Below are 56,191 nucleotides of genomic sequence, written 5' to 3'. Positions count from 1 at the left end.
TATTACATAACTTTTGCCAATTCAGCTTTTTACAGGTGTACAACTTATTGACAGCAATTACATTAATCAGCTGTGCATCCCTAACCTTAATCGATGCAATTTTTCCATCATTAACCCCCCTTCCTTCCCGCCCTTGCCCCTGGTAACCACTAATAAACTAGTCTCTACACATTTACCTTTTCTTGTCTTTTTATGTAAGTGAGGTCATACAATATTCGTCCTTTTGTGATTGGCTTGTTTTGCTCAGCATAATGTCTTCAAGCTCCATCCATACTGTAGCATGTATCAAGACTTCATTTCTCCTGCTGGCTAAGTAGTATTCCATTTATGCTGATTTCTTAACAGCTATAACTTTTGCCTTCCCAAGTTATTCCATTTAGATTTTAATATGTTGAAGTTAGTGTGAACTCACTTTATCAACAAGAATGAGATCTGAAAATTTCATTATAAAGTCAATGCCATTCTCTGGCAGTATCTTGCTTAATTAAAAGCAAGTAAATAAATCTGAATAATAGCTGTTAATTCTCCACTAGATGGCAATCATTACACAAATTTATGTTAGACTCCCATTACACTATACCAGTTGTCATTGAGGTCACTCCGACTTATGGTGACTACATGTGTATCAGCATAGAACTGTGCTCCATAGGGTTTTCAATTGCTGATTTATGTAAGCAGATCTCCAGGCCTTTCTTCCAAGGTGCCTCTGGCTGGACTTGAACCTCTAACCTTTTGGTTAGCAGGTGAGCATGTTAACTATTTGCACCACCCGGGGACTCCCTTATTTTAGTAGTCAACAAATGGATTCACAAAGAGTCACCTTTTATCAAGTGACCAATATTTCAACTTTTTAGTCATAGCAACTGACAACAGTTGAGTGTTCCAAAGCTGTTTATGACACTGGGTTGGTGTGAGGCTGTTTTGACTGTATCATTCTTTCATCCATTGACCTGTGACTGAGATGGCTAGTTGTCCCCAAATGTATTAGTCATACTGCAGTAACAAATCAACTCCACTATCTCAACGATTCAACACATACATTGCATGCAAATTGCCAGAGGCTCTATTCCACTGTTTCCAGGAATTCAGGTTGATGAAGGCTCCAGTATCTTGTAGCTGTACCATCTGGAACCTGTGGCTTTTTTGGCTGCTGAGGCAGGAAGGAGGGGATGGACAATTGCCATGGTCTTTTCTCCCTGCGCCACTTGCCATTATAGCTGACTGGCTAGAACTAGCCACGTGGTTTCACTAAGGTGCCCACCAGGGGAGAATCAGATACTGGTAAACACTAGGAATGTCTACCCCATGCTGTATTTTTCCTTTCTTCAGTAGTAATAGAACTCCTGAATGTTATCTGGGCACATGCCTTCCCTTCTCCCCCCACCCACAAAATTACATTTCCAAGTCTAAGTGGGTAAGATGTGGCCAATGGATGTCCAGTGAAGTGTACAATTTGCAGAAGGAGAGGAAGTATACCCTTCTTCTCTTTCTTCATCCTTCTGGCTGGCTAGAATGTAGGCACAATGGCTGGGCTCTAGAAGCCCTCTTGGATTTTTTTTTTTTTTTGGTTGGTGCTGTTGAGAATATACAAAGCAAAACATACACCAATTCAACAGTTTCTACAGGTACCATTTAGTAACATTGATTACATTCTTTTGAGTTGTGAGCCCTCTTGGATTTTGAAGTGACGTTGGGAATGGAAGCCAAGCATGAGGGAAGAACTACCTGGAAGGAGTCTGGGTCCCTGATCCTTGGAGAGCCATACCAACCCTGAACTATCTGCAGATTTCCTAAATGTGAGAGAGAAATAAACTTCAATCTTGTTCAAGTCACTGTTATTTTTTTTTTTTATTACTTGCAGCTGTACTCCTTAGTAATATGGGGCCCCAGTGAAAAGTCTGTTATGGATTCTTCTCCCAATAAATAATATTTCTTCCCCTTCCACGTTCAGAATCAACTAAGAGACTAGGGTAAGAAAACTGTCCCCAGTTGAAAATCGCTGGCATAACTGAACAACTGCAGGCCTCCGCCTTGGAAGACCCCCCACCTGGATGAGGGCAGACAAAAATGTACATTTTCACGGGCAGGAAAATCCCAAAGAGAAGAAACCCAACAGGGACTGAGCCTTTAATACCCAAGTTCCTTTCCTCAAACTCATCAGTGAGATAGATGGCATGGTTTTCTTGTGGAGAGATGATTAAGGGGATGGCAGAGGGCAAGAGTGTTACTCTAACCAAAATTCCTCAACATGGAAACCAAAAGCCAGCGTAGTTATACCAAAAGGGAGTGTACACCCACAGGTGTACACAGGTGGATTTTTCCTACAGCCTAAATGTTCACAAACATTACTGAGGAATAATAGGAATGATTGGTTGGGTAGAATTATTTTCATCGAAATAAAAAGTCTCAGTGAGCGAGAAGGATAAAACTGTTGGAGTCAAGATTACTTTTCTTTTTAAGTAACTGGCCACTGTTTTAAGTCCATTTATTTGTCCCTAGTCATCTTGTTATTGTTGGTGTTTGGAGAAAGAAGGGAGCACTGCGTGTTTGTGTGTGTGTGTGTATGTGTAGATCTCTTGGGGTCAAGACCTCCAAACACTTCAGCTCTCTTAAGAAGATGAAGGATACCCCATAGTTCCCAGCCGTTGGGTAGAATAAGCTAGGGTAGCGGTTCTCAAACTCTTCGGGCTCAGGACTTCTTTACACTCTAAAAATTACCACGGACCCCAAAGACCTTTTGTCTAGCTTATGGGCTGTAGCAATTGATATTTACAGAACTGGAAATTACAACAGAAAATTTTAAAATCATTTATTGATTCATCAATAATAAGCATGTATCAACATAAATATTTTTATGAAAAATACTGTATTTTCAAAAACAAACCATTTCATGAGGAATGGCATTATTTTACATTTTTGCAAATCTCTTTAATGTCTGGCCTCATAGAAGACAGATTCTTATATCTGCTTCTGCATTCATTCTGTTGATATGTTGTTTTGGTTGAAGTATATGAAGAAAAATCTGACCTCAAACAATTTAGTTGGAAAGGGAAGGTAGTTTTAATAGCCTTTTTGAGAATATTCTTGATACTACACCAAAAGTTTAAAAGTCGTTTCTTAAGATGATTGCAACCCCCTCACCACTGGGCATCTTGCAGCCAGCCTCCACACGGACACTGGTCTGGGGGTGTGAACACACCGAGTTGGGCCTCTTCTCTGGCTGCAGGCTGCCCCTCCTACTCCCATCTCCCAGCCCACATCATCACTCTCTTCCTCTCTTCTCTGTCCACCACTCCTTCATGTCCTTTCCTCTTTCTTCTCTCCGTCTTTCACCCTGGCTTTCTTCCCCTTCTTTTCATTTTCCACTCCTTTCTCCCCCTTCTCTGAGGGGATTTCCTCTTTCTCCTCTCAGCCCCCCACCTACTGTCCTCTTAACAGCCAGCCAGTCTAAAAGCCCTAAACGTCATCCACCCCCACCTGACTAGAGTGACAGTGGGGCCCAAGGCCGAGCAGGCTGCCAGGTCTGTCTTTAATGGTCAAAACAGCTATAGGAGCCCAAGAGAAAACCAGCAGGCACTGCCTTAAGCCTCAGCAACAGCTGGCACAGTGGGGCCCAGCCACTAAGGGCTGGATAAACCAATGGTTCATAGTGCCAACTCGGAAACACTGTAGTAGAATGAACTGCTTTCATTGACTCGGGTGGTTTTACTCTTATATTCATTTTTAATTATGGTAGATAAGTGGCAGAGTCCTGGGGTTTTGAGACACAACTTCTTTATCACTCTTGTACAAAAGAGAAATGCTGGCTCTGTCTTAAGGCCCTCCAAGGCTGCAGCAGTACCATCGATCACTTGTGCAACCTTGGGTATCCAACTTGATGCAAGTCAATACATGTGTCTGCTAGGCTGGTATCTGGTATCAAAAGAGGGGTGAAGAGGGAAGAGACAAAAGGGGTCATCTTGCCTCGAGTTTAAAGCCCCCATCTTTACAACGCCATAGTCAGAGCGCAAAGGCATTCGTCTTTTGCTGAGGTAAGGGACAATTAAGTCAGATGTGCTGTAACTTTTTAATAAAATGCAAAATTGGTACAGGGTAATAATTTTTTTCTTCCAGTGCAAATTCAGTTTGTTGGTTGGTTTGTGTTTTTGAAAAGTCAGTTTTTTTTTCTTTTTAATTCTTGGGAGTAGGGTTGAATGTAGTCAGGTCAACCAGCACAAACTTATTGAACACTAAGTAAATGTAGGAGATAGAAACACATTAGATATGCTCCCTACTCTCCAAGAGCATGCAATGCCAGGTGGGAAAAGCAACGGCAAAATAATTGGGTGATGAGCACCAAGTACCCCGTGTAGACTGTATGCAAAAAGGCAGTAAAGTGAAGGGAGGGTGTAGGCAAGGTCCAGAATGGGGACGTAATTTTGAAAAACAGGGAAGAGGAAGGCAAGTCCAGGCACAAGGATGGTGACAGCAAAGGCACAGGGATGGGAAAGCACAGTATGTGACTCAGGCATAGGCAAATCTAGTTTGAGTTGAGAGCTTGCAAAGCAAGTAGCAAGATGATTTGGAAAGTTAGGTTAGGGCTAGCCTGGGAGGCCTTGTATCATAGTTTGGACTTCAGCCTAAAGGAAATATGGAAACACGTTTTCTGAATAGGGCTAAGCAACATGGAAGAAGTGGTAGTGCACAGACAGAGATAGGGCAGTGATAATCAGGACAGGGTGAGCAAGAAGAGCCTGGAAGCTGGCTCGGGAGGTGCTTCCTTTTGCAGTTCTGAAACGAAGAAACACCTGAACGTGGAGTGACGCGGGTGGAGAAATACTTCATTCGTCTAACGCTTCTACAGGTTACAAAGGGCTTCCGCTCACATGATCTCACTTACTCAGAACAATTTGTAAAGATAAAGAACACTTGTCACACCTCACAAGTAAGGAACTGTGGCTCAGAAACGATGCTCTCATCTCTGGACATGCTTTTCTTTGTTGGTTTCTGGAACACCACCTTCTTTAGCTTTTTTTTCCTTCTCCTCTTATTACTCCCTCCCAGGAGTAAAGGTGTTTTTTCCCTCTGTATTCTCCCTTAAATAGAGATGTTCTCTCCTTTTGTCCTGTTCGATCCCTCATTAGATGGTCTCATCCACTCTCATGGTTTTAATCATCACGTATTAACTGACGGCCAAATCTGCTGTGCGTAGCTCAGATCTTTGCAATGAACACCTGACCTACTTACACACACTGCCTGCCTGAACTCCACACATCAAATATGTCCAAAGCTTAATTTTTACCCTAACCTTGCCGTTTCTCCTGTATTCCCTATTTTGTTAAACGGTATCACCATGTAGTCCAATGGTGATCAAATAGTAGCCCCTGTAGCTTTGCTTTGGCTCAGTTCAAATAATTTTCTCCTTGTATAAAACAAAGAGTGGGGGAAAAAGAAGGCTTGAGGGCAACCACTGAGAGAGAGGAGCAAAATCTGCAGTCTCAGGCATGGAGCAATGAGCCAGCAGAGACTGCTGGGAGAAAGGAGGCTGGTGCTTAGCTGTGGGATAAGACTGGCAAAAGCCACTGGAGCTCAGAGGTATGTGGATCCTAAACCCTAGACAGATACGCCTCTTAGCTAACTTAATCACATCACAGCTTAGAAAAAATAAACTTAAGGAAATTCCAACTAAATCTAATCTCATAGACCTGATTTTATTAGCAGCATTATTTTTCAATATTTCAATTTTTGATTCCTATTTTAAATCTTATTATATAGTCTTCATCTCGAGTTGCATCAAATCTTTCTTTGAAAGCAAGAGAGGTTTAAAATATGAATGTGATTGATGCTCACAAGAATCATGTATGATAGACAAGCCAAGTATTATTAGTATAATTTTATAATTCACTCACTCACTCACTCATTGATTTATTCAAACATTTATTTGGCACAATTTATGTGCCAGGTATGGTACAAGGCGCTGGAATATAACAAAGAGTTAAGACGAAGTCCCTCAAGGAGCTCACAGTCTAGTGGCAAACTACTAAGTTAATTGAGGCACAGAGGTAAATGATTACCCAATGAGGTAGAAATGGATAGGTACTTGGAAACGTGGGGCCGGAGCTGGAGACAGGGCAGGGTACAACTCATTGTAAGTAAAACCACTTTGACTGAAGAGCAAGGTTGCAGACTTACAGAAACGTCTTACAAAATCTGCTTGCAAAGAGCTTTAAAATACTTTCCAATTTTTACCAGCACTGAATTTATGTCTCACAATGAACTAAGCCATCACCTAATAGCCTGTACTTGGTCCTAAAGCCTTAGAGCTGCCACCAGTCTAGTGGGATACAATAATCCTGTAGGTAGGTTGGTATCAAGAAGTATCAGACTCCAATTTTGGCCTTGAAAACCATATTAAGATCCTTTAATTAAATCCATGAATGTTGAATGTCTAGCACATTTTTGATACTTCTAAATGTAGAAGTTTGAAAAAAAAAACTCTCTTCTAACCCTCATCCAGAGGATTCTAATAAGTTATAAACACCACAGAAATTAGAGAATTTGTCAGTTACTTTCCATATATACATTGTTTTGGCTGTACAATGGTGAAAAGCTTCATTTAGACATTTCTCATAAGTAATCTAAACATTATAGATATATACAAAGACATCACATTCAGATTCATTTGTGTACACTTATCCAATTTACATTTAAATGCAAACGTGAACCAGTGTAAGGCAATTCCTTTTGTGATTTACGACAGATAATCTTTGAAGGAAAGGGAAGCGTCCATGAAGAACCATCCATTTGGGTTCTGACCATCTGTTTTACTGATACTCTTTGCGAAGAAGTTATTTCAGTAGGCAAGATGTCTGTTTCACTGACATAAAGCAGTGCATGATTATAAAAAGAGTTATTTTCAAATGCTTAAACCATAATTATCCAGAAATTCCAGCAGTGAACTGCTTAAAGGTATCACTGGCCTTAATGCTACTGATGAGGAAGAAGATACTACTGGCCTTAGTGCGGCTACTAACTGGGCACGAGAGAAGTCCATGGATGATTTATTGCTCTGAGAATTCAATCTGATGCATAATTCATCCATACTGGATGTTCCAAAAGAACTTAATACACGAATTCTCAAATGTTATAGGTATTCAGTTGCTCACTTCAAGCAATTCTTCACTTTGCTGAGGGGGATTTTCTTCTGCAAAAGAACATGCAACAGACAAATCCTAAGTGAGAGTTTGAAAGGCAGATGGGTAACAGAACACACGATTCAACTGCTAAAAAAAAAATCCATATTCTCATGGCTAATTAAAAGAAAAAAAATCACAAGAACAAATGAACTGAAATAGATACTTGAGAGCATCTAACAGAGAATGTAGACAGCCTTCCCTAAATAGAGACCACCACCAGCTGGTACCACGACGGTACCAACTATAATTCTAAGTTTTAACTGGTATCAAAACTAAATAAAATTTGACTATCTAGTTAAATTTTTAGAAATATTCTAAACTACAGTTAAAAATTACTTTGTAAAATTTAAAAAATATTTTTAATGTTTTTATAGATAGGAAGAGTAAAAATATTTTAAGGCCATACACATATTCATGAAACCACACATACTTTATAAATAATTAGCATCTTAAATTTTTCTAGTAACAACATTTGTATGTTTACCTTTATCAGGGTTTTCTGGAGGCTTGCTTTCAGAGGAAGAGGTCCCTATGTCTTCAGACACTTTGTTACTTGTATTTTCCTGTTCGACTTCACATAAATAAACATCAATAGGCCCTTTGGTGCTCCTTATATGTACTGTGATAGAGTCCTAGCAAAAGATATGCAAAACATAAAGATGATAGGAGACTTTTCATTAATCGTATTTTTTCACTTATCTATAGCACTGGAAAAGTTCTGAGAGAACTTTCTGACAATTTAAACTCAGGTATTTTCCTTTCTACTGTGTATTTGAGAAAAACACGTATTTGGCTTTAGTCACATTAATTCACTGGTCAATTCATATAGTTAAAATAGATACTTAATCATACAGTAATGTTTTCAGAGCCATAATGTGAAGACCTCAACACTAAAAAGCTTTTCTTTCTCTACTCAAGGAGCTGACTCCTTCAAGGAGTCCATAGTTGCAAATCCAAAGTCAGTGTTCTGATGACAATGAACTCTGGGACACACTATACTCTCAAATTATAAGAGTGTGCTTAGATTTCCAGACCACTGCAGAGGTACTGAGCTAACCAAAAGGAACTTTGTCCACTTTAAAGAACTCTAAGAGGAAGGTATCAAGTGCAAATATACCTCATGCCATTCAAAACACTGAGAAAAACAAGAGTTAAGATATTCACATAAAGGATTATTATTAACTAATTATGATTATTCATATCCTTTGCCTTCAGATTATTTGTATTTACTCAGGGTTAATTACAGTACTTTTCCCATAAGAAATCATCAGGAAATTGGCCACTTCTACTCTGAGAATTATGCTAAACTTTTAAGGAATGGTCCCTGCTCTAAATGATTCTTTTCTTTTTTGTGAGTCGGTTCAACTGTAGTAGCATAACACCTGGGCGTTCCCCTTCATGCAGTGATGCCTGGACTAGACACTGCAGACACCACTGCTCCCTTCCAGCTCCTCACCTCACTGGGGTCTTGGTCACAGAGTGAGGTCAGAGACACAGCCACCAGAGGGTCTCAGAACCCCACCCACCAGCCTTTCTAAAGGTTCCTGGTACCAGACAAGTAGGCTAGAGAACATGTGTGCTCAGCTTCCAGGATGCCAGTTCAGGTCTGGTTCAAATGGCATATTTTGTACAATCAACAATTATTTTACAGAACAAAAGAAACCAATACATTGCTCAGAACTGGCAGGCAGCTGAGGACTTCACATTCCACTGAATCTGGGGTTGACAAATCCCAGTAAATGGTGAGACAGTAAATATTTTTGCCTTTGTGGGCCGTACAGTCTCTGTCACAACTATTCAGCTTTGCCTCTGTGGCACGAAAGAGTCATAGACAATATCTAAACAAATGGGCGTGTGGCTCTGTTCCAATAAAATGTTCACAAAAACAAGTCGGCCAGATTTGACCTGAGGGCTCTAGTTTGCCAAGCCCTGCCCTAGATCCACAGACAGCTCCCAGTTAGCTCCCTCCCCGGGGCGTCTGTAGTCAGACTACTGAACAGTGTGCTCTCGCCTACTGCTTTCACTTACTTCTACTGCAGAGAAGGGCTGGCCAAAAGAAGCCATGTGCACAGACTTTTAAATAGGACTCTAATAAGACAAGCTTTGGGCAGGATCAAAGGTGCACCAAGACTGGCCCTTACAGTCTGAGGAAGCTCACAGCAGGGGCAAAAATAAAAGCTCATCAATCATATAAAATGAACTATCAGCCCCCAAATAAGGGTATGTTGAAAGATCGGTGGTTACTTATTTTAAAAACGCAGTTTAAACATCTGTGAAATGATTCATATTAAACATAAATGTTACTTAGGAGACTTGGAATATATATAAATCCAAATAAAAAACCAGGAAACATCACCAAGAAGTCACAATTAGGATGGGACTCAGATAAAAGAAAGCTGATATCTAATCAATCGATTTATAATAAACTGTCAAGTAACAATATGGGGTTTCACTTGGACAATGGTCTGCTTAGAATAAAAGAAAGGTGGACAAAGAGGGATCATCCATTATGAGGCAGGCATATCCCTACAGCAATGAAGGGGATATCACTACAAGCTCCGGTGGGTCTATCAGGCTGCCAGAAGTTGAAGACTTCTCCCAAGGATGGCCACATCCCTTCGTTCTGATTCCATCCTTACCAAGCAACCTTCTGATGACAATTATCTTTCAATAGAAACTTTCCTGCAAGGGAAAGAATGTGCTAAGCAGCTGGCAGCTGATAAGAACATTTCCATTTACACAGCAATTTTATTTTTCATTTTAAATGTATAACTTAGTGTTCTAGGTTATTCATTAGTCTTTTATGAGTTTGGTTAGTAGGTTAATGATCTAGAGCCTTGGCTGACATCAGATCTTACTTTTGGAACCTCAAGTCTAAGGCCAATTCTTAGTGATTCCTCTAAGAGGCATTTTAACACAATGGTTAAGAACACAAACTATGAAGCTAAACTGAGTTTGAGTTCTGGTTCTACCACCTACTGTGTGACCTTGGCAAAGTTACTTAATCTTTCTGTGTGTCAGTTTCATCTTTAATAATAATAAATGACTACTTCATTTGTCGTGTTAATCAAACAAGTTAGAATGTGTAAGGTGCCTTGAACCAGTACCAGGTATATAGCTAATATGTATACATAATGGTTAAGTTACTATGACTGCTTAAAGCATAGCCTACGCAACTGGCTGGCCCCCTTCTGTAAATGTATTTTTTAAATGCTTTGCTACCTACTTCTCTGGGAGCTGGAACATCCAATCTGGTTTCTGCTGGAGCTTTAACTGCAATAACGATCTGTTCATGGAAGGCTTGAATGCTATGAATATCTTGATACGTCACGTATGCTAGTGTAAAAATCAGTCAAGGATCTGTAAGCAGAGTGCTACTTATCGGGGGAGATAATTTCTCTCTTACAAAACATGAATGTAAGTATGATGTTAGAACATCTTTAGTTTTTGTTTTTAGATAAAAACCTTACAATTAAGGGAAGGAAAGCAGTCAGTAGAAAAATGATTTTATATATAATTCTTTTATTTCATAAACAATTCTTAAGATTTTATAAAGTGTTTTACAGTAATTGTAACTCAAAGAATTTCTTTAAACTGTATTATTGTGATTCTAATAATTTCTGGAGAAAAGTATCAGTAGAATCTTAGTCCTAACACAAACACAACTCATGATGGGATTCAAATCCCACCCTACTCCCTACTCATTCCCATATCTTGCTATGAGCACCTTTGGAAAAAAAACACTCAGTTTTGATGAGAATCCCCTAAAATGAAAGATGGGAAAAATCTGTAAAAAGCAGAAACATCTTAGAAAACAAGTTTCTCGGACTATCCTGTACTCAACGGGCTTCCCACCACCCAAATCATTTCCCAGCTCACGGCCTGGATGCTTTTCTTCTGGTCTTACTGTGTTGCCTCAAATTCTATTAATTAAGTGATTTACTGGATTTCTCTAGCATTCTTTTTTTTTTACTGCAAAGACCTTTTGGGAAGCTATAGTAATGTTAGCCATTTATTTTCCTTCTAATAACTGTCTTGTGGGAACAGGAATTTTGACTGACGTAGAGTGGTTCAGTAAAGCTGAAAAATGGAATGGCTCAGCATCAGTGATACCCTCACAGAGGATGCTGCAAGGGGAGCAGAGCAGCATAGCTAGAAGGTCAAGTACCAAAGACCAGTCTTCCCCGTCTTGTCCCACAGAGACACTGAGCTTAAGAGCAGTATTGACACCCAGCTACATTAGGCTTCTGTGGACCAGAATGGCAGTTAAGTACTATTGTGACGGCAATTCATTCTGTTTCAGCAATAAACTTTAGTTCACAAATTAGGAAAACACATGAATTTCACATAAGCCAACAAACATTTTACAGTCTTTACACTAATCAGACTATAAAAACAGAAAAAGAAAGCTCTACTACTTCAATTTTAAATGGAAATGTTAACTGTTATGTCACTGTACTGCTCAGGTCATCAATGTAGAATTTAACCCAAAGAAACTTCATAGAAAGAAGCTAAAGGCAATGATGAACTATTTGTGTATGTTTGAGGCTATACTGCTAAACTTTTACTTTAACTTCTGAAGCTCTAGTTTTGTATCTTAAATATATAAATTAAATCCCCAAGCTGACACTACTATTTAAAGTAAACTGTTCTGGAAGCATCAATAAAACAAAGAAACAGAGTTAAAGGATATCTTTCATTTTCTTTGTCGTCTGTTAATTCAAACAACTGCTGAGCACAATCCTTGATTAATTCATCCAAAGCATCTTCCATTGCTGATAAGTCAGAAAGTTCCTCCTGCAGCTTCTTTTGCTGTGGTATTGCTCCAAAATCACTAAGATCAGATCCTCTTTAAAAGAAAAATGTTTTTTAAAAAATCACCATAAATAACATCTAAGACATTACAAAAAAATAATTGCAAGCTAAGGTTACTGCAACTTCTCCAAATGTTTATATTAGGTGTTGTCCACAATGACAGAAACCAGGTTCTTTAACTTAACTCCTGCCCTCTTCTTACTCCAGACAGCCGTTATTCTTCCTGAACATAAATTGATTTTTTGTCCCCATTTATAGTTCCGAACCTTAGCAGAGATTTCTGTACTTGCAAAACTAGACTATAACCCTACTGAAACTGATAACGGTAGAGAAAACTTCATGAAGTAGAAAGGACATTGAACTAAGTGTCAGTAATAGCCGTCCAAGCCCCAGCTCTACCACTTACAGCGTGACTTCTGACAAGTTCTCTTTCAGTGCCTTAGTTTCTACATATGAAAAACAAGCCAGTGTTGGCTAAACGAGTTCCTCTGCCAAAAGTCCATGAGTCTGTATTTTTCCCTACTGTGCATATTCCATCTGGTTCTATTCGAATATAATGACTATTCATTAATCTTAAAAGATGTATTCTCTTTAGTTACTTCTTTCTATTCTAACATAAAATGACCTGAGCGACAACTGATATTCATTTTCTTCTTCAATATTTATGGAAAATGAGGGGAAATGCTGTTACCACTTTATCTTTTGCTTGCTAGCTTTCAAATCCGATTTCAACTAGAGATTCAGAATACAATCTGACAGGAACTCCAAACGTGTTTTTTAATGTCATTTAGTTGTTGTGTGCCGTCAATTCCAACTCAGAGCGACCTCACAAGACAGAGTAAAACTGCCCCAAATCATTTCCTAGGCTGTAAATCTTTATGAAAACAGATGGCCAGGTCTTTTCCCCTGCAGAGTGGCTGGTGAATTTGAAACACCAACCTTGCAGTTAGCAGATGAGCACTTAAACCACTGTACCACAGGGCTCCTTTGCCATTTAATAAACATGTTCTAATTAGAATTTAATCTGTATTTCTGTACCACTGAAAAAAGAATTTTAAAATAACTTCCTTCATGAAAGTCTTTTCCCCTTTCCTCTAGTAACTATGTCAATTATTTAGAATCATTTTATGATCTTCGTTGATTTTTCGTTTGTCTAAAAGGTCTCTATTTGACTATTGTAAGCATAACAAGCTTTCTTGTTGTGTGTTATGTATGTTTATGTGTATGTGCCTATATTTTTAAAAAATCTCTTAAGGTCTTTTCTCCTAATTCTTCCTAATCATGTCTTAAGTTTCTAGAAATTGCCTTTAGTCATTAATTTAAGTCTACTGATTTTTCTGCTCGCCAAAGCATAAAATTCCCCATATTCCTTAAAGTGTACTTTATATTCAGGGCAATGTGTCTCCAAGTGTGATCAACAGCTCACCTGCAGTATAATCAGCTGGGGGAGATGTTAAGAATGTAGATTTCTTCCTTCTCCCAGAACTACTGAATTAGAACTGGAGTGGGAGGTCTCTAGGTGCTCATTACACTAACATGTAAGAACCAGTATTTTAGAATCTTAACTGACTTACTCCTGATATCAATAATCAACTGCAAGAGAATTAATCTTTTAAAATCTCCTATATAACCAGATGTCCCCTTCTTATGATTTTCTGAAAGACAATTTTGCAGAATCCTTTTCTCACAGAAGTCATGTTACTCTGCTTTATAACTTGTCGTTACCTAGCTTGTTTAAAAAAGAGAAAGTCAATGAAAAGCTTGAAACCAACTCACATCCACCGAATATGGTTCTTCGATTTTTTTTCAACCAGGTCAATTCCATCTAACACGTTGGTGATGTCATATACTCTCCGTTTTCTTACTCCCAGCTTTGTCGCAACCTTGTTTAAATCAAGAATACCCCCAGGAGCAGATCTGACCAGATCCATAAATTTTCGAGTTAAGTAAACCAGGGACACATCAAAACGAGGCCGCTTCACTTTTAGAGCTTCTGCAAAACAAAATAAACACATTCATCAAATTTTAAATAGCATTTCTTTTTCAACTTGAAGAATCATTTATTTCCTCTCGATCAGTGAGCATAAACCCATAAAGAAATTCTTAAACACGGGCCAAATCATAGCTACAATCTCCTATAAAACCGATTTCTCAAACAGGATAAAAAAAATTAGCCTATCCCAGATCTAAACAAAGTCTTTTGATTTAAATAAAGTATTTGAAATAGGCAACCAGTTCCATTTCTCATTAAGTTAAATTTCTCCTTGGTCTTCCAGTTGAGGAATTTTTTTAGAAAGCAAAGGCAGAGACTTGGCTTTTAACAACAAGAAGAAACTGTTTCTATAGATATCACAGTATAACTGTCTGATGAAGTTTCTGAAAATGCCCTAACTAGTCTTCTATGAGAACAATTATGATACGAATCTTGAGGAAAAGTGGTATATCTATTTTTTAAATATTGATTACCCTATATTAACAGATTAAAAAAAAGAAGGAAAAAAATTCCTTTAATGTCCCATCTATGAAGATTTTATCTTTATATGTATTTATAAATACACACATACAAATCTGTGTGTAAATGTGTATAGGGTTTTTAAAACAAAAACAGATCATGCCATTTTATAACATAATCTTTTCATTCAATATTGTGAACATATTGACATGACAACAAATGTATTTCAACATTATTTTTAAATGGCCACATAATATCCAACAGAATGGAACACTTGCTAAACTAATCCCAATGTTGGAAATTCAGACTGTCTTCAACTTTTTACCATTTTGCACAATACTGTAACAAGCCTCCATGTAGCTAAATTTTTGTATGCATTCTTAATTATTTTCTTTAGATAAACGCCAAGATGTACAACTGCTGAGTCAAGGGTATTTTAAAGGAATTTTGATATACACTGCTTAAAATGCTACTCATGTTGCGGGCTCTATTCACCTTGCGCAGTGTATGAAGGTCTCTTCATTTCCTTGCCAAAAGTGAATGTTATAATTTTTTTTAAATCTTTTCTAATTTGATGTTACAAAAAAGTTCTTAGTGTTTGGTTTGCAGAGGAAATACTTTTGAAACTAAGTTGTCATTCAGTGCAGGGACATGCTTTTTCTAGAAAAAAGTCAGTGTGCTTCAAAAGAAAAATTCTTCCTATCTTTAATCAGAAATGCCCTTATCCAGAACCTCTGCAGTGTGATATTCAATTTAAAGACCACTGGCAGTTAGTCCAAGAACAAAAGTACATTTTTTATAATACAAATGCCTTCTCTGTGGAGACCACTCCATATTTAAGATTAAACAAGACTAAGGAAACTTAAAAAACGTTTTAAATTGGAAGTTGAAGAAAATCACAATTCTCCAACAAACCTTGGAAGATTACAAAATGAAAAATTCTAACTTAAAAAGTATATATTTAATTATACTAAATTACTAACAAGACAAGGCCTTATAAGCTCAAGGTAAGTACATTCCTACCATGTCAGTCATTTTATAACAAACAAATATTAACTGAACACCTATAACCTAACAACTGCTGAGAGGGTACAAAGACGATTACAAAGGTCTTCAGACTAAAGGAACTCCACAGTCCAATAAGGAACAACGGAATAAGTGCTAAGAGAGGCACTCAAAGTTACCTGAGAACATGAAATAAAACCTTAACCGGAATAAGAAATCAGGAAGGCCTCCTAATGGGAGGATGCTGGCAACAGAACACAGAAAGATGAATAGGAAAGTGTTCTTTCTCCAGCTCTGAGGGAGGGCAAGGGGCTAAAGTGAGACAGAGGAAACAACACGTCAGAACACAAAGTAGCATCTGAGAACGAGGTGTATTCAGGGAATCCCCACGCAGCACAGCTTTAGCAATGGATGAGGACAGACGACTGCAGGAAGATGGGGCTGCAAAGGTAAGCAAGAAACAACCTTGAAGGGCCTTGTCCTTCTACTGACCCATTCTCTGCTGCCTTCTTCCTTTTGAAGTATGAGGTGGCTTATAAATTTTATATAAGTAAGTAAAATCAAATATATGAGGAGTCGTGGTTTTCTCTACAGGTGACACAGGACATCACTGAAGAATTTCGGGCTGAGTGATACCATAATCCCATCTCTGTTAGAAAAATCACATTGGCAACAGAAATGGAAGGGGGCGGGAAGAGCCTGAAGGCTGATCACCTACTTAGGAGGTTACCCGACTACTTCAGTCTGGGAGAGAGCAGGAACCTGAACCAGAAGAAGTGGTCTAACACAGTGGTTCAGAGACTGTGGGCTCAGGTGTCAGAGGCCTAGGGTTGAATTCTAACTCTCAGCAAGTTACAAAACCTCTCTGCCCTCAGTTTACTTGTCTTAAAAATACCAGGATTGTTGCTGGGTGCCGTCAAGTCGATTTTCAACTCACAGCAATCCCATGTGACAGAGCAGAACTACCCCATAGGGTTTTCTAGGCTGTAATCTTTACAGGAGCAGATCGCCAGGTCTTTCTCCTGTGGAGTCTCTGGGTGGGTCTGAACTGCCAAGCACTTAACTGTTGCACCACCAGGGCTCCTTATAAAATATAAATATTAACCCATACCAATATTTTAAAGGGTTGTTGTGATAATGCATGCAGAGTACGTACTACAGCGCCAGGCACTGCAGGAACTCAATAAAAGTTAGATATCTTAAGTCAGTGGGCTAGGAGAGATGAAGCAAACACTTCAAAGGTAGAGCTGACCAAACCTGCTGACCAACTGTGGGCAAAGACTATGGAAGGGATTGAGGAAAAATTAATGGTTAGCATTGGAATCCGTAGTTTGGGTATCTGTATAGATGGTATTAGTGTCCACGGAGATTAGGATCACATGAGGATGATACGGGGTGGAGTAATTTACTGTAAAAATAGGAAACTACAGCAACAGATACTCTTACCTCCTTTAACTGACATCCTGAACACTGCCCCACGGCAGGGGCCAAGAAAACCCGGGGGCAGGGCAAAAGATTGTTCTCATGCTTCCTGCCAAACTGCTTTCACTTCTGCTGATAATACATAATTTCTCTCACAGGAGTTTTGGGAAAATATCCTTAAACCACAGACTGTTTTATTTTAAAATGACATATTTCAAAAGCAACGGGGCATAAACTAGCATTTGTGCACATTATTCAGATCAGAACCTCAGGAGTTTTTGCTCAAATGTCAAGCTTTACATTTCAATGCAAGAATAATAAATTTTATTTAAATTTCTCACCAACTCATGTACATTTAGAATAAATCGTTTCAATTATATGAAGTTCAAACTACAAAAGTTAAAATCTATTCAGAAGTAAACTTACTTCTCATGGACACATATTGTACGTTATCTTCTAAATTAATCCTTATTTTTGACGGCTGAAAAAAACAGACATAAAAATTTAACTTAGCAATTTAAAAACAACAATTAAATGAATACCATTCTAGTCGAGAGGATAGGATAAAGAGTTTTGTTTTGCTTTTCCACCCTGAGGTAATAATTCAGGTGTGAGAGAAGTAATCCTTCTTCCAAGTCATGTCTACTCTAACTGTAATCACATCTGACAATGTTCATAGATTTAAATTTCTAAAATTGCTGAAGAATAGCTAATCAAAACATCTTGAAATAAAGCACAGGCTTCCATAAATACGGAAGTAGCAGTTAAAGAGAGAGAGAGTAAAGGGGAAATGTGAAAATGAGTACTTATTCCTGGATAGTTATTTATTGACCGCATCAGGCACTGGGGATAAAAAGGAATACACAGATGATCAAAACACTGTCCCTGACCCTGGAAAGCGCAATCGGGGTGAAAGGTATGTCTAAAATAACAAATGCTCATTTCTTGCTATTTCAGTATAAACAGTTCCAAATCTTTTTCTCATAACCTTTTATAAGCAGCCATGGATTACCGTTCTAATTAATGTAAAGCACAACCGCATTTCCAACAATGGAAAATAATGCATGCTGTGGATAACTAGAAACTTTGGTATCAGACTAATAAAAAATTTTTCTAAATTCTTAAAACCATCAGGACATTTGTAGTAGAGCTCCACCATCAAGGCTCACCATTTTCCTGGCTATCTAGAGGCTACGGAAGTTTGCATAAACTGCAAGTAACACTTGTAATACATTTAGAAATCATCTTCCACAAAATAACAAATAACATAAAACCTTAAGACAGAACAGCGTAAACAGAAACTCACGTTAACATCATGCTTAGAATAAACAGTGTAGCGGGAAAGCCTGATGTCACATGCCTCCAGACAGGCTATGATCAGGTTCAATTCTTGTCTACGTGAAAAATTTCAGCCTGTACGGCAAAACTGGGATAAGCGACTTCCACAGGTGCTATCAGAGAAGAGTAAGAATCAACAAGAGTACTAGAGGTGCACCCAGAGAGGACAATCACGGAAGGATTCACAGGGAAGGTGACCCTTAGTTGAGCCTTGAAGGAGAACCTAGATTTGGCCTGAATAATAAGCTGTGGGAAGGTTAGGAGAAAAGTAGGTTTTCCTGGCACAGGAAATGAATGAACACAGGTATGGCGATATAAGTTGCTGCGCACGTTTTGGAATACACCTTTGTATCCTGTGTGAAGTGACTTCATTTTGAAGCTGGAGGGGTAAGCTAACACCACGCTCAACATGGAGAACCATAAAAGTCAAGTTAGGGAGTTTGGATTTTATTTACTTCAAAACCAGTGAGAATCACCAAAGATTTCGGAACAAGAATATGACAGACTCAAGTTCACGGTTTAGAAATATGAGTATGGTAGCTACATGGCAAAAGGACTGGGGCATGCGGAAGCCTGAAGCAAGGTGAGCGCTAAAAAGCTCTTTGTCTATCAGTGTTACAAATTCTTGGTACAATGATCTCCTTATCATTTATGACAAGATGATAGCATCTATTAGCAAGTTAACTTGATCTGGAATAATTCCACTGCAATAGAACTCTGCTGTAAAATTAGTTTTTAGAATTTAAAGATAAATGTAGACCTGCTAGGGTATGCAAAACTGGAATTGGGAATGCCTGTCTTGTGGGCAGAGACTATGTCTGGCTAACTCTGGAAAGCAGTGCTTACAACACTGACTTGCAACATGATACTCAACAGCGAAACACTTGAAGCGTTCCTGTTAAAGTCAAACATAAAGCATGACAGCTGTCAATGCTATTTTTACATTTAACTCTTCTGTGGGACAGGGTCTAACTAAAATCTTCCCATGTAACAAACCCATTGTAGCAAGATTCTTGAATGAAAAAAAAAATCTATCCTCATAACATCTGAAACACCTTGTACCATATCCTAAGTAGTTAAATATACTAAGGTCTGTTTCTAGGTTTTCTGTTCAGTCCATTGATCTGTTGGTTATGTGTATGGAGCATACCACTTTAATTACTGCAGCATTAGAATAAATTTTATGACAGTTGTTAGTGCAGCCCTGAAATTGCAGGCAGAGGAGGTTAACACAGCACAGTTCACAGGTGCCTTCCTGCAGAGAAGCTTCTGTTCTTACAGGGGCAGGGCCAAACCGTGCATGTACAGTGCTCCGTAGGGTTTTCAATGGCTGATTTTTCCAAAGTATTTAGCCAGGCCTTTCTTCTGTGATGCCTCTGGAAAGACTCGAACCTCCAGTGTTTCAGTTAGCAGCTAGGAGTGTTAACCATATGCACCACTCAGGGACTCCACAGAGTACTTAATGGTTTCCAAATCCACCACCTCACCATCTGCTACCCAAAGATTCGACAAGGGCACCTTTGCTGCTCTACACACTGCCCCCCTGACGCTTGTCTCCTTATCTAAACTGTTGCCATTCACAGGTTGGCACAGGGCTAATACCTCAATCGCATACTGGCTATACTGACATCTGTGGGGAAACTAGACCCCAAGAACATTCATTCACTCTTTTTTCTTTGAATATGAAGCAATATCACTTTATCTTGGAGGAATCACAACAGTATCATCATCACCTCTCTGGGCCAGACATCCCAATACATATAAATCCTATAGGTCCATGATTCTGGAGTCTTCCAAAGCTCCCATAGCACTGACAGATTCATCTCCTTTATATTCAAAATAGTTCTTGGCTTAAGACTGGGTTCAGGACTACCAACTACATGACCCCTTAGTTGCCGGAAGACCCTGATCTTTACCTGTAACACAGCATACTGATAGCACTTTCTTGCTTACCTTCCAAGCTAATGTGAAGATTAAATGAGAAATTTTGTAAATTATAAAATTCGATGGAAACGTAAGAGACTATCAGTTTTCCTTTTTGAAGCAGAACAGTGCCCAGCACATCTGCGACACTTGGTAAATACATGTTAAAATAATATATGAAGACTAAAATAGTGCCTTGTCACAGGTGGCTTCAACCGATAAGCACCTTAGAAACTAGAAAACAATGAGTAAAAGGACAGAGAGTGAAGACTTCCTCTTGCGTACACAAGAAGAATCACTGAAAAGAATACGAACCCTCATTTTCTGTTTCCTAATACAGTATTATCTGGATGGGTTCAACCTGATAATCCTGGCAAGCCTTTCCAGCTACTCGAACTTTGATGAACTATGCATTAAACAGGTAGGCTAGGAGCTTTTCTGGGAGTAGATAGGCCTGTGTATCTTATCCTTTTGCAGTGGACTTAAAATTAGAATAAATGTTTCCTCAGCCAAAAGTTAGCTATTTTAAAAAAAAAAAGGAAATGAAATGCCATCCTGCACTTGGCTCCATGTCATTCAGGCCCTTCAGATCAGAGCAGTCCACTTTGCCCGTGGTGGGAGACTGACTAGGCTCGGTACTCTTGCATGGATGAGAGAATGGAGACACGAAATAGCATGGAGAGAGGCTCCTACTTAGAGGCTGAGGAACAACTGAGGTCCCTCCCAATGGGAGACTGCCCATGTGAGCTCTTTCCAGGGACACCCCTTTTCTTTTTAACTTATTTTGAAATAATTTCAGCCTTTAAAAAAGCTGCAAAGAACTCCCACATACCCTTTACCCAAATCCCCCAATTTTTATTAACATTTTACTGTTTACTTTATCATTTTTTTCCTCTATACATACTTTTTCTCTTCCTGAACCATTTGGGAATAAGTTGCAGTCCCTTAACTACTTCAGTGTGTATTTCAAGGTCATTCTCTTATACAACCACGGTACAACAATCAGTCTGTTCAAGCCTAAATAATCTTGAACGGACTGGCAGTAGAAATCTAGACTTCGAGGGCACTGCCAGTGAGGGTTCACAAGGAAGGGAGGGACGTTTTATTAGAAACTGGAAGAAGGGAGATCCTTGTTATATAATGGCAGAGTGCTTAGCAAGACCTTAGAAAGATCAAGGATGGTGCCTGTGAAACATCAAAGATTGTGTGTGCCTCAGAGTACTATTCAGTCACATAAAAGGCCCTGTCATGGATTGAACTGTGTCAACTTGGTTAGGCCATGATTCCCAGTATTGTGTGGCTGTCCTCCACTTTGTGATTGTAATTTTATGTTGAATGGATTAGGGTTGGATTCTAACACCCTTACCCAGGTTACACCCCTGATCCAATGTAAAGGGAGTTTCCCTGCGATGTGGCCTGCACCACATTTTCTCTCTCAAGAGCTAAAAAGGAAAGGGAAGCAAGCAGAGAGGGGGGATCTCATACCACCAAGAAAGCAGCACCAGACACACAGTGCATCCTTTGGACCTCAGGTTCCTGTGCAAAGATGCTCTCAGACCAAGGGACGACTGATGACAAGGACCTTCCTCCAGAGCTGACAGAGAAAGCCTTCCCCTGGAGCTGATGCCCTGAATTTGGACTTGTAGCCTACTAGACTGTGAGAAAATAAAATTCGATTTGATAAAGCCATCCACTTGTGGTATTTTCTGTTACAGCAGCACTAGATGACTAAAATAGGCCCTTTAAAGAAATTAAGAATGAGCCTTTCGGATTATCTCAAAATACGGCCTGTACGAAACTTAAGGGCATTGTCCTTAGCCATCCCAGCAGGAGCCCAAGGGAGAGAAGGGTTTATCTTGAAGAGACGTGTAGTGACACTTTTGTCCAAAGAGTGAACAACAATAATAGAAGACCCACAGAGTTTTTGAGAGAACTGCATCAGCAAAAACACTGCCAGTTTAAACTGGAAGGGATAGAGATAATTCATATTGAAAAAGCGGCTGCTGAACACCTAAAATTCTACTGGCAGAAAGAAGGCTGAAAAAACTACTCGGCTGCAAACAGGTGCTACTTTTCATGAAAAAGAAAGGAAGACTTGTAATTTGGAACCAAGAGCCCAGAGGGTAGAGTCAAGAGCCATGGAGAATTATGTCCAGACCTTGAGACTTAAGAAACTTCCAATATTTGTCCTGCTAGATTTCAGAACTATTATGGACGACTTACTCCTTTGTGACTCCCATTTTCCTCCTTTGTGAACAGGAATGTCTACAGCAGTTACCCTGTGTCCACCCCACCACTGAATGCTGTATGTGAGGGTCAGATACCTTACCTTTTCAGTTTCACAGGTCTGAAGATTCAGAAGAACTGTAACTGAGAAGCTGTTCTTAAGAAACTACACCTAGAAGTCTCATCTACACCTAGACCTGGCAGAGACGAGACTCTGGACTTTCTGAGCTGATGCTGCAATGGAATGAATGTTTTTTGGGACCTTCAGAGGGGCTGAGTGTATTTTATATGTGGGAGAGACATGAATCACTAGGGACCAGGGGGTGGAATGTAGTAGGTAGTCTTTAAGATGGCCCCTGATCCCCGCCTCCTGGTATTCATGGTCTTGGGTGTGGACTGGATTTAGTGACTCGCTGATAATGAACAGAATATGGCAAAACTGATGGGATGTCACTTCTGAGATTAGGTTACAAAGAGGCTGGGGCTCCCATATTGCTCATGCTCTTGCTTGCTCTGAAGGAAGCCAGCTGCCATGTTGCAAGCTGCCCTACAGAAAGGCACAAGTAGTAAGAAAGTGAGGGAGGCCTCAGTTAACAGTTGGCCCTTATTCAACAGCCCCCAAGGAACTGAATCCTGCCTGAATCCTGAATCCTGCAGATGAGACTGCAGCCACAGGTGACAACTTCACCGCAACCTCCTGAAAGATCTTGAGCTGCAGGCACCAATGTAAGACACACCTAGATTTCTGACCCACAAACTGCAAGGAGATAAATGCTTGTTGTTTTAAACCAACAATTGTGGGATAATTTTTGTTATACAGCAATAGATAACCAATACACTAATTTCCAGACTTTATTCAAACTTGCCAATTGTTTTGTTAATGTCCTTTGCAGCAAAAAAAAGAATCCTAGTGCAGGATCAAACATTGCATTTCATTGTCATTTCTCTTGAGTCTCCTTTAATCTGGAGCAGTTACTCAATCTTTCATGACCTTGACATCTCTGAAGGGTACAGAACACTTATGTTGTAGACTGTCCCTCATTTGGGTTTGTCTGAAGTTTCTTCCTTAGTAGATTCAAGTAATATATTTTTGGTAGGAATACCACACAAGTGATGTGTCCTTCTTAGTGTATCATCTCAGGAGACATACTGTTTATTTCCCCCATTACTAGTGATGTCAGTTTTAATCACATGACTTAGGTGGTGTCTGTCAGATTTCTCCACTGTTAGTATTTTCCCCTTCATAACAGCATCTGTGGGGAGAGCTATGCGAGTATTCTGTTTCTCCTACTTCTGCCTGCTCATACTGGCTTCCACGGACAGTTGTTGCCTGAAACAATTACTATGGTTGTTGCCAAATGGTTATTTTCTAATTTCACCATTCCTTTTACACTCACTAATTGGCATTCTGCTGTAAGGAAAACCTTCCGCTTCGCTCTAATTATTTATTCACTTCAGTATGGACTCATGGATTCCTATTTTAATCTATGGGCTAAAATCTGTTATTTTGATGCTCAAATTGTCCCAGATTAGGCCAATGGAAACCCTTTCAAAGTGGCTCCCGTGAAAGACACTTTTCTCCCTTCTTCAGCATCTTCCAAATGGTCGTCCTCAGAGGAATATTCCCTCAAATTTCTATGGGTAAACCCACTCAGATGCCAACATAGATGCCGCTGCTTCTAGTTCTGGCAAACGACCACTGTGAGGGCATTGTCAACGTTTCCACTCGTTTTAAGAGAAGTCTTCTACTTAGAGGTTGTTTTTGTTGTTAGTTGCTATCGAGTTAATTACAACTCACTGTGACACCATATGTGCAGAGCAGAACTGCTCCATAGCATTTTCAAGGCTGTGACCTTTTGGAAGCAGAATGCCAGGCCTGTCTTCCCAGATGTCTCCTGGGTGGGTTCAAACTGCCAACCTTTTGGCTAGTAGTTGAGCACTTAACTGTTTGCACCACTCAGAGACTCCTTACTGAGAGGTCACTCTCAAGTAATATCCCTGAGGAGCTGCCATGGGAGAGTAGTTAACCTTCAAGACTGGATTGGCTAACAAACTTTCCCTTTCAGTCCTCAAGTCATTTCTATCTCTCATTTATTCAGCTTTATTATCTAACCTGTTTGTATGTTAGCTGGAAAATGAACGGAGAGGGCATAAGCCTCTAAACTGAAAACCACCAAGAACGATCTTGGTGCCTCCCTAGGAACCAGCAGCTCTTGATGGGCAAGATGGTTTATTCTCTCAAGTCCCAAGCTGAGATTTCACTACTGCTCCAAAGTATACGTCTAAAGGCCTTTTCTTTTATTCTGAGATCTCAGAGGCTAGCACCCTGTCCCTTGCCCCTATTACTTCTGGCTGAAGCCTGAAGTGACTTCAGAAGCTTCTTCCAAGGTGGAAGAAGAGACTAAAAGATGAATCTCAGGGACTAAAATTCTAAGCATTGCCTCCAAATTGGTTATAAATTTCTTTTCACAGATGCATCCTTTCCAATTCTCTGTTCTGGGTGGTAACATCCCTTCAAGAGTTCTTTGGAAACACACCTTTCTCCAAGGTGACTGCACTCTCCTTACTTCTTTGGGCAACACTAAACACTCAAAACCCGTTGCCACCAACTCAACTCCAACTCATAGCGACCCTACAGGACATAACAGCACTGCCTCATAGGGTTTCTAAGCAGTGGTTGGTGGATTTGAACTGCCGACCGTTTGGTTAGCAGCCGAGCTCTTAACCACTGTACCACCAGGGCTCCACCAAACACTTGGCAGCATACGTAACTGTTCTTTGCAGAGCAATACAGTTTATTAAATACTTTCAATTATTAGCCGTTTACAAACAAAACATTGACACAGGCGCTAGAATTCCTATTTTGAAGGCAGGAAAATAAACACATTCAAAAACTTACAGAGTGCCTACTTCATTCAGTAACTAGTTACCAAATCTTTCTTGTGGAGGCACCAAATGTGCTGGGGATGTAACATGAAATGGACAAAGTCCCTGTACTTAGGGACTTAAAGGACACATTGCAAAGAGAGAGATAAGTAAGCACAGGGTGCTTCAGGAGCACCAAGGGAGACTGCCTGACCCCATCCTGAGAAGTCAGGGAGGACTTGTCAGACAAATGACCTATAAATCCAGACCTAAAGGACCACAAGAGATAACAAGGAAAAATATGTGTGCTCAAACTATTATTTTCTGGAAAGGACAGTGTATGCAGCAGTTAATCTCCGACAAAGAAAACAGCACATGTGATAACCTAGGGGTTAAGAAATAATATGGAATACTTTAAGCAGTTCAGGATGGCTGAAAACATAAACCCAGGAGCCAAATTATGTCAAGAAGATTCTACTCTCTCCTGAGAGCACTGGGGAACTATGACAGACTCTTTAAGTTAAATGACACGATCAAAAATATGCTTTACAAAGATCATTATGGTTACTATGTGGAGAACATAGGGAAAGTGGGAGGCAAGACTAGAGGCAGGAAAACTGGCTAGGAAAACAGTACAATAATCTAAAAAGATAATGGTTACAAGTGGCAAATATTGGTGGTTAATTTTAATTGGATTGGGAGGATGAAGGGATCAGTTTGGAAATGGGAGAAGGTAGGGATGATGCCTAGGATACTGGCTTGGCCAATATGGTGGATGTAGTACCACTTATTAAGATAGAAGGTAGAAAAAAGCCCTAAATAACACTAATATTTAAAGAATGGGAAGAGGAAGAAGAGTTTACAAAGAGCACAAAAAGAGGCCAGATAAGTAGATGGAGCACCAAAAATATGTGGTGTCACAGAAGCTAAGTGGAGAGTTTTGAAAAAGCGTGAACAGTCAATTGTGTGGAAGTTACGGGAGATAAGGAGTGAAATGTCTACTGGAATTAACAAGATTGATGATGAGCTTGGTTCAAACCATTTGGAGGTGTGGTTAGGGCAGAAGTCCTGTAGCAGTGGGTTCAAGTGTTAATGAGAGGTGAGGAAATGGACAAAGTGAGTGCAAACAACTACTTTAAGAAGCTTGTGAAGGGGAAGAGATACAGCAGACGGAAGGGGATATAAAACTAAGGGAGGGATCTTTTAAGACAAGGATCAGTTAAGCAGTCAGGAATTTTTCATCTGGAGTCAGACATTCTGAGATTAAATCACTACTTATTAGCTATCTAACCAGAGGCAGGTCACCTAACATCTCCAAATCTGCTTTGGCAACTGTAAAACAAGAATAAGGAGCCCTGGTGGCACAGCAGTTAAGAGCTCAGCTGCTAACCAAAAGGTCGGCAGTTCCAATCCACCAGCCGCTCCTTGGAAACCCTACAGAGTAGTTCTACTCTGTCCTATAGGGTCGCTATGAGTCGGAATCAACTAGATGGAAATGGGTTTGGTTGCAAACAATGTTTAAGAGCTCAGCTGCTAACCGAAATGTTGGCTGTTAGAATCTACCCGTTGGCTCTGTGGAAGAAAAGACCTGGTGATCTGCTTCCATAAAGATTACAGCTAGGGAAACCCTACGGGGCAGTTCTACTCTGCCCTATAGGGTCGGCTATGAGTCTGAACTGACTGCACAGCACACATCGACACCACTACAAAAATAACATAAATAATACCATAACAGTGCCTATCTCTTAGGATTGCCATGAGGGATTAAATAAGATAATGTTCATAAACCATTTGGCATGAAAACTGGGCATATGACTGTTCAGTAACTGTTTAGCTATCACAAGTTATGGAAAGAAGTATGCAAAGAAGTTGAAAATATGAACCGAAATAGAAAACGATGGGTAGGTCCATCATGGGCCCTGAGAACCCCAGGGAACAGAACTTCCAGTCTAGAACAATAGACGAAATAAGCCTTCTGCAGGGAGGGAGCCAAACCTCCCTTCCACTTTCTCTATAAAACAGGACAGAAGCTAATTTACTGAATGGAGAGTTGTAGGGTGGGAAATGTGTGGTGTGGACGAGAATTTAAATGTCTGCATTTAAGTGTGAGAACGGGAGCAGCAGCTCAAGAGAAAAACAACTGGTAGGTTGCTGAGATGTACTGAGGGACCAATTGAGATAGACAAACATGCATTTATAGTGCGACGCTGAGCAGTTTTCTTTAAAAGTGCACTGGACCCCCAAGATAAGAGCCAAGAAAGCTGACGGAACATTTAAGAGCACACAGGCCAGTCTGGTTCATAATTCGTGATGGGCAGTGGGAGAGCTGGGGAGACCCAGGAGGAGCCGCGGTCCCAGCGCTGAGGGAGCTCACAATACAGACGACGGTCAATCCGGCTCTCCTCCCAAAAGGGCTCGGTGCCCGAGACCCTCCGCCCCACGGCCATGGGTGGCTCAGAAGAGAAGACTGTCCGCAGCTTACCAACAGGCCCTCCACGTTGATGGGGTCTCTGCAACGGCGGCGAACGGTCTCCTCCGCTGGGTTCACGAGGAGGCTGGGCAATTTCCTCGCTGGCCGCTGCTGACTCATGCTGCCGAGCCGAGCAGCCATTCGCCCCTCGCACCCGGCGCACTCTCCCGCCTTCTCCCGCTCTGGTCGAGCACCGCCTCCAACACGCGGGTTGCCCGGGGCTAAGCGCGAACCAGATCTTGGGACTCCTAGGAGGCGCCGCCTGTCTAGGCCGCCCTGCAAACAAAAGTGTCACTACCCCCACGAACTTGAGCGTTGCTAACACAGAAGGGGGGGGAAAGGAAGGTGACCCTACTACTATTCACGACGTCAGCCCCGCCATGTTCTCGCATGCGCAGTGCACCGCCCCCTTTGCGCATGTCTGCCGCTGCGGAAGCGCTCCCACGCACTTATCTTTTCCCAGCGGCCGGCTGGCGGGAGCGCGGGAAACCCCGGACGGCGGAACATTCGGAGAGGGTGGCGAAGGAAAGGAAGAAGTGGAGTAGGAAGGAACTCCAGAGATAGGGAACAGGTGTGAGAAAAAAGAAACCAAACCAAAATCAAACCTGTTGCCGCCCAGTCGGTTCCCACTCATAGCGACCCTATAGGACAGAGTAGAACTGCCCAATAGGATTTCCAAGGCTGTAATCTTACGGAAGCAGACTGCCACATCTTTCTCCCTTGGAGCAGCTGGTGGATTTGAACTGCCGACCTTTCAGTTAGCAGCCAGAGCTTTAACCACTGCACCTCCAGGATTCCTCAAGAGAAAAGAGACACCCGGGAAAACGCAACTGTCGTCTCAGAATTACTGACACTAATAAGTGAACGTTCTGAGCACGCAGGGATGCTAGTTTATTCTTGTAGTTCCCTCTGCACATCACAGGCACTTACCATAGCCGATGCTTAGTAAATGCTGTCAAACGAACCATTGTGGAATTGTCTTCTTATATGCTTCTTTCTCTCCTTCCTTCCTCCTTCCCACCTTCTTTTCTTTAATGAATAAATACTTGATTACTTATTGTATCAGCCGTTGTGCTGGGCGCGGAGATATACGTTTGAGTTTGGCACAGCCTTGATCCAAGATGAGAGAAACAAACAGAAATTTTTATATTATGGTCATATCACTTCCCGTCTAAACCTCCCAATGACAAATTCCTCAGCATGGCGCACAAAGGGCTTCACCATGTGGCTCCCACGGACCTTTAAAGTAAGCCTCACCTGGAGTCTCTCTCTCCCTTACACACTGAGGTCCATCTGATTTTTCAATGCTCACAATAGAGATTATACCCTTGCTTTTGGATATTTGTACGTCTTAATTTCTCTGCCTGAAATCAGTAACTTCCCCACTTTACTCATCCTAGCTGACTCAACTTAGCCATCACTTTCTTCAGAAAACTTCTTTACTTCTCTTTCCCCATCCCCCTAATCTGTGTTTGATTTTTCTTATCTGCTCCCTGCCCACCCCCCCCACCAGCCCTCAACTAGTATCCTGTGCATATTTCTTTTTTTAACCAGTTGCCAGTTTAGTCCATTCCCACTCATAGCAACCCCACGTGTGTCAAAGTAGAGTTGTGCTCCATAGCGTTTTCAGTGGCTGATTTTTCAGAAGTAGATCACTAGGCCTTTCTTCCAAAGGCCTCTGGGTGGACTCAAACCTCCAACCTTTCTATTAGCAGTGAGCACTTAACCGTTTGCACCACCCAGGGACTCCATACATATTTCTAGCCTGGCTCTTATCACAGTATTTTGGAATTGTGTGATGGGACAATAGTTGTTTTCTTCTCTACCATTCAGACTTCAAGTCTTGCAGCCCCATTGTTCCAAGGGAGAGCTGTCACAATAAGGCCTGATAACAAATGCAAAAAAAACCCAACAACTTTTAAACTCAAAGAACCAAAACCAAAAAACCAAACCTGTTGCAGTGGAATAAAACTGCCCCATAGGGTTTCCAAGGAGCACCTGGTGGATTTGAACTGCTGACCTTTTTGTTGGCAACCATAGCTCTTAACCACTATGCCACCAGGGTTTCCTTAAACTCAAAGGATAAGGTTAAATGATAGATTTAGGACCTTTCATGATTAGGCCAAATCAGTTTTCTTTATTCCAGTCAGAATAAAACGTTTTCTTATCTGGTGACGAGAAGGAAGCTGGGAAAGGAAACAAAAGAAACGTGAGAATGAGGCCCCTGAACCTGCTCCCTTGTACCCGGTCCCAAGGTGGGGGGGGGGCACGAGCAGGTAGGTTTGAGGACCTCAGAGCAGAGAACACGCTCAGGCGAGGCCTGGGGAGATGGCAGGTCTCACTGGGACGTCCCTGTACCACCACGGCACAGACACCATGGTAGATGAAGTAGCAATTGCAGTGTGGTGCTCAGGGCACGAGACGCCCAGAGACCATCTCAGCATTTCTTGCAGTCCCTGATGGATATGGGAAGTGTTATAGGTTGAGTCATGTCCTTCTACCCCCAAGCAGTCCCATCCCACGTACCTATGAATGTGACTGTGCTTGGAAATAAGGTCTTTAAAGATTTTATTTTAGTTAGATTAACATGAGGTCATACTGGAGTAGGGTGGGTCCTGATCCTATATGACTGGTGTCCTTATAAAAGAGAAGATACACAGAGACAGAGAGACAGAGGAAGGCTTGCAGTTGCAAGCCAAGGAACATTAAAGGTTACTGGGAGTCACTAGAAGCTAGGAGTCAGGCATGGAACCGATTCACTCTCAGTGCCCTCAGTCAGATTCAACACTGCCGATACCCTAATTTGGACTTCTAGCTTCCACAATTGCGAGTCAATAAATTTCTGTTCTTATAAGCCATCCAGTTTGGGGTGCCTTGTTACAGCAGCCTTAGGAAACTAAGATAGGAAAGCCACCTAAAATCCTATATTAGCACCGCCGACCTGGGTTAGAGAGAGTGGGTGGGCTGCCTTGGACAGTCTCTCTGAGAACTGACAATGGTCAGGCTATGTCTCGTTAGATTGCTGGCATGGAGAACACGCTCTCATACAGCAGATGGGATGAGTTGCTGGCATAAGACTGTCCTGCTCATCAGTGCTGTGGAAGTGTTTTTGTAACCATTCTCACTTCACAAAGTTTTAAGCCTAATAATACTGAGAAAGTGCTGCATTTGACAGAATTTACTTGGAAATTACCAGGATATATTTTCTGCAGAAGACCATTGGGGTCTGAAGATAGAAATTAAGTTCAATTACAGAAAGAATGGAGCCCTGGTCGTGCAATGGTTAAGAGCTGACCTTTTGGTCAGCAGTTTGAATCCATCAGCCACTCCTTAGAAACTCTATGGGGCAGTTCTACTCTGCCCTATAGGGTTGCTATGGGTCTGAATCAACTCGACGGAAGGGAGTTTATAGAAAGAATACAGAAAGTTGCGCACTTGAGTTGAGACTGTGAGATTAGTGCTGGCCACATCTATTTACTTGTTGTTGTTGTTAGGTGCCATCAAGTCGGTTCCGACTCATAGCAACCCTATGTACAACAGACTGAAATACGCCCAGTGGATCAGGAGCTAGTTGAATGGACAAGGGAAATCTCTGGGGTGGAAAGGAGAAGTGTGCTGTCACTGTATAGGGAGAGCAACTAGGGTCACATAACAATGTATGTATACATTTTTGTATGAGAGACTAACTTGAATTGTAAATTTACACTTAAAGTACAACAATAAAATAGAAAAAAAAAGAATAAAGTTAAAAAAAAAAAAGGAACACTGCCCAGTCCTGTGCCATCCTCACAATCCTTGTTATGCTTGAGCCCATTGTTGCAGCCACTGTGTCAATCCACCTCCTTGAGGGTCTTCCTCTTTTTTGCTGACCCTCTACTCTACCAAGCATGATGTCCTTCTCCAGGGACTGGTCCCTCCTGATAACAGGTTCAAAGTATGTGAGACGAAGTCTTGCCATCCTCGCTTCTAATGAGCATTCTGGCTGTACTTCTTCCAAGACAGATGTTTGTTCTTCTGGTAGTCCATGGTACCGTCAATATTCTTCTCCAACACCATAGTATAAAGGGATCAATTCTTCTTCTGTCTTCCTTACTCATTGTCCAGCTTTCATATTCATATGAATTGAAAACACCATGGCTTAGATTAGGTGCATCTTAGTCCTTAAAGTGACATCTTTGCTTTTTAACATTTAAAGAGATCTTTTGCAGCAAATTTGCCCAACGCAATGCGTTGTCTGATTTCTTGACTGTTGCTTCTGTGGGCGTTGCTTGTGGATCCAAGTAAAATGAAATCCTTGGCAACTTCAATATTTTCTCCGTTTAGCATGATGTTGCTTATTGGTCCAGTTGTGAGGATTTTTGTTTCTCCAAGTTGATCTGTAATCCACACTGAAGGCTGTGGGCTTTGATCTTCATCAGTAAGTGCTTCAAGTCCTCTTCATTTTCAGCAATCAAGGTTGTGTCATCTTCATATTGCAGGTTGTTAATTAGTCTTTCTCCAATCCTGATGCCGCATTCTTGTTTATACAGTCCAGCTTCTCAGATTATTTGCTCAGCATACAGATTGAATAAGTATGGTGAAAAGATACAACCCTGACGCACACCTTTCCTGACTTTAAACCACGCAGTATATTCCCTTGTTCTGTTTGAACGACTGCCTCTTGGTCTAAGTACAGGTTCCTCATGAGCACAATTAAGTGTTCTGAAATTCCCATTCTTTGCAATGTTATCCATAATTTGTTATGATCCACACAGTTGAATGTTTTTGCATAGTCAATAAAACACAGGTAAACATCTTTCTGGTATTCTCTGCTTTCAGCCATGATCCGTCCTGTTCTGAATCTGGCTTGATTTTCTGGCAGTTCCCTATCAATGTACTGCTGCAGCTGCTTTTGAATGATCTTCAGCAAAATTTTTCTTGTGTGTGATATTAATGATACTGTTGAATAATTTCTACATTCTGCTGCATCACCTTTCTTTGGAATGGGCGCAAATATGGATCTCTTCCAGTTGGTTGGCCAGGTAGCTGTCTTCCAAATTTCTTGGCATAGACGAGTGAGCACTTCCAGTGCTGCATCCGTTTGTTGAAACATCTCAGTTGGTATTCCATCAATTCCCGAAGCCTTGTTTTTCACCAATGCTTTCAGTGCAGCTTGGACCTCTTCCTTCCGTACCGTCAGTTCTTAATCATATGATGCTTCCTGAAATGGTTGAATGTCGACCAGTTCTTTTTGGTACAGTGACTCTGTGTATTCCTTCCATCTTTTTTTGATGTTTCCTGCATCGTTTGGTATTTTCCCTGTAGAATCCTTCAATATTGCAACTCGAGGCTTGAATTTTTTCTTCAGTTCTTTCAGTTTGAGAAATGCTGAGCATGTTCTTCCCTTTTGGCTTTCTATCTCCAGGTCTTCGCACTTTTCATTGTAATACTTCACTTAGCGGCCCTTTGAAATCTTCTGTTTAGCTCTTTTACTTCATAATTTCTTCCTTTCGCTTTAGTTACTCGACGTTCAAGAGCAACTTTCAGAGTCTCTTTTGACATCCATTTTGGTCTTTTCTTTCTTTCTTTCCTGACTTTTTAATGTTGTTGGTCTTGCAAAATTATATCATGCAATCTCTGGCATTGTTTCTGTCATGAAGGCCATATTTTCCAACTAATAATCCTTCTTCGTTTCCAACTTTTGCATTCCAATTGCCAGTAATTATCAATGCATCTTGATCACATGTTTGATCAATTTCAAACTGCAGAAGTTGTAAAAAATCTTCAGTTTCTTCATCTTTGGTTTTAGTGGTTGGTGTGTAAATTTGAAAAATGGTCGTGTTAACTGGTCTTCCTTATAGGCATATGGATATTATCCTATCACTGACAGTGCTGTATTTCGGCATAGATCTTGAAAAGTTCTTTTTGACAATGAACATTTTGTCATTCCCAGCATAGTAGACTATATGATTGTCTGATTCAAAATGGCCAATACCAGTCCATTTCAGCTTATTAATGCCTAGGATATCAATGTTTATGCATTCCATTTCATTTTTGATGATTTCCAATTTTCCTAGATTCACACATTCTACGTTCCATGTTTGCAGCTGTTTCTTCTCATTTTGAGTCATGCCACATCAGCACATGAAGGTCCCAAAAGCTTGACTCCATCCATGTCATTAGGTAGACTCTACTTTGAGGAGGCAGCTCTTCCTTAGTTATCTTTTGAGTGCCTTCCAACCTGAGGGGTTCATCTTCTGGCATTATATCAGACAGTGTTCCGCTGCTATCCATAAGGTTTTCACTGGCTAATTTTTTTCAGAAGTAGACGGCCAGGTCCTTCTTCCTAGTCTGTCTTAGTCTGGAAGCTCAACTGAAACCTCTCCACCATGGGTGTCCCTACCGGTATTTGAATACCAGTGGCATAGCTTCCAGCATCACAGCAACATGAAAGCCCTCACAGTACGACAAACTGACAGATGTGTGGAGGTCTATTTACTTAGGGCCTCTCAACTCTGTGTCCCCTACCTGGTGTGTAGTAGGTGCCCAACAAAAGTTTCTAAAAGATGATGAATGAATGAATTAACCAATTAGCTGATGAAATTGGAGGGGACTATGCTCAATTGGAAGGTGCCTTAGTGGTGCACTGGTTAAAGCACTGGGCTGCCATCCAATAGGTCGGTGGTTCAAACCCACCAGCCGCTCCTCGGGCAAAAGATGTGGCAGTCTGCTTCTGTAAGGATTTACAGTCTTGGAAACCCCAGGGGGCAGTTCTACTCTGTCCTTACAGGGTTGCTAGGAGTCAGAATCAACTCTATGGCAATGGGTTTGGTTTGGATATGCTCAGTTGGTAGCAGTCATTATTTATGTCTTTTCAAACACGATTTGTAAAATTCTATAAAGGGTGTAGGTTCCAGTTTGAATAGTTGAAAGTTTAGATTCCTTAAAAGCCTGGCAGGAGCAAGAGAATGCCTTGAATGTTTGAAAATCTGAATGACTTTTTTTGTTTCAAGGTTTGAATGGAACATCGGGTCTTGTCTTATAAAGTTTCAGGCCTTTCCCAGATGGACGTGGGCCTCTGCTCCCGGTGGAGTTTTCCTCCCTTTTTGGCAGGTATTTCTGAGAGTTTTAAAAATGAGATACCAACTGGGTTTTTTCATATCAAGACTAAGTAAATATTGGAAAAATCCACCTTCATATTTTTAAGAATATTTAAACTTACCAATTCTAGGAAATCACCATACATCTACTCCAACTAATATGAAATGCCCAGGATAAAATAGTTTCCACCTCATCTCAGCGTTAACGCCATATGTAATTTCATACCCTGCTAGTGGTTACAATTTTTATGTATAAGTGTGTGGTTAGGGAGTTCAGTGATGTTTTATGATGAGTTTCATAGGATTATTAATCAGCACATAAGGTTTATTGGCAGGGTGAGACAATGCAGAGGAAGAAGAATACCATAAGAAAAAATACGTTTTAGCAATTTCCAAGAGCAAGGGCTTAAATAGTCCTTAAAATGTTTGTAGAAAGGAAATTACGTATTATCTCTTAGTTCCAGGCTACTTGTCAATAGTAGCGGTCTTGTGTTAGCAAGACCTACCATTTTACACTTAGCCTGAATCTTACTTGCTGTAATCTGAGATTAGCATGTTATTTTCTGTGGGAAGAGAGAATACCTAGTCTCCAATCTGGTAGTAGTAATAGTAGTAGCTGTTGTTGGATGCCATCAAGTCGATTTCAAGTCATAGCGACCCCAAGTGACAGATCAGAACTGCCCCATAGGGTTTTCTTGGCGGTCATCTTTACAGGAGCAGATCACCAGGTACCTTTCTCCCGCGGAGCCGCTGGGTGGGTTCGTTCCAACCACCAACATTTCAGTTAGCTGCCAAGTGCTTAACCATTGCACCATCAGGGATCCTTGTAGTAGTAGGAAGAGGAGGAGGAGGAGTAGAAATATTAATAATAATAATAGACATTTATTGAGCATCTGCTACATGTTTGGCATTCTGATAAATGTTCTGGATACATTTTCTCATGTAAATCTCATATTACAACTAAAAGATACGTGTCTTTCTGCCCAATTCACAGATCAGGAAAATGAGGATTAACAGGTCCTGGCTAGGTAGTAGTTGAGCCAGAAATTGAATTCCACAGCTGATTAATTAATTTGGTATGCTGATCCTTGAGAGGATTCTGACTAGGTTCCTATGGTCAGAGATGGGATCGGTGGAGTGAGGTGGGTATGCATCAGGATGGGGGTGGCAGGCACTCCTGGCTGAAGCAATGATGTAAGAACAGCTGTGGAGAGTCAGGGCCTTGTTTGGGACACACCTCCAGACACCGACAACACCTATTACTTGGCTTTACCCTGACACTTAATCACTCACAAATTTCACACATTTGCATCTGTCTTAGGCTAGTTCTCTAGAGAAGCAAAACCAGTGAAGGGTATAAATACATATGTAGAGAGATTTATAATAAGGAAATGGCTCACGCAGTTGTAGAGGCTGGAACATCCCATGTTGGTGGGTCAAGTTGGAGGCTTCTCCTGATTCACGTAGCTGCAGGGGCTGGCGAACCCAAGATCGGCAAGTCCGACAGCAGGGCTCTGGCTCACAGACTGCAAAAACTGATGAATCCCAAGATCAGTGGGCAAGACGGCAGTTAAACTGCTAGCTCAAGTCCCAAGAACTGGAGGTCAGATGAACAGAAGCAGGATCCAGAGCGAGCAAATCCTGTGAGACTTGTCAGAAAGTCTACCTATATTGGATGCAGGCCACACCCCCAAGGAAGCTCCCTTTCACCTGACTGGCTACTCACGGCAGATCCTATCATGGAGGTGATTCCATTATATCAAATCTCATCATGGAAGTGATTACATCATCATACGACTGCCAAACAACATCATAACTGCCAAACAACTGAGAATCATGGCCCAGCCAAGCTGACACACAACCTTAACGATTACAGCATCTATCATGTGCCTGGCAGTATGTTAGGTGTTGAGGGTACAACTAAATCTGACAGGGACCTTACCTTGTATTCCAGGGGCTCCTAGCCTGGCGGAGACACATAACTTGGAAGTGTAAGAACTAAATTAGAACGTGTATAACATGCTATGGGAGCACAGAGAGGAAAGAAAAAACAAAACTGAATTTTGTATAGCTTACAAGTGCCTTCTCACACAACTCCCTGTAAGTAGATATTTTTATAAAAGATCCCTGGGTGGTGAAAAAGATTTGTGCTTGACTACTAACCTACACTACATCGACAGAGAACTGTCAGAAATTCAAGCCGGATTTAGGAGAGAATGTGGAACCAGGGATATCATTGCCAATGTCAGCTGGATCCTGGCTGAAAGCAGAGAATACCAGCAAGATGCTTACCTGTGTTTTATTGACTATGCAAAGGCATTTGACTGTGTGGATCATAACAAATTATGGATGACATTACAAAGAATGGGAATTCCAGAACACTAAATTGTGTTCATGAGGAACCTGTACATAGACCAAGAGGCAGTCATTCAAAAAGAACAAGGGGATACTGCATGGTTTAAAGTCAGGAAAGGTGTGCATCGGGGTTGTAACCTTCTACCATACTTATTCAATCTGTATGCTGAGCGAATAATATGAGAAACTGGACTATATGAAGAAGAATAGGGCATCAGGATTGGAGGAATTCTCATTAACAACCTGCAATATGCAGATGACACAACCTTGCTTGCTGAAAATGAAGAGGACCTGAAACACTTACTGATGAAGATCAAAGACCACAGCCTTCAGTATGGATTACACCTCAACATAAAGAAAACAAAAATCCTCACAACTGGACCAGTAAGCAACATCATGATAAATGGAGAAAATACTGAAGTTGTAAAGGATTTCATCTTAGTTGGATTCACAGTCAAGGCCCATGGAAGCAGCAGTCAGGAAATCAAATGACACATTGCATTGGGCAAATCTGCTGCAAAAGACCTCTTTAAAGTTTTAAAAAGCAAAGATGGCACTTTAAGGACTACAGTGCACCTGACTCAAGCCATGGTGTTTTCAGTTGCCTCATATGCATGTAAGCTGGACAATGAATAAGGAAGACTGAAGAAGAATTGATGCCTTTGAATTATGGTGTTGGAGAAGAATATTGAATATACCACAGACTGCCAGAAGAACAAACAGATCTGTCTTGGAAGAAGTACAGCCAGGATGCTCTTTCGAAGCCAGAATGGTGAGACTTTGTCTCACATACTTTGGACATGTTATCAGGAGGGACCAGTCCCTGGAGAAGGACATCAGGCTTGGTAGAGGAGACGGTCAGCGAAAAAGGGGAAGGTCCTCAACAAGGTGGATTGAGTCAGTGGCTGCAACAATGGGCTCAAGCATAACAATGATCATGAGGATGGCACAGGACTGGGCAGTGTTTCGTTCTGCTGTATATAGGGTCACTGTGAGTTGGAAGTGACTCGAGAGCACCTAACAACAACACAACAACTAACCTAAAGGTTGGTGATTCGAACCCACCCAGCGACACCATGGAAGAAAGCTCTGGCGATTTGCTTCCCTAAAGATTGCTGCTGCTGGTGCTGTTAGCTGCCATAAAGTCAAGATTACAGCCAAGAAAACCCTGTGGAGCACAGTTCTACTCTGTGACACATGGAGTCACTGTGAATTAGAATCCACTCGACAGCCATGGGTTTGGTTCAGGTTTGCTCTCTTGAGGTAATGATGTCTAAAATGAGACTGAAGAATGAAGAGTTTATTAGAGGAAGGATCAATGGGATTGGTTTGGTTTGGGTTTATAGATGAAGATACAGAGGTTCAGATGGGTTGAATGGCTTGTTCAAGGCCATTGGGAATGCAAACACAGAACTTCAGCCACCAAATCCTTTGCTTAGTCCACCATGACCCTTCAGTCATGCTCAGACACAGTCCTCAGCACAGAAATGATGGTATTCCCATTTCCAGTTCTGTTTTCATGTATGCTTCCTGGGGCAAACCAGAACTAGGGAAGAACAGGGCATGGACTTTGGGACTTTAAAATTAGGGCTAAAATATAGTCCAAGTGCACAGGTGTGCTTGAGGAATGCTGAAGGCCTTACTTGCCAAAGGATATTTTACCTCCCTTCTTTAAAACTTCCTCCCTAGAGATCTGTGAGGAAATGGCTGTGTCTAATAGAACTTTATGTGATAATGCAAATATTCTGTGCTGTGCTGTTCAATATGGAAGCCATTAGCCACCATGTTTGGCTATGGAGCGCCTGAAATGTGGCTAGTGTGACTGAGGAACTGATATATAATTTAAATAGCCGCATGTGGCTAGTGGTTACTGTATGGACAGTACACGTGATGAAACTAAGATTGTGGTGCAGGACTGGGCAGTGTTTCATTCTGTAGTACACAGGATCGCTATGAGTGGGAACTGACTCGACGGTACCTCACAACAACATGAGTATCATCTACGAGGACCAGTTGAGCTGATTCCAACTCATGGTGAACCCATGTGTGTAGAGTAGAGCTGTGCTCCCTAGGGTTTTCAATGGCTGGTTTTTCTGAAGTAGATCGCCAGACTTTTCTCATGAGGCATCTCTGGGTTGACTCATACCTCCAACCTTTCGGTTAGCAGCCAAGCACGTTAACCGTGTACACCACCCAGAGACTCCCAGATATCATCTGGTCCAGTGTTACTCTAAGTGTGGTCTGTGGACCTCAGCATGGCCATTGCTTCGGAGCTTGTTAGAAATGCAAATTCTCCGGCACTACCCTGTTGTTGCGCCCTTGAGTCAATTCCAGCTCATGTTTTACCTCCCTTCCTACGTTAAAATCTCCTCCCCAGAGATCTGTGAGGAAATGCCTCATAGGAACTGCCCCACAGGGCTTCCTAGGCTGAAATTTTTATGGGAGCAGATCGCCAGCTCTTTTCATCCGAGGAGTGGTTGATGGGTTTGAACCGCCGACTTTTCAGTTAGCAGTCAAGCACTTAATCATTGCGCCACCAGGGCTCCTTGGCCCTGTCCTAAACCTACTGAATCAGAAATTCCGAGGGCTTGGGGGCACTGTGTGAGGCACTGGCCCAGTCCAACCCCTCATTTTCCATATTAGTAACTGATCCCTGGCCCCTTCCAAGTGCCTGATATCCCAGCTAGATTGAAGTCAAGGTTGACTTTTTAATGCAGTGTTTTGAGGTTGAGAGCTTAGAACAAAGATCAGTTGTCACTGCAATCAAGCTAAATATTCGCCAGCTGTTATAGCTTCCTGCTTATACATCTCATCCCAGCATATGTATTCTTAGATCTTAAAGATTGTTCTGGTAGTCAAGGTGGGTGAGTGGTGGTGATACCGATAATTATTAAAACCCATTGCTGTCGAGTTGATTCTGACTCATAGCGACCCTATAGGACAGAGTAGAACTGCCCTATAGGGTTTCCAAGGCTGTGATCTTTACAGAAGCAGACTGCCACATCTTTCTCCTGTGGAGCGGCTGGTGGGTTCAAACCGCCGACCTTATGGTTGGCTGCCGAGCGCTTAACCACTGCGCTACCAGAGCTCCTCAGAGAATATATTAGAGGAGTGAAACTGGAGGCAAAGAGAATGGTTAGGAGGCTGTTGTAGTAACTGAAAAGACAGTTCCTGATCGTCTGAACCGTGCAGGTATTTGTGAAAATGGAGAGAAACAGATCTCAGATACACATGGTAGAGGTAGAAGAGGCAGAGCTTGGGGGTTGATTGGGCTTAAGGGAAGACTTAAAATGGCAATTGGGGTAATTGGGACTCAGGAATAGATGAGATCATTCAGGGAACATGAACAGAGCAAGGTGGGGCAAGGCCAGAGGATGGAACCCCGAGGAACACCCACATTTTAAAAACTGGCTTATACTGTTGGAATTGTTTGTAATAAGCGTATTTTACGCTTTTGTTTCCAAACTAAACAATAACGATGACAAAGGTAACTAAGAGGGAGTAACCAGGGAAATAGAAGGTGAATCTGCTTTCTGAGTGTCAAGGTTGGGGGTCACCCTGAAGATGACTTCTCCATGTCCATGGCTATCTCACGGGTCTCTGACGTACACCCTTCTGTGAGAGTTGGAGGAGAAAGAGGAGTCAGCTCTGACTCACAGCAACCTTACGTATAACAACAGAAGTAAACGTACAACAGAAGTAAACGTTGCCAGTCCTGCCACCATCTTCATGATCATTGCTATGTTTGAGCCCATTGTTACAGCCACTGTGTCAATCCACCTCATTGAGGGTCTCCCTTTTTTTTGCTGACCCTCTGCTTTACCAAGCATGATGGGCCCTCCTGATGACATGTCTGAAAATAATCAAGTCAAACTCTTGCCATCCTCGCTTCTGAGGCGCATTCTGGCTGTGCTTTCTCCAAGGGTGATTTGTTCAATCTTCTGACAGTACATGGTATATCCAATGTTCACCGCCAACACCACAATTTGAATGTGTCAATTCTTCTTTGATTTTCCTTTTTCATTGTCTGTCTTTCACGTGTATACGAAGCAATTAAAAAGACCCTGGCTTGGGTTGGGCACACCTTAGTTGTCAAAGTGACTTCCTTGCTTTTTAACACTTTAAAGAGGTCTTTTGCGGCAGATTTACCCAATGCAATAAGTTGTTCAATTTCTTGACTGTTGCTTCCATGGATGTTTGTTGTTGATCCAAGAAGAATGATATTGTTGACAACTTTAATTTATTTCTCTAGTAATTACATTTAAGGTAATGTAGGAGCCCTGGTGGCGCAGTGGTGAAAGCATTTGGCTGGTAACTGAAATGTGGGCTGTTTGAACCCACCAACGGCTCCACGGAAGAAAAATATGGCAGTCTGCTTTCATAAAATTTCAGCCTAGGAAACCCTATGAGGTAGTTCTACTCTGTCCTACAGGGTTGCTATGAGTCGGAATCAACTCCACTGCAGTGGGTTTGGTTTTTTGGTTTGAATGTAATGTAATGCCCCTCCATAATGCAATCTTGTATAATGTAATCAATCAGTCAGTTGAGGTCATACCAGTGTAGGGTGGATCCTAAACCTAAATACTTCTGAGTCATAAAAAGACCAGAATAGACACAGAGACACACACACAAGGGAAGACAGATGACATGTGACGATTGTCTACAAGCAAAGGAACGCCAAGGATTGCCAGCAGACGCCAGAAACTAGGAGCAGGTTCATGGAAGGAATCAACACAGCTGAGACCCTGATTTGAACAGCTGAGACCCTGATTTGAACTTATGGCCTCCTGCACTGTGGGAAAATAAATTTCTGTTCTTAAAAACAAACCCTTGGGGTATTTGTGTTACAGCAGCACTAGGTAACTAAGACAGGGATCATTTAGTAAAATGCTTTTAGGTTACAGGTGAGGAACTAGAGAACAGAGGATAAGTAGCTTGCCTAAGATCATGAAGATGGTCTCTGTCAGAGCTGTGACTGGGATCCTGGTCTTTTACCTTCCAAATCAGTCCACTTTCTAGGAAGTTGAGATGAAGGTGACAGAATCCAGAGCACTTGCTTGGCTGGAGAGGAGGCGGTGGCACAGTAGAGGGAACAGACAAACCTGGGTTGGAGGCCTGCCTCAACGCCTTATCAGCCCTCACTGGCAAGTGACTTAACCTTTAGAAACCTCAGTTTCTTTATTTGTAAACTGAGGGTAGGAGTCCGTATCCAATACAAACCCTGTTGTATTAGCTAGAATAAACATAAAGTCCTTGGCTTAGAGTTAGTCTTCAGTGGTAACACAGACTGCACAGTTTAACAGGGAGTGTTTCTAATTGTCTCAAAGCTCCCTACACCTGTGACTAAAAATGGTTCTAAAATTACATCAAATGGAGCAAAGAGAGGCGCAGTAAACTCTTTGTTCTGAGGTTTTGTTCAGAATTTGACAGGCTTTACAGAGAGCCTCCAAGAAGATGCTAGCCCACCAAAGTTTTCATTGGTGCAGGCACACTGATTCAGTCTCCCCACCTAGCAACAGTATCTGCTTCCTGCTTCTGAAAGGAAACAAAAAGGCAAGCCTATAGTCAAATACACCCACAAGCGCAAATCTCCATGAAAGCCTGTCAGAAAAGAGATGTGGGAAAAATGAACTATCGCCTTACGCCTCAGTGAGCTCCAATGTGAAAACAACAAAGGGAAGGGAAAGAGAGGCATGGGGTCTCTCCAGTCCAGTCTCCAAAAAGGGATTTCAGTCTCTTTCCTCCTTCTCTTCCTGATTCCCACTGCCTCCAACGACTGTCCTCATATCATTGTTCCTGGACCATTACAACTGTGTCCTAATTCATCTCCGTATCTTTGGTCTCCCCCCCTACAACTGACCCAATCTTTCTACTATCACTGTCAAAGGAAACAACTGAAGTTTACTTTTTCGCAACTAGAGACCTTACCTTGCCAGAGAAATCTTTCTAAAGCGCAGATCTGTTCACATCACTCCTCTGCTTAACATTTGTCAGTGTACTGTACTTTGTGTGTATCATATCCCATTTTAGTATTTCCCTCTGTAAACTGGGAACTTGACTGCATGTCTATCCCCTGTCGGACAGCTTCTCCCATCTATCGTGGGCTATCATGGGCCATTTGCTGCATTGCTGTCTCTGGTCCAGCCATCTGAACTTTCAATTCCTCCAAAGCTCTCTCTCGCCTCTGAGTCTTCTCACCTATTGTTTTCTTTGCCTAGAACGTTATCCCACTGATGCTTCCTCTAGCAAACTCCTCATCCTTCAGTCTCATTGTAACATCATTACTTCAAGAGAGCAAACCAAAACCAAACCCACTGCCATCGAGTTGATTCCAACTCATGGTGATCCCATGTATTACAGAGTACAGCTGTGCTCCATAGGGTTTTCTTGGCTGTAATCTTTACAAAAGCAGATCTCCAGGCCTTTCTTCTGCAGCACTGCTAGGTGGGTTTGGCCTACCAACCTTTACATTAGTAGTTGAGCGCAAATCACTTGTGCCACCCAGAAACCATGCCTCAGAGAAGCCTTCCCTAAGCCCCCGGGTGAGGTGCACAGCTGGCCCACTCCCCATATGTAGTTTAATGAGCCTACACCCTGGACTGTTGCCTCTAATAATGCTTCTATATTGATAAGTACACTGCATTATAAATAACAACATAGCATTCTTTTAAAAAAAACTTTACTAGGCTGATTTGAAATGTAAATTCTAAAGAAAAGTCTGACAATACACATATGAAAATAATATTTTGTCTTAAATCTTTTAAGCAAACCTTAGAATGGACTTTGATTCAGTGTTATCAAATTACTGGTAAGTTTAGTAACTTCTATTTTTCTACCTGCTTGTTTTTAATGCCGAGTAATATTAACTTTCTTAGTATTTGTTAAATATTATAGGTTTAAATTAGTTTTAATTTGGAGGAAGAATGTTATATAGTCACCATAGGAAATCCTCAGAAGTTAAATTAATAAAGAATAGAAAAATTTGCCCTCATGTTGTAATATCTGACAATTCATCTTGCACAAATTCGCGTAGCCCAAATTTAATTTTTGAAAAATTTTACCAAAGCACAATTCCGTTGGTAATCATTCAGATTAATCACTTGAATTTTTCTTCTACATTTTTCATATGTGAGCATATGTGTGATAAAAATCCATCTGAATTAATTTTTTTGAAGGAAGAAATACAGTCAGCAAACTCAAAATCTTTTGTTGGGTAACTATTTACATAGTGAAAAAGATAAACTATAGTACCTCCTCCCAAAAGGGGGAAAAAACTTGCCATCCAAGGTACACCAATTGCTCTCTATTCACCTGGAGCAGCAGAGGAAGAAGGAAAGTGAGGAATTTGAGGAGGAACTGGGATGCATGACTAATTACCTCCATGAACAACAGCCTCCTTTGCCATGAAACCAGAACTGGATGGTGCCTAACTACCATTACTGAATGTTTTGATCAGAAATTCTATAGAAGAATCCTGATTAAAAGGGGGGAAATGTGGAACAGAATTTCAAATTCTCATGGAATCCAGACTGGCACCATTGAGGCTGGATGACCCCCCTGAAACTATTGCCCTGAGGTAATCTTTAAATCTTAAACTAAAACTACCCCCTGAAGTCATCTTTAAACCAAACAATAGTTTCGCTTAATTAGTAAAGGATGTTTGTGTTTATGCATCATGTTCTTTTAAAAAATTATCTATATGTAATCAAATTGACAACAGCAACTTGAAAGGTTAGATAAGAACCTTAGGCAGCAGTGAGTTTATGTTAATGGTGGTGGAATAATTTGCAAAAGGATAGCAAGGATGGTTGTACAACTTTAAGAATGTAAGCAATGTCACTGAATTGTACATGTAGAAACGGTCTTATGTTTTGCTGTGTATATTTTCACTGCACAAAAATGTTGCCAAATATGAGAAAATAATCATACTGATTTTCAGCACCTAAGACTATGATACCAAAAAAATTTAATATCATTGGGCCATTGAGAGATTTTGGTCAAGGCAAATTAACCAAACAAAAAAGTTTTAAATTATTTTTTTGAAGAGGTATATTTACAGGGCTCAAAATTAAAAAGATATAAAAGAGTATATAATGAAAAGTCCTCTCTTTGGAGGCTACCATTTGGAGGCTTCCTCCGTGTTTTTGCAGAGACAGTCTACGTACAAATATTCATTTATGACATTCTCCTGTTTTTGACACACTAATAATCATTCTATTTCTTGCCCTTGTTTTTTAACCTAACAAAATATTACCCAAGCTTGCAAATTGCTCCCTAACAGTGCAATAAAGATATTCTTCACTCTTTTATGTCTACAGAGTATTGCACTTTGTGTATTCACCATAAATCACCCAGGAAGTTCCCTAAGGATGAACACTTAGCTTATTTCTACATTTTCCCACGACGAAAACACTGAATATAGAACAACCTCGTGCAGACATTATTTCACACTGTGTGAGTATATCTAAAAGATAAATAGCTAGGAGTGGATCACCGGGTTGGATGTTACAGGCAACGGTGATTTTGACAGATATTATCATATTGTCCTCCATAGAAGTTGTACCAATTTGTCTTCCCTCTAGAAAGGGCTAAGGTAGAATTTGGGTGTGAGGAATATGATAAAGCAAATAAAATTTCACTTAGCCTTTAACAAACAGCATTGTTCACTCTGTATTAATACATGCCTCCAACAAAAGCATCCTTATGCTTTTAGAAAAAAAAGAAGCTATGCACCAAAAGGCTACCTACCCGCTGGATTAGTAATTTTTCTTTGCTGTCAATGGTCTTCCAACAGTCTTGGCAAAAGGTCTGACATATCGATGAGCTAGACATAAGTTTTTTGGTACATTATGATAATTCTGATGTGCTATACACTATTGCATAGACCCATGGGGAAATAAACTCTCAAGATGTGTTTTATAGAGAAAAAGAGAAAGAATGATGAGCTTAAGTGTGATGAGTACAGACATCTACAGTGATATTGCTTACGCCCTTGACATTGTCTCTAGTCCTATGTAATATTGTTCTGTAACTGTGATCAGGGAGTAGGAGGGTGGTCCTTAAACGGTGCTGCACACCTGACAGAATGACTGACTTCTGTACACATTATCGGAACAGAGCACCGTCTCACTTAACCTTTGTATCATTTCACCTTTTCTTGTTATGGAAGTCCGGTGCTAGACTGCTAATGTGCACCTATGCTGCAACCAGATTTTTAAAGACAGTTCCATCAAAGTTCAATTCCTGCATTCCACTCTATTTGAATTCTATGCAAGTATAATTTATTTGATAATGTCTTGAAGATATTATATGTGTTCTATTTAAATGCTAGCTAACCAAAAGGTCAGGGGTTCAAATCCACCAGCTGCTCCTTGGAAACCCTACGGGGCAGTTCTACTCTGTCCTATAGGGTTGCTATGAGTTGGAATTGACTTAACAGCACACAACAGCATAGGGTTTCCAAGGAGCAGCTGGTGGATTTGAACTGCCAACCTTTTGGTTAGCAGCCTGAGCACTTAACCACTTTGCCACCAGGGCTCCCAATGGGGCAGTTCTACTCTGTCCTACGGGGTCGCTATGAGTCAGAATCGACTTGATGGTAACAGGTTTTTCGTTTGTTTTTAAATGATTACCTTCCATGCACTACCTCATGAAATACCAAATTAATTTTGCCCCTCTGAGTTCTTCCCCTGTTTTATCTATCAAATATCTGATACCAGCCAAGATGACTCAAGTAGTGTTTTCACAAGCTAGTCATCCTTTGTTGAAAGGTACCGAACTCAAAGTGCGTTAAATTCCTCTATTGTCCACTAGGTGGCAGAAGTTTCACCTTACTGAAACAAAACGAAAACCAGTTCCAGTGATTCAGACTCATGGAGACCTCATGTATTACAGAGTGGAACCGTGCTCCACTGGGTTTTCAAGGCTGTGACCTTTCAGAAGTAGATCACCAGGCCTTACTTCCAAGGTGCCTCTGGGTTTGAACCTCCAACCTTTTGGTTAGTAGTCAAGCTATTAACCATTTGTACTCTTAGTTTCACCTTCGTTGTTGTTAGTTAGGTGCCGTCCAGGGGATTCCAATTCCTTAGGGAGACCCATTGAACAAGGCCTCTGATTTTAGAGTGGCCAATTTCCTTGGTAAGGTCTAGGTGAAGTGGGGTGCAGTTGGATTTCAGTTTAAGGTTACCAATGAGGAATGGCTACACTCAGGCCTCAAATGTATTAGGATTATTCACCAAGGTGGATTTTGTATCTCTGGTCTAAAGCACGTGCCAAAAAAAAAAAAAAAGAAAGGTCAAACCCTACCCATTCACATTCTGGGATAATTTAAGCAAGCTGGGCTTAAGGATTTTCTTACACTGAGAAAAATGCTTTCTCTACAAAAAATAATAGTTAACAACATAAACCAGGTTATATCTGGAGACATTTATTTTAAGACAGTAAACTTTTAAGTCCCCTCAAGCCATTTAGAAGTGTCTTTATATAGAAACAAGTGCCGTGCTGTAAACAAATGATTCTAAACTATTTGAAGCATACAAATGGGGGCTTCTAAAGGCTTTATCCCATTTCATTCTATGGCATTTCAATTTGGCGATTTTGAAGAGTGTGAGGATAAGAGGAACAGTTTGTGTGAAGGCAGGAAGGGAATAAGACTGTGTGTATATCTGTGAAGAGATATGCAGATACAGAAATGGTGAGAGAATGAGTTTGTATCTGGGTATGGTGGTGAGAAAATGTGTGTACAGTAGGAAAAGATAAGAGAAGAGTTGGGTCTGCAAGAAATCGAAACATGGGTGCAAGGAAAACGCATATACTAAGCGGAGAAATGTTTGCGTGAGAAAGCATGTGTGTGTGTGAGAGAGAGATGTTTGGTGTCTGGAAAGAAATGTACGCGTGAGAGACAAGCATGTACGTGAAGAAAGTGCAGCACATACTTGAAGCCTGTGTGCCGTATGCATTTAAGGAAGTAGATAAGAGTGTAAGGCATAAATATGTGTGGTTCATGTATAGACATGGAAGAGGGAAATGTGTGCGAGGAGATGTGTGTGTGTGAAGGACAGAATGTGTGTGCAGGCGTGTAGATGTGTGAGAAGAAATGTGTGTGATTCTTTAGAATAAAGCTCTGCAAAGAACCAAATGTGCCCAGAAGCCATGTCTAATTGCCTTGCCGACCCCATGGCCCCTTGGAGAACGAGGCTCTGCTTTTACTGAATGGGCTTGGAGATCAACGGCTCATTTTTAAGGTCCACGTTGGCCACCAACGTTTTGTAGTTTGGCCCTATTCTTGTCAACAACATTTTAAACCGGTTTCATTCTGCTCATTTAAAGAACGTTTCTTGAAATTACTTTTTCAAGTTTTGGTTCAGGTTCAATAAAGACATGAAATAAGTGGCTCAGGCTCAGTTCCAGAAAAAGCAAATCTAATCATTTGTATTTGCGTGTTGGTATTTAAATGGATTAACTAGGAGCTGGGAGGTAATATAGTAAGCAAGAAAATCACATATAATTTTTTCATTGACGCTCACTTCTTTTCTAATTAATTCTTAATTGGTAGGAGTCTATGCATTTCTAAAATTCATTATAGATCTTCAAAAACAGGATTAAATGGTTCCCCAAAAGTCATTGTGTTAACTAGCTAAGGTATGGGACATCTTCCTAAGCATTTTTTCCTAGCAGCAACATAACAGTCACTTTTTATTCTGTTGAGCCATACCGTATTTTTCTGTCTCTATATAAAGTGCCTTTTTAATGTTTGGTCAGTTGCCTGGGTGTTTTCTTTGTATGACCCATGAGCTAAGAATGCTTTTTACATTTTTTAAAAAGGTGACATTTTAAATGGTTATGTAAGCACTTACATAGTAGCCTCGATTTTGCCTCTTGGCCCACAAAGTCAAAAATATTTATGTCTTAGTTATCTAGTGCTGCTATAACAGAAATACTACAAGTGGGTGGCTTTAATGAAAGAAATTTAGGAATTTAGGAGACCAGAAGTCTAAATTCAGGGTGCCGGTTCTAGGGCAAGGCTCTCTCTCTGTCCACTCTGGTGGAAGGTCCTTGTCTCTTTTCGGCTTCTATTCCTTGGTTCCCTGGAAATCACGTGTCATGTATCTTTCCTTCTGTCTGTGCTTGCTTGCTGCTTAATCTGCTCTTCTATATCTCACAAGAGATTGATTTAAGACACACCCTACACTAATACTGCCTCATTAATATAACAAAGAAAACCCATTCCCAAATGGGATTATAACCACAGATATTGTTGTTGTTGATAGGTGGCATCGAGTCGGCTCTGACTCATAGCGACCCCACGCACCACAGAAGGAAACAGTGCCCGGTCCTGCGCCATCCTCAAAATCGTTGTTGTGCTTGAGCCCACTGTTGCAGCCACTGTGTCAATCCATCTCATTGAGGGTCTTCCTCTTTTTTGCTGATCCTGTACTCTACCAAGCATGATGTCCTTCTCCAAGGACTGATCCTTCCTGACAACATTTCCAAAGTATGTAAGACGTAGTCTCGCCATCCTTGCTTCTAAGGGGCTTTCTGGTTGTACTTCTTCCAAGACAGATTTGTTCATTCTTCTGGCAGTCCATGGTATATTCAATATTCTTTGCCAATACCACAATTCCAAGGTGTCAATTATTTTTTGGTCTTCCTTATTCATTGTCCAGCTTTTGCATGCATATGATGCAATTGAAAATACCATGGCTTGGTATACCACAGGTATAGGGGTTAGAATTTCCAACACATATTTGGGGGGGGACACAATTCAATCCATAACAATTTACTTCTGGCCCTTTAAGAAAAAGTTTGCTGACCCTATTCTATAGGATTTTATTTGCCTGATAAAATGTAAGCTGTGAAAATGTAAGGGGGAAAAAATGTAAGGGCATTTCTTACAGTGATTATTGGTTTAACAATTGCAGTAACTAACCAAACCTTACCAAAAACCAAAACCAAACCTACTGCTGTGGAGTCCATTCCAACTCATAGCGACACCACAGGACAGAGTAGAACTGCCTCAAAGGGTTTCCAAGGCTGTAATCTTTAGGGAAGCAGACTGTCACATCTTTTTCCCCGTGGAGCAGCTGGTGGATTTGAACCACTGATTTTTCAAGACCTTTTGGTTAACAGCTTAGCATTTCAACCACCACACCACCAGAGCTCCTTAACCAAGCCATAGAGCAAATACCTCAGTTAATGTTAATTTGATAGTGTAATTCAGTACATGCACATAATAGATGCTCAATAAATATTTGTTAAGTGAATAGCACAGACACAGCCTAAATGTTTGGAAAGTATTCTCCTTACTATTGATTCTGGGATATAAGTATTCTAGTGATAATCATGGATCATCTCACATCGCTTTTCAAATAGTTTCTTGATGAGTCAAGCTTCTGTTCTTCAGCCAGCACTCAGGGCTTGTCCTTGTGCGCGCTGGCTCCGGCTTTCTATTCCAGGCTGATCTTACACTGTTGATGTCTTGCAAGTCTCTGAAATGTGCTCTCCTGCTTCTGATCTGGGCTCACACCTCTCCCCTCCATCTGGAAAGGCCCTTTCTCTCCACTCATCACCCCTCTTTATGACACTCTTACCCATCCTTCAAGAGACAGCTTAAACATTGCCTCTTCCAAGAAGCCTTCTGCAGCCTCCAATGGGAATTGTTCATATCACTCATAGAGCTATGCTGACTATATTTATATACATACATTTTTTTTAAAAGGTGATACATGGTCCATCAAAGGGGTTTTATTGATTTGTGAATTTATGTCTCTGAAATTTTTTTTTACATAGATAGAAAAATCAAATCACATCATTATACTTGTAACAAAAATAATATGGAAATGAGTCTATCCTTAAAAACATCTGAGACATATTCACTGTAGGGTCTTAACACATTTTCATTCATATTTTTATTCATGAAATACTTACTGAGCATCTTCTTTTTGCCAGGTACTAAGGATGGGAAGATGGATGAGACATGGACCCTGCCCTCAGGGAGCTCATGGTCCAGTATGGCGCATTGACAAATAGAAAAATCACATAATTATGTAAGAAGCTTTGTGATAGAGGAGAGTGCAGGCTGCTGTGGAGACCCAAGGCAGGAACTCTCCACCAGTTTGGAGGAGCCACGTCTACACATCCTGCTTGTATTATTTGTGCAACTTTTGTTTCCCCCACTAGACCATGGCTCGTTTCTTTTTTTAAATTGTGCCGAAACTATACATAACAATACATACACCAACTCAACAATTTCTACATGTACAATTCAGTGACATTCTGAAAGTTGTGCAACCATTCTCATCCTCCTTTTCCAAATCATTCTACCACCATTAACATAAACTCAATGCCCCTAAGCAAAAACTGCCCCTTTTCCCTTCCTTCCCACCCCCAGTAACCATTAACCATTTTCAGTTTCTATATATTTCCGTATTTCATCTAAGTGAGATCATACAGTGTTTGTCCTTTGGCGACTTTTTTCACCCACCATGTTTTTAAGGTTCATCCATGTTGCAGTATGCACCAGGACTTCATTTCTCTTTATGGCTAAGTAGATTCCATTGTGTCTATAGACCACATTTTGTTTATCCATTCATCTGTTGATGGAGATTTTGGTTGCTTCTACCTTTGGCTATTGCGAAAAGCGCTGCAAAGAACATTGGTGTATAGGTTTCTGTTTGCATTCCTACCCCCACTTCTTTTGGGTATATACCTAGGACTGGGATTGCTGGCCATATGGTAGTTCTCTGTTCAATGTTTTGAGGAAGTGCCAAACTGTTTTCCACCGTGGCTGCACCATTTTATGTTCCCACCAGCAATTGATGAAGGTTCCAGTTTCTCCACAACCTCACCAATATGTATTGTTTTCCATTTTTTGGATCACTGCCATTCTCATAGGGATGAGGTGGTATCTCATTGAGGTTTTGATTTGCATCTCTAATGGTAATAACATTGAGTATCTTTTCTTGTGCTTATTGGCCATTCGAATATCCTCTTTGATGAACTGTCCAAGTTCTTTGCCTATTTTTTGATTGGGTTGTTCGATTTTTGTTGTTAAGTTGTGGCTCCATGATTGGTTTTCGTATCTCCTACAACGCTGCCCACGTATGAGTAGGTGAGTAATAAACATTTATTGAGGGAATGAATCTCCATAAAGTTGATGTACTAAACAAATATTGAACATTTACTCCAATAGTTACTCAAGAATTCTACATCATGTAGAAAATCAGAATTTAAATTAATGCTAAATATCACTAAGCCTGGCTGAGTCTGCGTGTAAAGCCTAGGTTAAATGTGTGGTTAAGAGTTTGGGCTTTGGAGTCAGAAACATCTACGTTCAAAACCTGTCTCTGCCTCTTAGTGGCTGTGTGTTCTAGCCTGGATGATAATTTCTACCCCATAGGTGAGGCTTAAATAAAATAATGCGGGTAAATTTGCCTAAGTCAGTGTCTTACACACAGGACATGTTCAATGAACGGAATTCTTTGCTGATGAAGGTGGGGCCAGTTAAGCACTGCCTGACAGATCCCTGCCCCAAAGCTCTTCCCCACCTGTCCTGCACTGGCTGCCAAATCCCATTGTTCCCTTATGCCTCTTGAAGAATTTCTGGATGGCAGGAGTCAACTTAAAATGCAAGAGCAATGGGAACTCATATACAGCCACTGTGGAAAACAGTGCAGAGGGTTCTCGAAAAGTTAAAACATAGACCTATCTTACGACTCAGCAATTCTTCTCTTAGGTATACACTCAAAAGAATAGAAAGCTGGAACACATTTACCAATGTTCATTGCAGCACTATTTACAATACTCGAAAGATGGAAACAACATAAATGTCCAACAGATGAATGGATAAACAAAATACGGTATATACATACAATGAGGTATTACTCAGCAATAATGAGAAATGAAGTTCTGATACGTGTTACGTGGATGAACCTTGAAAACAGTATACTGAGTGAAATAAGTCTATCACAAAAGGACAAATATTGTATGATCCCACTTATATGAAACATCTAGAAGAGGCAAGTGTACCCAAAACCAAACCCAACCCGTGGCTGCGGAGTTGATTCTGACTCATAGCAACCCTTTAGGACAGAGTGGAACTACCCCATAGAGTTCCCAAGGCTGTAATCTTTACGGAAGCAGACTGCTACAGCAAAGCGGCTGGTGGAACCACTGACCTTCAGGTTAGCAGCCAAGCACTTAACAACTGTGCCACCAGGCAAGTGTACCAAAAAAAAAAAAAAAAAAAAAAAAACCCAACACCAAACTCATGGCTGTTAAGTCGATTTTAACTCACAGTGACCCTATAGGACAGAGTAGAACTGCCCCATCGGGTTTCCAAGGAGCAGCTGGTGGATTCGAACCACTGACCTTTTGATTAGCAGCCATGTTCTTAACCACTGCACCACCAGGGCTTAGCAGGTACACAGAGAGTAGTTTATTAGTGGTCACCAGGGGTGGAGGGAGGGGGAAAGGAGGAATCATTGCTTAGGGGACACTGAGTTTCTGATAATGGTGACGGAACAAAGTGGGAACAGATAATGGTGATGGTTGCACACAATGAACAGAATCAACGTCATTGAATTGTACATGTAAAAAAATGTTGAAATGGCAACTGTAGCACGTATTTGAAATATTTCATAATAATTAAAAAAAAAATGATGGTGCTCTCAATCAACGTATAGGAGATCTGCAGATTCATTCAGGCAACACTCATACGAAGACCAGCTGTATATGCTCACACTTGAAGGGGGCTATACCCTCGTTTTCTCATTTAACTGCCCAGCTCGGTGACCTGTGACTGTCTTGCCTGTTTGCAAGGACACTGTCTGTTTAGACAGGCCCAAGGTCTCGATCAGGGTCACAGAGGTGAGTGACAGCTGTTTTGGAACTCAGTCCAGAAAATGCAGTGGCCTGTCTTTTGCTTAAAAAAAGAAAGAAATCTCGAGGTCTGTTTCTTGTCTTAAGCTTCCTCGAGTGTCACTCCTCCTGCCCTGTGCTCAGGAGCCCTGGCGGCACAGTGGTTAAAACACCTGGCTGCTAACCAAAAGGTAGGCAATTGGAACCCACCAGCAGCTCGCTGGAGAAAGATGTGGCTGTCTGCTTCCGTAAAAATTTACAGCCTTGGAAACCCTGTGGGGGCAGTTATACTCTGTCCTGTAGGGTTGCTGTGAGCTGGAATCTACTCCAAGGGCAACCAGTTTTGGCCCTGTGCTCATTGCTCTGGGCCACTTCTACACCAGTCGCCAGCGAGGTCTGCAAAGATTTATTTGGGGCTCATTCGTTCGTGCCTTCGTCATTCATTCACTCGTCCTCTGCCCAACACCGCGGCCAGGGAAAGTTGGCCAGTTTCCACCAGCAGGTGCCCATCGTTCCAAAATCTTCTTCCTCCTGAACAGGCAGGTCCCCTCGTGGGAAGGTCGCTGACCTCAGCTGTCGGAAGTCCAGCAACCAGCTCCCCCCACCATGTTGCTTGAACCTGGCCATGGCGGGGTTAAGAAGGGCGCGGGGAGCGTGAGTCCAACTGTCTTCCCAGGTCAACGCTTGGGGCGCCCATAGTCGTATCTCCGCAGGGTTCCACCAGGTGGCAAAGTGGGGAGTAGAAGGATGGGGGTGAGGGGGAGGTGGCAGTGGGGAGCAGGAGAACGACGCTTGAAGCCAGACCTACCATGTCCCCTCTGGGCGCCTGGATCCTGGACTGTAAAATGACCTCGGTTCTCCAGAGCTCCTCCAACTTCTGTCCAGATCCCCTTCCCCGTTAAGTTGCCCGTGGCTGGAGAAGGTCTCAATTTGTTGTCCCGTAGGAATGCCAGGGTGTGTGTGCACCGGGGCGGGACGGGGGTGGGGATGGGCTGCTGCTGGGAGGAATCCCTAGAAAAGGGAAGAGCGCGACATTTACTCAGCGGACAAGGCGCACCTGGCCCGGGCACCCTAGAGGGGGGATTTCCTTTATTTTTCTGACTTTCTTCGAGGCGGGCATAGGGATCCCATAGGAGCAGGGCGAGGGGGCTGGTGGCTGAACCACAGACCGACCTTCACTGGGGATGCGGGGACCCGGACTCCGGGGGCCGGCGAGGTCCTTGTCCTTGGCTGGGACGAAGGCGGACCGAGTAAAACCGAGGTCTGGGGCGCTGGCGGCGAACCCAGGTGGAAAGGGCGCGAGGCTGGCGGCGACCCTCGACGACTACCAGAGGAGTTCAGGCTCAGGGTACGCGGCTCCGCTCCTGCCTTCTCTTATTCCCCTCGCCCGACGCCACCCGAGTCCCAGGGTCGCCGCCCCGGCGGAGCCTCGCAGCCTCTAGAGCCCGGAGCCCCGTGCTCCGCCCCCCACCCTGCGCGCACCCAGACCCTTCCCCAGCGGCGGCACTCCGGCGACTCTGCCTACCGCCCGGCCCTCCTCCGCGGCCGCCCCGAAGACCCGGAGAAGTGGACTCCTGGGGGGCGGCCTGTGTCAGGGGTCGAGTCCTCCCCTGCTACCTGGACTTCGCAGACTCCGGGCTTTGCCGAGCGCCCCGGACTCCAGCCCTAACCTGGGGAGTTGTTGGTGTGACTCGCGGCTTGGACCGGCCTTCCGACGGCGGCGGTCGCACGGAAGAGGGGCAGCCTCCACGAGAGGACAAAGAGGACCCGAGGTAGGACTGGGTCCGAGGACTGGTCGCGCGGCGGGAGGCGGAGGGCGCCGGGGCTGCGCTGGGGCGGGACTCGGCTGACCCGGGCCGCCAGTCGCGGGCTCCTGCTGCTGGTTCCAGCGCGGCCGGAAGCGGCGGGGTTTCGTTGGGAGGCCCCGGGCCCGGGCCGCCTACGTCCACCTGGCTCCAAGAGGAGGGCCCGGGTACGTGAACTTTGCCTCCAGCTCCAAGAGCAGCGCTTGGGCCTGCGGACCCCGCGGGGAATATAAGGGCGCGCAGCGGCGGGACGTGGCAACTTTCCGAGCCCTGGTCCCGGCAAGGAGGTTCGGAAGTTTCGGTGTTCAGCCCTGAGAGACATGTGGGGGGCCTGGGTGCTGCCGCCTCGTACGTGTGCGTGTGTGTGTGTGTGTGTGTGTGTGTGTGTGTGTGTGTGTGTGTGT

At 41.8% G+C, this 56,191-nt stretch overlaps 1 protein-coding gene across 1 annotated transcript; it reads right to left on the bottom strand.

Annotated features, from left to right (window-relative positions):
- Positions 1–5,769: 5,769 nt before the first annotated feature.
- On the bottom strand, positions 5,770–28,091 carry E2F6 (E2F transcription factor 6). Its single transcript, XM_004373053.3, has 7 exons — positions 27,704–28,091; positions 17,296–17,350; positions 13,767–13,983; positions 11,869–12,024; positions 10,402–10,516; positions 7,660–7,807; positions 5,770–7,183 (listed from the first exon to the last, which is right to left on the bottom strand). Exons 1-7 carry the CDS (start codon positions 27,830–27,832, stop codon positions 7,134–7,136), a joined length of 870 nt encoding a protein of 289 aa, XP_004373110.2. The 5' UTR covers positions 27,833–28,091; the 3' UTR covers positions 5,770–7,133.
- Positions 28,092–56,191: the final 28,100 nt, after the last annotated feature.

Source organism: Trichechus manatus, unplaced genomic scaffold, assembly GCF_000243295.1.
Source record: "Trichechus manatus latirostris isolate Lorelei unplaced genomic scaffold, TriManLat1.0 scaffold00023, whole genome shotgun sequence".
NCBI lineage: Eukaryota > Metazoa > Chordata > Mammalia > Sirenia > Trichechidae > Trichechus > Trichechus manatus.
The sequence above is the reverse complement of the archived record's forward strand: the minus strand, read 5'-3'. Positions and strand labels throughout refer to the sequence as shown.

What these genes read in the sequence shown, in the direction of transcription:
- E2F6 (XM_004373053.3), bottom strand. Translation starts at nt 27,832, where the DNA reads ATGGCTGCTCGGCTCGGCAGCATGAGTCAGCAGCGGCCAGCGAGGAAA. An exon ending in ACAATATGTGTCCATGAGAA is followed by an intron (nt 13,984 to 17,295) that starts GTAAGTTTACTT and finishes TTTGTTTTGCAG; the next exon opens with AAGCTCTAAAAGTGAAGCGG. An exon ending in TCCAGAAAACCCTGATAAAG is followed by an intron (nt 7,184 to 7,659) that starts GTAAACATACAA and finishes GTTCTTTTGCAG; the next exon opens with AAGAAAATCCCCCTCAGCAA.